Below are 72089 nucleotides of genomic sequence, written 5' to 3'. Positions count from 1 at the left end.
TTCACCATCGGGATATCTAATTTCCTCATCTTTTTGTTTCTTCTTTACAACACGACTACTTAAATACATCACAACCAACAGCAACCAACAACCTACCAACAGCAACCCCACCTCTCAGAGCCCTAGCATTTATATACCCTCTGAAAATTTTCCAGAATTCCAAACATCACACACTTGCAAACACTATCTGCAGCTGACAAAATCATACCCCTGCAAGAGCACAAGGCAAGTCATTGCCAGCTGCTGTGGACAAATAGAAGCAGCCCCATATCTCATACCTGGAATTAAAAAGAAAACATATTTTTCTAATAATTTTTTGTTCTTTAAAGAAACCAAAATTTTCACTACAGGCCTCTTATAGAGTTTTATTTAGTTTTGTTGTTCTCTTTTGCGACAGTCTTACTATGTATCCCAGACTGGCCTAGAACTCATATTTTTCATGAATTCTCCATGCTGGAATTGATGATGTGAACGACCACACCTAGTTCCTAATTACTACTATAAAAAAGTCATTGGGGGATGTTGAGATGGCTCAGCAGGTAAGAGCACTGACTGCTCTTCCAGAAGTTCTGAGTTCAAATCCCAGCAACCACATGGTGGCTCACAACCACCCATAATGAGACCTGACACCCTCTTCTGGCACGTCTGAAGACAGCTACAGTGTACTTATGTATAATAATAATAATAATAAATCTTTAGGTTGGAGCTAGCAGGGACTGAGTGAGCGGGGCCAACCAGAGCAAGCAGAGGTCCTAAAATTCAATTTCCAAGAACCACATGAAGGCTCACAACCATCTGTTCAGCTACAGTGTACTCATATACATAAAATAAATAAATCTTTAAAAAAAAAAAAGTTGTTAACCTGGTATAGTGACACAAGCCTTTAATTCAAGCAGTTCGGAAGCAGAGGTAGGCCAGTGGGAACTACCTTGGGGGTGTTGTTGTTCTTGTTGTTTAAAGAGAGAAAGAGAGAGAGAGAGAGAGAGAGAGAGAGAGTGTGTGTGTGTGTGTGTGTGTGTGTGTGTGTGTGTGTCACATGTGTATTTGAATGTGCGTGAGTACAAATGTGTAGGCCAGAGGAAAGTGTTGAGAGTTCTTCCCTGTTACTTTCTTTATTCCTTTGAGCCAAGGAATCTCCATGAACTGGGAGCTCAACCATCTTTGGCTGCAGTTAGTAAGACCTAGAGATTCTCCTGTCTCTGCCCCACACAGTACTAGAGTTAAAAATGTCTAAGAGATTATACCTGGCTGGGATCTGAACTTGTGTCCTCATGGCTGCACAGTAAGTACTCCTAACCAGTAAATCATCTTTTCAGCTGCTAATCCCACCTGCCATACAGAACACAACTATCACAATTTTTGAGCCAAACTTGAAGCAAGTTTTATTAAATATTGGCCAGGACAATGGGCACTGGCCAGATCCATACCCAGGATTCTCAGAGAATGGCCATGATTTTGTCAGGTGTTTATAAAAGCAAAACCCACAAGGCCGTTTACTTCCTGCCTTTGTCCAATCAGGGGTAAGCATACATCCTGGCATACTTCCTGCACGTACCTCCTGACTACATGTGTTCAAGCAGTCATTCCCCCACCCCCACCCTCACCCTCACCCCTCTGCACTGTTTGGTTGCTGAAGGCAGTAACCATCTCTGCAGATTCTCAATGGCTGTTCATGGGTTTGCAATCTGACAAGGAATCAAGTAAAAGCATTTTTTCCGAGACAGGGTTTCTCTGTATAGCCCTGGCTGTCCTGGAACTCACTTTGTAGACCAGGCTGGCCTCGAACTCAGAAATCTGCCTGCCTCTGCCTCCCAAGTGCTGGGATGAAAGGCGTGCGCCACCACCGCCCAGCTCAAGTAAAAGCTTTTTAAATGCTGGTTTCATTCCAAGACAAAGTCTCACTATATAACTCTAGTTAGTCTGTTGCTTAATATGTAGATCAGGCTGGCCTAGATTTTAAAGAGATAAACCTGCCTCTGCCTGGGGAATGCCAGGTTTAAAGTTGTGTGCCACCACACCCACCATACCCAGCCTTTATACAGATATTTATAGCCCACATTCCAACCCAATTGCTGCTATCTTTTTTTGTTGTTGTTGTTTTCTTCCTACAAGGCTGTCCCCTCCTGCTCCGTACACCTCCCTATGCCTCATCTTAGAAAATGTGCTTAGGGAGAGTCCTGGGTGAGTGTGGGCTCACTCCTGGGAAGCCCTCTTCCCTAGGGTCATCATACTGCCTTGGCTGCTGGCCAACCTACAAACAGTTGTATGTATCTCGTCAGGGATTTATAGCTGTTTACATGGAAGGGGAAACCTAAACTTGGTGACTCCATCCATCATAACTGGAGTCAAGTTCCTCACTTAAGAGATTTGAGAGGGAGAAGCCAAGTTGAAAGGGTGTGGATCAGGGGGGCCAGATGATGTCCGGACTCTGAGGTCATGACCAGCAAGCAAAAGCTGAGAAAATGGAAACAATGAGTTTGCAGAAATGTGGAGAAGAAGAAAACTTAGCTGTGAAGAGGGGGTGTGAGGAAAGAGGTCCGATTCTGAGGAGACAGCGGGCACCTACTGCAGAGCTAACCGCTATGTCTTACTGTCCGGATCCCCACAATGCCCTATTCCCAGCACCACCCACCAGCCTAGGGGTCATGCCTGGAAAAGTACAGATGTCACTCGAAATCCTGTGCTTGTCGCCCACACTGACCAGAACACGCAGCCTAAGGGAGCCAGTGGAAGCCTCCCACACCCCAACTTCCCATTGCCCCAGGAGGCAAAGAAACAAGGCACAGAGAGACAAGGTTACACACAACGTTATATACAAGGCACAGAGATTCTGAGGTTATACAACAACAAGTTTCAAATACAGGATGAACTTGTAGGCAGTCTAACTCCTGAGCCTGAAATCTTAGCCACAGCATCTCCTGTCACTCAGGTGTCTCCTACATCAAGAACAAGTCCCATGCCCATCTCTCCTACTAAGGTCCCTATAGGACTCATCTCCAGAGATTGTCTCTGAAAGACACGGTTTCTTAGGGGCCAAACACATGGAAAGGAGGGGCCTGGCTAGGTAGCAGCAGGCAACATTATGGTCCCTGTTCTGTCGATGATTTACTAGGAAAGTTTCTGTTTTCCTTTGAGTCATAGTTTCTCCATACACCTGTCAGCCTGTTGTGATTTGCTGACAAACTCATGCGGGCAACAGACCTAGGGACCTCAGATGTCCAGCAACCCAGGGCCTGCCCATTGGTATTGCCCTGGAGTGATTCCACAAGGGCATGGTGGTCAGTCACCAGGAGGGCCCTGGTCTGCAGGGTTAAGGCGCGTCAAGCCTGGAGGATCCAGAGGCCAGTAAGGGTTAGGTGTCTAGAAAGAAACAAAATAGCCTCCCAGCTGGAGGAATGATGGGGGAAATGAGAAGGTACCTGGAGTAGAGCAGCTAGAATCCCACTTGTACCCAGGGGAGCCAGGTTCTTCAATGCCTTTCTCAATTTCTTGTATTTGCTTCTTTTTGAATAGCATTTGTTTTTAAAGTCGGGTTGTAGTTGGTCTGAGCTACTTTGTGGTTCTTCTTCTTCCCATCCTTTATCCCCTCCCCCCACCCGGCTGCCCCACACCACCCTGGGTTTCCAGGACACAGAGAGATAGAGATCCCTGCATCTAATTTCTTTTATTTTATTTGCTTCCTGATTACAGCTACTAATAAATCACAACCAACCCCTCCAAACAACCAACAACCACAGACCCCACCTGTGGGGCTCTAGCATTTATATACCCTCTGAAATTTCCCCAGAGTTCCAACCATCACACAATTGCAGAAACTATCTATAGCTGGCAAAGCCATGCCTCTGCTAAAGCAGGAGGCAAATCATAGTCAGCAGCTGTGAAGCACCCCATATCCCATACCTGGGATTCAAACGAAACCATATTCCCATCATATTTCTGTGTTTTTTAAACAAACCAAAATTCTCACTGCATGGGGTCTCATTAAAAGATTAAAATATGCCGGGTGTAGTGGTGCACTCCTTTAATCCCAGCACTCGGGAGGCAGAGGCAGGTGGATTTCTGAGTTCGAGGCCAGCCTGGTTTACAAAGTGAGTTCCAGGACAGCCAGGGCTACACAGAGAAACCCTGTCTCGAAAAACCAAAAAACAAAACAAAACAAAAAAAAGATTAAAATACTAAGACAATGAGAATGATAGAACCTGGGGGCTGGAGAGGTGGCTCAGCAGTTAAGAGCACTGACTACTTTTCCAGAGGTTCTGAGTTCAATTCTCAGCAACCACATGGTGGCTCACAACCATTTGTAACTTGATCTGATGCCTTCTTCTGGTGTGTCTGAATATAGTAACAGTGTACTCAAATACATAAAACAAATTAAATAAATAAAATATAAGAATGGGAATCATTCAACAGTGGTATCAATTCACATTGTTTTACCATGTTTGTTTGTTTGGTTGGTTGGTTGGTTAGTTGGTTTTTACTGCTTCATCCAAAGCAGGAGGCCATCTTCCAAAAAAGATGTAAAATAAGCATAGAGACATTCTCTTAAAAAAAAAAAAAAAAAAAAAGCCGGACGTGGTGGCGTACGCCTTTAATCCCAGCACTCGGGAGGCAGAGGCAGGTGAATTTCTGAGTTCGAGGTCAGCCTGGTCTACAGAGTGAGTTCCAGGACAGCCAGGGTTACACAGAGAAACCCTGTCTCGAAAAACCAAAATATAATAATAATAATAATAATAATAATAATAATAATAATAATTGTAAATAGCTGATAGTTCAGAAATTTTCATTTTCCTACAGAGGTGAAAGAAGAAAAGTGACAGAGAAATTGCACCACTGCTAGACAGACAAACAGAGTTCAGAGTGAGACAGATAGCGATCAGACTCCAGGTGTGGGATAAGCAACCTCAAGACTCCGCTGAGTCTTCCCAACCACAGTATCAGACATGTCTTTTCTCAATCAGACTACAATCATAATATTATACATGGATTTTCTAAAGCATCCTTGAGCCAAGCCTGGTCACCGAGACTGTAATCCCTGCTACTCGGGCGACTGAGGCAGGAAGATCTCAACTTCAAGTCCTACCTGGGCCAACTTGAACAAGTTGATATCTCAAAGGATAAAGTAAAGAAAGAGGCTGAGGAAGGTAGAGCATTTGTCACCCTTGTGGATTCAATCCTTGCCTCTACAAGGCTATTAACAATAACAATAACTTGTCTCCCATCTTCCCGGTGGGAGGGCAGAGAGGAATGGCTAAATCCTAAGACAAGGAAGCCTCCCTGTGACCAAATCTTCACTCTTGCTATTATCTCTGGGCCCAGTACACCTGAGATCCTTCATTGGGTCTTGAGCTCCTAAGCCTGTGGTTTTCCTCTGGGTGGTGACTCAGTGCCCACAGCCTACCCTGCATGCCATTTCCCCCTATCCGGGCCTTGTTGACTGCTCTGAGTAAGAGGTGGCTCTGTGGTTTCTCTGAAGCAACAACCACAAACTGCCAAGCCCACCTTACCCATCCTCCACTCCCCACCTTGTCTGTCACTCTCCTAGTCCCACCCCCAGGCTGTCGACTGAAAGAGAAACAGGGAGGTTTATATGTTTGTGCACTTGGTGCTATGCATGAGAGTGGAAGAGACCCCCATTCACCAGGCAGGGAGAGTTGGCTGAGGATGAGGATGCAGCTCAGCGGTGGAGTGCTCGTATATTTAGTCTTCATCACCTGCCCCTCTACCCACATGTGGGCAGGATGTGGGAGAGGAGGGAGAGAGATGGTGTAAGGCAAAATGTCTTCAGGGTTTCCTTTGGGGTAACCTATTTGCTCATTTACATGTATTCCTCAAAAGCGACTGAAACCATGACAATGGACAAGAAGATGAGATACTCAGGCACCTCTCCAGTGAAAACTGAGTCTTCTGGTAGCAAGAGTTCTGCTGGCTCTCAGCGCTCCAAGACTTCCTGAGCCAGGGGACTTATCTGATTCACGCTGACACTCTTCACCTGGGAGATTATTGAGTTGGCTTGTAAAAGCTCCATGTGGGGCTTGGTTCTGATCCATAGCTCTCAGCAAGGCAAAGCTGGGCTGAAGATGGGCACACCTTGCAGCTTACCGTCTCCTCCATCTTTGCCTCTCTTTTTCCTGGCTTGAATAGCAAGAGCCTCCCTGCCTGATAACCGTCCTGCATCCTACCACCCAGTCATTTGGCTTCCAAGACAGACAACCCTCCCATGCCTGGCTTCCAAAGGCCTGCCAGCCTCAATTGTGCCAGAGAGGTACATTAACAACCAACCAAAAGGAGGAAAGAAGGGGCCCAGGGTGACAGAGCCACCAGAGTACCTCAAGGAAGGCACTATCCTATGGTGTGGTTAAATCATTCAGGTTAGCACTGGGGAATAGCACCAAGGCAAGAGGCTGTGGGCCTCTTTGCACCTGAATACTGCAGCTCTGCACCTGAATACTGAATCTCTCTTGGCCTGGATGAAGAACAGCTCTCCACTTGTCCATCACTATTGACTTAGATCCATTGGTTCTTATAAGTGGCCCAGCAAGGCTGCACTGTCCCTGGCTTTCTTCCCAGACTCAGATGCTGACTGGAGACAGACGCCATTCTGGGTGATGATGACCTTCCAGAGGCCACTGTAGAGCTCAGTGACTCAAGGGAGCTGCCCTAGGTCAGAGACTGAGAAAGGAGAATGGTCCTGTCTTGGCTATTGTTCTACCACTGTGCTAGGATACCATGACCAAGGCAACTTATAAAAGAAAGTGTTTAATTTGGGGCTCATGGCTGCAGACGGTTAGAGTTCTTAACTATCATGGCGGGGAGCATGACAGCAGACAGGCATGGTGCTGGAGCAGTAGCCAAGAGCTCACATCCTTATCCAAAAGTAGAAGGCAGAGACAGTGACACTGGGAATAGCATGGACTTTTGAAACCTCAAAGGTCACCCCCCAGTGACACACCTCCTCCAACAAGGCCAGTCCCTAATGTTCCACCAACTAAGGACTTTAGTCAAATATATGGCTTGTGGGGTCTGTCTCATTCAAATCACCACAGAATCCTTATGGTAATCAAAGAAACCCCTGTATTGTGACCCCCTTGAACTTCACACCCACCTAGGAGATCATGTCTAACAGCTTCTAGCCTTCAATGGTGCTGGACATCACCCCCCCACACACACACACACACACACACACACACACGCCTTCCAGTTCTAACCCACTTGCTAGATACTTGGGATTACCCTCTGTAACTTTAGTTTTTTCAAACCTTGTCTTTAATAATGGTTCTTAGATACTTTAACCTCCCTTGTAGCCCACAACCCACCAGAGGTAGTGGGAAAGAAAGGATACAGGAGAAGTGGACTTTTAGAAAGGTTCTTTGGAGCAACTCCTGTCTGTTGTCTGGCAATTGGCAGTTCAGTTCACAGGTCAGCAGTGGCAGCTCGATCCACTTGCAAACATTTCATGAGTACACCGGTAGTCCAGTTAGGTAGAGTCAGGATAGCAAAAACTAATCAGCAGTGGTTGCAAGGCTCAGCCTCAGCAGGAGTCAGCAGGAGGGACCCAGAGGATCGCCAGGAAAAGTTCTAGGTTGCACATCTTTCAGCAAAGCAAAGGTCAGTGAAGACACAAGACCCACAATCATTGCACAGCCAGCTGTACCAGCAAGCCAAGCTCAGCCTCGTCGCTGTCCATTGAATCCTATTTATACTCCCTCCAAACATCACGTGTCCTCCATGGGTCTTGCCTCAGCATGTTTGTCTGTTCCAGCTGACATCACTCTGCCAATCAGCCACAGAAGCGGCAAGAAACTGCAGCACACCACCAGAAGTTTTTTGGTGTGTTTCTCTCTATGGAATCCTGACAAATGCAGCTCAACTATGCAATGCGAGATGGACCAATACGTGCGTGTTTTAGCAAAGAATCCTTCATCACATGTCCTTTCACATGCCTGCTTTAGCAGAACATCTTTTCACCTGTGTTTGCTTCAGCTAAACGTTCCTTCACGTGTTTGCCCCAGCAAAACACCACCCAACTGACCCTCCAAAGAACTCTTAAGTTTCCACTTCAATCTTCTGTCTCCCTAGGTCTGGTCTGCATAACCTGCTTTCATTGTCCCAAAGCTGTTCTTTAGCACTGACTTTTCCCACACTAGGCCTTCCTTTTGCTCCAAAGTCATTACAGGATCTTGGGAAGGTCCCTTTGTCAAGACCTCAGTTCTGTATCTATATAGTGAAGAAGAGGAGGGGAGGAGGGTCTTTGACATTTTAGGCTGCCAATGTGTTGACACATGATCTACATCTACTCCCCACTCCCTCTTCCCACCCTTGTTCTTTCTTTGTTGCTCGGTTCTAGCACCCAGCTCCCTGGTCTGAAAAAGATGCGAGACCCTTCCTCTCACCTAGCACGAGAGTCCTGCCCAATGTAGACATTCCTCACTAAGGGCCAGTCAAGAGAGGTCTGGGAATAACACTTGAGAAATGCTGCTCTGATAACTCTAGCCTGAGTCAGGTTGACACACAAAACCAGTCAGCACTGGCTGGAGAGATGGCTCAGTGGTTAAGAGCACTGACTGCTCACAAACATCTGTAATGAGATCCGATGTCCTCTTCTGGTGTGTCTGAAGACAACTGAAGTGTAATCATATAGATAAAGTAAATCTAAACAAAACAAACAAACAAAAAACCCCAGCCAGTACAAGTGTTTTGCCCATATGTATATATGTGTACCACGGCATGCCTGATCCCCAAGGAGGTAAGGATCTCTTTAAGAAGTTAAGAATAGTTGTGACCCACCATGTGGGTGCTGAGGACTGAGCCAGGGTTCTCGGCAGGAGTTGCAATTGCCCTCAACTACTAAGCCGCCATCTCTTCAGCCCTGATCTTGCTATTGAAAATATTATGTTTGTGTGAATGTGTTTGTGAACAGGTGAGGTGTGGGTTCCTAACCAGTCCAGAAGAAGGCTTTGGCTCCTCTGGAGCTGGGCGGAGCTGGTTCTGAGCTTCCTGGGATGGCGCTGGGAACTGATCTCTTCTCCTCTGCAGGAGCAGTCAGTGCTCTGAACCATTGAATCATCTCTCCAGCCAACTGGTTGGTTTGTTTTGAGACAGAATTTTACTCTGTGACCTAAGCTGGCTTAAAAAAATGCACTGACCCTTCCCACCCACCCCCGCCTCAGCCTTTGTAGTTTGGGGATTATAGGCATGAACCTCCATTTTAGTCATTTTTCTGTTGCTGTGAAGAGACATCATGACCAGGGCACTTCATTGGGGGTTACTTACACTTTCAGAGATTTAATCCATTATTATCATGTCAGGGAGCATGGCAGCATGCAGGCAGATGTGATGTGAGAGTTCCATCCAGATCTGTAGGCAGCTGGGGAGAGACAGGAGATGGGGAGGGGAAGGGGGAGGGGAAAGGGAGAGAGATAGAGGGAGGAAACGAGGGAGGGAGGGAGGGAGGGAAGGAAGGAGAAGGAGAGAGAGAGAGAACTCAAAGTCCTCCCCTGGTGACACACTTCCTCCAACCAACAAGGCCATACCTCCTGATCCTTCCCAAGCAGTGCCACTCCCCGATTAAGCCTTCAAATACATGCACCTATGAGGCCATTCTCTTCAAACCACCACAGCCTCCATTCCTGACTTCATTTTTCTTTTCTTTTTAAATTCCTCTTCAGAAAAGTCATCTGGTTTTCTTGGTTCCACGTCTCCTTGTGGTGTTTACGATCTTCAGGAGCTCCTCCATTCGCATGAGCCCTCCCAAGGAGTGTACATGGGAAATAAATTGGTTTAGCCTTTCATATTTAAAAACACTTCTATTCTGCCTCATGACAGATTAGATTGACTCTTGGGCTTGGGTATGGGCTTCTCAGCTATAAAGGCCTGTTTTACAATCTTCCAGCTTCTGATATTACTGAGAAGCCTGATATGTGTCTCATTTCTTATCCTTGTATAAGATCTGATGCTGCTCCATGGATTACTGTAGGATTTTCACGTCTATTAAAAACCTTATTTTTGTTTATTGTTAGTATCATTATTACTGTGGTTTGTTTTAACATAGGGTTTCATGTAGCCCAGGCTGTCCTCAAACTCTTTATCTTCCTATGTCTATTGGCAAGTGCTAGTATTACGGGTGTACACCACATGCTTGGCATATGAATTACATCTCAAAAAGTTTGATAAACTGAGTGTAGTGGCATCCTTATTATCCCAGCACTTGAGTGTAGAGACTAGAGGAATGGGAGTTCAAAGCCATCCTCTGCTGCACTTGGAGTTTGAAGCAAGATACTGTTACATGAGATCCTAAATGTTAAATGAACAAACTAACAATCAATCCAGGTATAGGGCTAGAGAGGAGATAGGCTAGGTACTGTGGCTAATCTTGGTTTGTTGTGCGGGTAGAAAGTCTTATCAGCTGGCTGGTGATCTCACTGTGTGTTTAGGATCCTAGTGTGGCCATGAGCCTTTCTGATGGTGAGTTTTTAAGTACACAAACTGTGTTTTGGATTAATGTACTTTAGTTAGTGATAACAATTAGCCAGAAGCAGATCTACAGAAGCAAAAACCAAGGTTAGTACTTTTAGAGACTTTCCTGTAACTGTAGATTTTGATGGATTAGGCTCTTGTTTCGGTTTTGGCAGGTGGTGCTATTATGTGTGGACTTTTACAGCCTGGATAGTACTTTTTTTTTTTTTTTTTTTTTTTTAGTAGAACAGCAGACACCTTTATTACACTATGCATGAGGCTCATTTGCCTTTCCGGGCTTTGATCTTCCGCAGATAGAACTCCAGCTCCTTGCCTTCGAGCACATAGCCGTCTGCTTTGCCACCCTGGCCTGGTCTTGAGGCAATATAGGCTAGAAGCTTGCCCTGCTGGAACTGTTCCTCCAGGAGGCTGCTGATTTTGGCATTCTTTTCCCTTTCGTCGTATTTCTTTTTAATTTTCTTTGATCGTTTTTTGTTTAAAATCTCTTCCTCCTCAGGAGTCAGCTTGGCCCCCTTCTTGCGGCCCAGGGGCAGTGCATAGTGGGACTTGTACCACTGTCGGTGCGGCGTGCTGTCAATAAGCACGATGCAGTTCTTCATTAGGGTCTTGGTGCGGACAAGCTCGTTGTTGGATGCATTGTAGACAACATCAATGATCCTTGTTTTGCAAGTACAACACTCAGAGCCCCAGGAAAAGTTCCCCACATCCAATCTCAGGGCACGGTACTTCTTATTGCCTCCTTGAACTCGGACTGTGTGTATGCGGCGAGGGCCAATCTTCCTGTTGGCAGCGGGCCGTCCCAGCTCATACTTTCGCTTCTTGTGGTAGGGTTTTCGCTTACCCCCGGTCTTGCGGCGCTTGTGCCAGTTGTCCCGAGAGATGCCCATCGCTCGGCGCTGGCTGGAAAGAGGAAGCGCAAAGCTTCACGGTCCGGTTTCTAAAAACTGGATGGTACTTTCATTGTGGAGTCATTTGTGCTAAGGTCTGGAGGCCTACTAAGGTCTGGGACCCTGTTACAAGTTATCAACTTGATTAAACCTGGAATCAACTAATAGGCAAGCTGCTGAACACACTTGTGAAGTTTTTTTTTTTTTTGCTTTTTTTTTGGGGGGGGGGGGTATTTTTACTAGTAGAAGTTAATTTCTTATTGATTCTTTGTAAATTTCACATTAAGTACCCCAATCCCACTCATCTCCCCATTCCTCCTTACCTGTCTTCTGCCCTTTCAACCTACCCTCCAAAAGAAAAAAAAAAACAAAACTCAATGTGGAAGCTCTAGCATGTCACAATGTGTCACAGTGTCTTAGGGTTTTACTGCTGTGAAAAGACACCATGGCCAAGGCAACTCTTATAAGGACAACACTTAATTGGGTCTAGCTTACAGGTTCAGAGGTTCAGTCCATTATCATCAAGGCAGAAACATGGCAGCATCCAGGCAGACATGGTACAGGAGGAGCTGAGAGTTCTACATCTTCATCTGAAGGCTGCTATCAGAATACTGACTTCCAGACAGCTAGGACTAGGGTATTAAAGCCCATGCCCACAGTGCCACACCTACTCCAACAAGGCCACATCTACTCTGCCACACCTATTCCAACAGTGCCACTCCTTGGGCCAAGCATATTTTTGTTTATATTTCTTTGCTTGCAAATGTTCATTGCAATGAGTCATTGGTCTGGTAGGAGGCCTCTGGCTTCTGCTATACTATCAAAACTGGATCTTTATGAAAAGTCCTCTAAGATACGCTGTTGATGCCCTGTGTCGTGGAGATCCTTCAGTGACCAAGCTCACTCAATCAGTTAACAGGTTCTCCAGCGTGGGAGAGAGGAATAAAAAGAAAAAAGACAGACAACATTGTCGCATGACCCCAGTCAATTCTGAGACTGAAGGCAAATTTTTATTTTCCTTCACTTTTTATACCATTTTAATTACATGCAAGTATTTTGGGCAAGCAGTACAATAAGGAACTACCAACAAAGCAGCAAGTGATTACTCCCATGACAGTTGTTTAAAAGGGCTTGTCATGGCTGGCGAGATGGTTCAATGGGTAAGAGCACTGACTGCTCTTCTGAAGGTCCAGAGTTCAAATCCCAGCAACCATATGGTAGGTCACAACCACCTGTAATGAGATCTGATGCCCTCTTCTGGTGTGTCTGAAGTCAGCTACATTGTACTTACATATAATAAATAAATAAATCTTTTTTAAAAAGGGGGGGGGCTTGTCATAATGACTGAAATACTTGAGCCCACTTCCTCGTCCAAGCTCAAAATCTTGCCTGAAACCTAGTTTTTTTGTTCCACCCTAAGACTAAAATTTTTGCCTTACCTTACTTCTCTATTATAGCCTAAAGTTAGATTCTTGCTGAAACTTACTTCCTTATCCTGCCCTAAATGTCAGATTCCTGCCTGAGCTTACTTCCAATGTCAGATTCCTGCCTGAAGCCTATTTCCTTGTCCTTGGCCAATGTCAGACTCCTGCCAAGCGGTACCCCAAAAGGCTTTCCACACTTCAGCTTTGGATCTGTAGGACTGGCCTCTTCACTCGCTCCAGGAGATCATAAATGGGATAGATGTTGGGGTGGGCCAACTCAAAGCCCTGGATCTGGGCTTAGACGGTAACTGAGATGGTCAGTTCACCATCTCTCCAGCACCCACAACACCAGGGCAAGCTCTCCAGCACTGATCCAGCCAGCTCATCCAATGCTGCGGCTAGCAAGGAACAGAGCCAACTCTCATGCCCTGGGGGGCCAGCTTACCCACACCCATGCCAGCAGAGCCAGCTTTATGGTATTGCCCCGGTGAGATACAGGACTCACTTTCCTGAGTACTGTAACAGGCAAGAGGCTGGGCTAGCTCTCCTGCTCTCATGCCCTCTAGGCTGGCTCACCTGAAACCCACCACCACCAAGGTCTACTCTACTGTGCTGCCCAGGCAAGGTGCAGGGCCAAGTGCTGCAGCAGGTGAGGGGCAGGGACAGCTCTCCTGTTCTCATAACCTGGAGTGGGGGAGCTCTCCCATCTGCTGCAGGTGGGGAGGGGAAAGGGGAAGGGCAGCATCTCTGTGCTCACACCACCTCACAGCAGGCCAGTGGCAGGGCTAGCTCTTCTATGCTCATGCCCTCTAGCTGGCTCACCAGCAACACCCTCCCTGCACCCCCTGAAGTGAAAATCTCTGGTTGCTTTGGAGATTCAGTTATGTCATATGTTTTGCTGGGGCAGACAGGTGAAAGGATATTTTGCTGAAGCAGACATGTGATGTTTAGACAGAATATATATATATATATATATATATATATATATATATATATATATATATATATAGAGAGAGAGAGAGAGAGAGAGAGAGAGAGAGAGAGATAGATAGATAGATAGATAGATAGATAGATAGACAGCAAAAGGAAGCTATGGAATTGGTTTGCCTTGCTTTGCTTCACTGGTCTTTGCTGACAATGCTCATGTATTGGTTCGCCTTGCATCATGTTGCTGATCACCACTTGTAGTGACTTTGTAGAGAGTAACTTGCCAAAGAACTTCTTGTGATGTTCTGGCAACTTCTTGACTCTTCCATGGACTTGGGCAGATTGATGGAGCCTCGTGGTTTCTTCTGGATTGAACAACCATTGCTGATTCATGAGTGGTGTTTTGTTGGTGGACTGGACTTTTGCTGCTGAGTCACATTTGATGGAGTGCTAGTGAACCGAATTGCTGATATCCTGACAACAAAGATTGGAATCACCCCAAAGAACTATTTCTAAACAGGCCCACAACCCCTATCCCCCGGTTTCCTATTAGCCTCTCTTTTCCACTATCTCTGGTGGCTGGTAGACTAGAAGGGAGGTTGAAGGATTTAAGGAGCTTTACTAAAGGAGGTTTTGAAATATCACAGCCAACATGCCCCTCAATCAGGGCCAGCTCTTCTGTGCTGTCCAGGCAAGTTACTCTCCCAAGCACTGCAGCAAGTGAGGGGCTGTCAATCTCATGACCTTGGAGGCCAACTCTCCCACCTCCCAAAGGTGGGGAGGGGTGAAGGGGGTTAGCATCTTTCCCTTACCCATACCACCACACAGCTGACCAGTGGCAGGGCCAGATGCTCACACATGCTCAGACACATCAAGGGCTGGGACCTCACCATGGCCTTAGCTGGCATCACTGGCTACTCATAGCAGGCTGTTCCTCATTACCGTCCAGTTTCCAGTTCCACCTCTCCTCATTGTGCCCACATCCTTCTGTTTCTCGGCCATCTCTCTGCTGCTTACGTGTTACTCCTTGTGGTGCCAGGAGCCTCTGGGTATCTAGGGTCAGATCAGGCATGGTCTCAGGAGTGCTGTGCTCCCATGTGGCACTGGGCAGGGATTGTCTCAGGCGTGCTCCCTTCCTGAGGCATGAGGTGCCAGACTAGGAGCTTTTTGTAGGTCTCCCTTCTCCCTGGGTCACTGGCCACTGGCCCATGAGAATGAAGGGAGCAGAGTTGTCAAACAGGATTTCCAATGGCCCATGAGTACAAACAGTAATGGCGTATTGGGACCAGACACGAACACATAGACACATAGACACACATGGACATACACACAAACACACATACACACACTTTGGCCAGGCCCAACTACATGGTTTATCAATTCTATAAGTGTTCATGCATACTTACACACATATGCATGTGCATACATACATATAGACAGACAGACAGACAGACATATATACATTTGGTGGATGGGGCACAACTCCAAATCCACACTTTATTTCTTTTCTCTGACAATTTATACCTTCTAGGAAAAAAAAGTTCTTTATAAAATTACCTCAGAGGTAAAATGTAGTCATTCTTGATTACACAAATGGGAGTACAGCCTGGGCTACGTACACCAGAGTGCACATCAAAAACAATCAGAAAACCCAGCCAAACCAGCAGGGCAAATGAGATGGCTCAGTATGTAAAAATTGCTTGCCACACAAGGCTGATGACTTGAACTTAATCATCAAAACCAGTATCTACTTGACACAAGCCAGTGTCATCAAAGAGGAGGAAGCCTCAGTTGAGAAAATGCCTGTAGTGGTTTGAATATGTTTGGCCTATGGAGTGGCACTATTTGGAGGTGTGGCCTTGGAGTAGGTGTGTCACTGTGGGTGTGGGCTATAAGACCCTCATCCTAGCTGCCTGGAAGCCAGTATTCTGTTAGCAGCCTTCAGATAAAGACATAGAACTCTCATGTCCTCCTGCACCATGCCTGCCTGGATGCTGCCATGTTCCCACCTTGATAATGGACTGAACCTCTGAACCTGTATGCCAGCCCCAATTAAATGTTGTTTTTTTAAAGTTGCCTTGGTCATGGTGTCTGTTCACAGCAGTAAAATCCTAACTAAGACAATGCCTCCATAGAATCAAGATATAGGTAAGCTGTTATGCCTTGTTCTCGAGAACCCCAGGAGACTTCCAGAGACCATGACACCGGTGCACATAAGAGTCTTTTATTGGGCTTTCCCATTATGGCCTGAATGAAACAGGCTCGTGGACCAGTGACACCCAGAAATTAAGAGCTTTTTGGAACCTGGGAGGTCGTGGACAGCTGCTCTGTGGCTGTTATCATGCCACAAAATGAACAATATGGTTATCATTTGGACTACCATGAGAAAAAGAGAAAGAAACAAGGTCAGGAGGTCCATGAACATTCAAAGAAGGCAAAAAAAAAAAAAAAAAAAAAAAAATTGGCCTGAAGGTTAAGCTCTACCATAAACAGCACCGTGCTGAGAAAATACAAGTGAAAAAGACTATCAAATGCAAATGCATGAAAAGAGAAACACCAAGCAGGATGGTGAGAAGACTCCACAGGAGCAGTCCCCGCCTATCGGCTGGACAGAGAGGGGCAGGCAAGAGCAAAAGTACTTTCCAACATGATTATGCAGAAACCAAAAAGAAAAGACAGGAAAATGGGAGGTCCCTCTACCCAAACTTCGTGCTCAAGGAGAAACAGAAGTATTGAAAGTTATTCAAACAGAAAAAAGAAAAATGAAGGCATGTAAGAGAATGGTTACCAAAGTCTGCTTGGTTGGTGATGGTTTTACAAGAAAACCACCTGACTATGAAAGGTTCAATAGGCCAATGGGTCTACATTCAAAAAAGCCCATGTCATACACCCTGAGCTGAAAGCCACCTTTAGCCTGCCTATACTCGGGAGTAAAAAAGAATCCATCATCTCCATTATATACAACCCTGGATGTGATCACCAAAGGTACTGTGATTGAAGTGAACATGAGCAAGTTGGGCCTTGTGACACAAGGAGGCAAGGTGATTTGCGGAAAGTCTGCCCAAGTTACCAACAATCCTGAGAACAATGGGTGCATAAATGTGGTCTTGCTGGTTTGACAGTGACGTCATTCATACAAGTCATTCCACTCACTACTGAAGACCACACCCTGTCAGGGAAACACCATTACTGGGGTCTTTCTGAACTACCGAGCAGTCTTACCCCATGTGCCGTCATCAGGAAGTAGTTAGTAAATTGTAAAGGAAACTAAAACACTGCCCTTTTATTTTATTTTTTTTAAAGAGTCTTTTATTGGAGTTCGAACTTGGGACACAACATCCCCCCTGCTCTGCAGTTTGGAATGTGATCCCCAGATTAGGGGCTCAGGGTCTATATATGGGAAATGTATAAGCTGGGGTCCCAAGCCTAGGTGTTATGTGATTGGGTGTGGGGTAAAGGAACGGTATCCTTCAAAACTGATAACATTTGTTCAGACAGCAGCAAGGAGGGACCACACATCTGGAAAAGGACCTTTTTGACCTGGGACGAAATGACTCATTTCATTATCAGTGACCAGTGCATTTTTACAAGCTGGCCACAACTGTCTGGGAATGCCTGGTTGTCTCTTTCCCATAGTTTAAGAGAAGGGGCCTTATCATTTCAAGGGCATTACTTTTCTGCCTTCTTCAAAGACAGGAGACATCTGCACCAGGGGGGCAGTGCTGGCTGTCTGAAGTGGAAGGGAGTGCTAAACTCCAGGGATGCCTTTTGTCTTGGTGCCAGGGCTCTCTTCAAAGCCTGTAGGGCATTTTCTTAATTAGTGATTGATATGGGAGGACCTAGGCCATTGTAGGTAGGGTCACCCCTGGGCTGGTTCTGGGTTCCGTAAGAAAGCAGGCTGAACAAGTTATGGCTTAGCTGAGTAAGCCAGTAAGCAGTAGCCCTCCATGACTTCTGTATCAGCTCCTGCCTCCAGGTTCCAGCTCTATTTGAGTTCCTGTCCTGGCTTCTTCAATGATGAGCAGCAATATGAAACTGTAAGCCAAATAAACTCTTTCTTTTTTTCTCAACTTGCTTTTGGTCATAGTGTTTCATTGTAGCAACTGAAACTCTTAAGACACCATGGTTGAAGGAAAGAACTAACTCCTAAGAGTTGTCTCCTGATTTCCAGAGCACATAAGTGCCTATACTGTCATGATGCTCTTCCTGGGGAGATACAAACAAATGTCTACTTACCCCTGGCAGGGAAATAGAGATAGACTAATATAAGGATACCATCAAAGTCCAACTGGTAAAGCAATGATTTTATTAGGGGTTATTTACAGAAACACAAACTATTACCAAAAGTCCATCTCTACTGTGAGTGATGGGTCTCAAAAGCTGGAAATCTGGAATACACGGCACAGCTTGCAGGCAGCTCAACATACTGACTATTCCTTCCAGACAGCTTAGCTGATCAGAGCCTCTTCCTGGTAGCTTGTCTTGTTTGAGAAAGTCCCTCAGAAGTTTTTACTGCTTAGATAGGCTTGGGAAGGAAGAGGCCTAGTGAATTTGGTCAGTTTCAGGGACTTCCTGAAACTATTTGAGTTGTTTACTTCCTGTGCTTAAGGAGCTCCCCTGCAGGATGGACTGTTTTACCTCTCTTTTAACATCCCATTTCTTCATGTGCTTCCCTTCAAAATGAAAGATTCTAATCTAGGAGGAAATTGGAGACACATACACACAAAACACACACACACATACCAAGCATACACATAGTAACAATAAAATTAACAAATGAAAAGCATGGGGCTGGGGTGATGACTGAGCTATTAAGAGTACTTCCAAAGGAACAATATAATTCTCAGCAACCATGTCAGGTGTCTCCCAAATGCCTATATCTCTAGCTTTAGGGCATCTGATGCCCTCTTTGGCCTCCATGAGCACCTGTACATATGGCATTCAGTCACAAAACACATACTCAAAAATAATCTACAAAAACCAAAAGTAACCCAATCAACAAAAACAAAGGGTTGGTGAAAGAGCTCTGTGCTAGATAGAGCTAGAGACCTACTGTGTGTAGGTTTCTGGTCTCGTGTCTGCCTTCAAAGTACTGCACAAAAGAAGGGGAGAGGGTTGTCTTAGTTAGGGTTTTTCTGCTGTGAACAGACACCATAACCAAGGCAACTCTTATAAAGGACAACATTTAATTGGGGTTGGCTTACAAGTTCAGAGGTTCAGTTCATTATCATTACCATCAAAGTGGGAGCATGGTACCATCTAAGCAGGCATGGTTCAGGAGGACCTGAGAGTTCTATATCTTCATCTGAAGTCTGCTAGCAGAATACTGGCTTCCAGACAGCTAGGATGAGGGTCTTAAAGCCTATACTCACAGTTACACACCTACTCTAACAAGACCACACCTTCTATTAGTGTCATTCCCTGGGCTGAGCATATACAAAACAGTACAAGGGTATTGAGCAAGAGGCAATAGATCTCTGTTGTTTTAAGTCACTCATGTGAGGTATTTTGTTATGGCAGCCCTCAGTGGTAAAATGCCCCTGTTGCTGAAAATCAGAAGTCCCATGAGGCTGTCTTGCTATCATTGCCCAACTGCTATCAGTCAACCACATCCTACCCCTACCCCCTGGGGCAAGCAGTTTCTAAAGACAGCACTGCCCCATCATGACCTACAACCCAAGGAGGAAGAGGTCATTGCAGTCTGCACCCCCTCCCCCCACTAATGTATCAACAACCTCATACCAAAGTCCCTGCCCATTCCTCTAAGAGTCTTGACCAGTTCATTCCTCTTTGGACATCTTCTATCCCCTTCACTAAGGTTGGTGTTTCTCACTGTGTGTAATAGATGATGGCATCTCATCTATTGAGGTCAGATTCTGGCCTCTTTCCTGACTTTTTGTTTCTTTATTCAGCTCTGAAATCTAGGAGTCCCGAAACATCTCCACTGTGTTATTTCTATAGCCCAGGACAGCCTTGAAGTAGCTGTGTGGTTAAGATGATTTGGATTTGTGGTCCTTCTGCCTCTACTTCCAGAGTGCTGAGATTATAGAATATATGTGCCATAGTGCCCAGTTTCAATGTAGTGTGTCCTTTGAAGCAAAACATGTTTTTAACATTTTTGAAATTAGGTATGCATTTTTCTTCTATTGGTTGTGATTTTAGTATTGTATCTAAGAATCCTCTGTAAAATTCAATATTATGAGAGATTGTAATTTTTTCTAATAATGTATCATTCGGGGCTGGGAAATAAGTCAGTGATAAGATAGCTGCTTGGTGTGTCATGACTACTTGTAACTTTAGTTCCAAGGCATCTGACACCCTCTTTTGGCCTCCATGGGTGCCTACACTCACATCTGAATAATCAGATGTGAATACCCCACATAAACATACACACACATACATACAATTAAAAATAAAACCTTTAAGAAAACTTGTATCAGGGGCTGAAGAGATAGCTTAGTGGTTAAGAATGTGTGCTGTTCTTGCAGAGGAAGGACCAGGTTCAGTTGGTTCCCAGCACCAACATGGGGCTATTAACAACTGTGTAAAACGTCAGTTTAAGGGCATCTGATTCTCTCTGGCTTCTGAGAGCACTTGCACACATGCAGTATGTAAGACCCGAAAAGTCTTACATCCGGGATGTCCCACTCACAGAGACACAGAGACGGAGATCGATGCAAAAAGCAAGAGGTTTATTAATCCAGCATGCTGGGGTCGTTCTGAAATCAGGATAGAAGTGACCCCAAGTAGCTAAAGCACACACCTTTTATACATTTGGGGGGGGGGCAGTTTATCATTGGTTAACCTTAGCAACATTAAGGGGGCAGACTTAAGGACCGGAGACATTGTGTGGGCTTTTCTATAAAATCAATCAGAGGACTATCTCTTGGCACACCTTGCAGTGAGGCAAATTCTGGGAAAAGAACACATTTACTTAACTCTTTACAACCGTGGTCATTTTGAGCTACCACAAATCTTATAGGTACACATAAACTTACAAAAAGGTATACACCATTCTCAGTGCAATAAGGACTCCATTGGCAGGGCTTCTCTCTGACCATTTCTGGGGATTCTAACCGCCCCACCTCGCCCCCACCCCCATCCCAGGCCTCTACTTGAGGAATGTCACATAGTCTTAGTTAGATTTCAGGATCAATTTCCTTTCTCCTGCTAAGAATGCATTCAGTTAGTACACGAGATTTCTGAAATACTTCCCCATGCTAGTGAGGCATTTCAGCACCCTAAACCCTTAGCCCAGCCCCCCCCCCAAACTTTATATCTTTGAATCACCCAAAGTAAAGTTGATCTGACTCCCCACAGCTGGTGCCAGTGTGAGTACTCACAGGGCTTCTGAACCCCCATTTGTCATCTCTGCTCCCTTTGCCAGTGTGGACCACATCTGCCGATGGGGGAGAACCACATACACATAAATAAACAAATAAAAAATTAAAAGAAAAACATGTATCCTTAACTATTACTTAACTTAATATTCTTATCTTTGACCCATTTTAAGTTAATCTTGATATATGGCTTGAGGAAAGAATTCAACTCTATCTTTTAATTTGTGGATAAGCTATCCCAGAACCATTTATTGAAAGACTATTACTTCCCAACTGTATGCTCTTAGCATTCTTGTTAAAAGCGTATGTGTTTATTTATTTTATGTATGTGAGTACACTGTAGCTGTCATCAGACACACCAGAAGAGGGCATCAGATCCCACTGCAGATGGTTGTGAGCCATCATGTGGCTGCTGGGAATCGAACTCAAGACCTCTGGAAGAGCAGTCAAGTGCTCTTGACTTTTCTCCAGCCCCATGTCTATGTGTTTTAACACAAGTAAAACAAGGGCAAATGTACTAGGATCTCAATTATATGAACCTCCTATAGTAGCTAAATTCATAGACAGAAAGAATGGTTGCCAGTGGGGCTGGAGAGGTGGCTTGGTAGATAAAAGCACTGGCTGCTCTTCCAGAAGACAAGGTTTTAAGTCCCAGCACTCACGTGGTGGCTTTCAACTGTCTGTAACTCCAGTTTCAGGATTCCAGCATCTTCTTGTGGCCTACATGTAGTGTACAGACATGCAGCCAGAACATCTATTCACAAAATAAAGTAATACAAATAATAAAGAATGGTTGCCAGGGTCTGGGCTACAGAGGGCACTGGCATAGCATTTGAGGGGTGTATAATTGTAGTCTCCCCTCCCCCAGCCTGAAACCTGCTTGCTCAGGGGTGGAGCTTCCTGCTCATTCGTTCTGCTACGCCCACTGCTAGAACCTGCCGCCTTGCTGTTCCGAAGCCATCACGTGTTCACCCTGCTACTGGACTCTGAGATTATTTGGCGGGAATCAGGTCCCCTCCCCCTTCCTTCATAACTGAGTGTTGCAACAGTAAAAATGGAGCTTTGATCAGAATGACTGTCTTAGCTACATTTCGTTATCTCGCCACCTAGCCCCTCTTCTCTTCCAGGTTTCCAAAATGCCTTTCCAGGCTAGAACCCATGTTGTGATCTGCTGGCCGGACACAACATATAATCACAGCCAGAGGAGGTGAAAAAATTCTGAAGATGATCCAGACATAGTGGTCCACTCTAATCCCAGCACCCTGGTGGCAGAGGCAGGTGGGTCTCTATAAATTCAAGGCCAGAGTGGTCTCCATAGTGAGTTCCAGGACAGCCAAAGCTATATAGGGAGGTCCTGTTTTACAAAAACAAACCATTCTGGAGGTGGATGATGTGGATGGCTACACAATCAGAAGAATGTATTCAACAACACAGAGCTATACCCCCAATGCCCGGCCATCATCGTTCATTCTTGTAATCCTAAGAGGAAAGAGATTGTGGCAGGAAGAGCTAAAGGTCAGCTTGGACATGAGGAGACGGACCCTCTTTCAGAAAAACAAAACAAAACAAACAAACAAAAAACCCACTTAAATGTTAAGTGATACAACTTTTAAAAGTATTTCTTTATTTAAATATTTTTATTATTTTACGTCTATGAGTTTTCAACTGCATATATGCCTGTGGGCCGTGTGTGTGCCTGGTGCCCACAGAAGCCAGAAGAGGGCAATGGATTTCCTAGGACAGGAATTTAGGACTCACATAACCAGGAGCAGCCACATGGTGCAGGAAATCAAACCTGAGTCTGTAAGATTTGTGGTAGCTCAAAATGACCACGGTTGTAAAGAGTTAAGTAAATGTGTTCTTTTCTCAGAATTTGCCTCACTGCAAGGTGTGTCAAGAGATAGTCCTCTGATTGTATAGAAAAGCCCACACAATATCTCTGGTCCTTAAGTTTATCCACCAAGAGATAGTCCTCTGATTGTTTAGAAAAGCCCACACAATGTCTCTGGTCCTTAAGTTTATCCACCAAGAGATAGTCCTCTGATTGTATAGAAAAGCCCACACAATGTCTCCGGTCCTTAAGTCTGCCCCTTAATGTCACTAAAGGTTAACCAATGATAAACTGCCCCCTCCCCCCAAAAAATGTATAAAAGGTGTGTGCTTTAGCTACACAGGGTCGCTTCTATCCTGATTTCAGAATGACCTTAGCATGGTAGATTAATAAACCTCTTGCTTTTTGCATCAATCTCTGTCTCTGTGTCTCTGTGAGTGGGACATCCGGGACATAAGGTTTTTCAGGTCTTACATCACAATGTAGACCACACTGGCCTAGAATTCACAGAGATCCACCTGTCTCTGCCTCCCAAGTACTGAGATTAAAGCTACATGTCCCACAGCTGGCCAGGCCAGTCAGTGCTCTTAACTGTTGGAGTGTGTGTGTGTTAGTCAGGGTTCTCTGGAGTCACAGAACTTATTTATGGAATGTCTCTCTATATTGAGGGAATTTATTGTGATGATTTACAGTCTGTAGTCCAACTAACCCAACAATGGTCAGCTGTGAATGGGAAGTCCAAGAATCTAGTAGTTGCTCAATCCCACAAGGCTAGTTGTTTCAGCTGGTCTTCTGTAGAAGTGGGTTCCAACAGATGTGCTGGCTAGTAAGTGCAAGCAGGCAAAGAAGAGTGAATTTTCCTTCTTCCAATGTCCTTATGTAGGTCTCTAGCAGAAAGTATAGCACAGATTAAAGCTGTGTATCACCACACCTGGTTCTGGGTCTTTGTGCCCTTCCCCCAGCCTTGAGCAGGCTAAATAGACCTTAAGTGTTTGCCACAGTTGGAGTACTCACATGGAGTCTTCCCAATTTCCTCCAGGAGCAGACTGCCGGCTGAGCTTGCTTTGCAACATAATCCAGCTGAAACAAAACAACATAATCCAGCTGAAACAAAGGATGGGTCTGTGAGCTCTCCCTATATAAATACAGTGCTGAATCTTTGAGCCTTGATCAGAAACTTTTGGCTTGGCTTCATCTTTCTCTTGCACCCATTCCTTTGTCCCAGGCTGACCTTCAACTCAGAGATCCCCTTGCCTCAGTGTTGGGAGCTATTAAGACAACTCTTGATCTCTGAATTGGGCCTCTCCCCCCACCCCCCAAGAAGAAAAGGGGGTCAAAAGCGGGCCACCAACGCACCGCTCTGAGAACAACCACAGATTGTTCCAGCCCTAAGTCAGCGCTAGATGTCCTGACCTCAAGATGTACCCTGATACCGCCAAGTTCCTGCTTCCCTGTGTAGTTGCCAAAAGAAAAATTTCCGCTGCCCCATCCCTCCTGCTGAGGTGCATTTCCGCTGCCCCATTCCTCCTGCTGAGAAGTACTTCCCCTTTTGCTTGTGCATTTAAACCTTGAGCCTTGCTAATACAGTGGGACATTGATGCCACTCAGAATGTTTCTGTGTCGTTCTTGCACTTGGTCCTCGTCTCTCTCTATCCCCCCATTTGGTTCTTAGGAGAAGGTCCCCTTGAGACCCTTGAATAACTGGACCTGCTGGATGGGTCACCTCAGTCTCAAGGGATTAAAGTCACATACTACCTCGCCTGGACCTAACTTTTCATGGCCACTATGCCTCAAGATCTCCATGCCAAGATCCAGGTCAGAAACTTGTGTCTTCCAGCCTCAAGATCTGGATCACAGATGAGCCCCCCCAATTCTGGATTGTAGTTCATTCTAGATATAGTCAAGTTGACAACTAGGAATATATATATATATTCTGTCTCTTTTTTTTTTTTTTTTTTGGATTTTCGAGACAGGTTTCTCTGTGTAGCCCTGGCTGTCCTGGAACTCACTTTGTAGACCAGGCTGGCCTCGAACTCAGAAATCCACCTGCCTCTGCCTCCCGAGTGCTGGGATTAAAGGCATGCGCCACCACGCCCAGCTAATGCCTGTCTCTCTTGAGAGCTCTACTGTGTCTCCCAAGCTCTACTGTGTCTCCCAAGTTCATTACTTTGTTCTGCCATTGCAAATGTTCGGTTTATCCTTTATAATGAATCCTACATTTTCTTTTCTTTCTTAAGAGAACTTGCTTTTCTTTTTTTTAAAGATTTGTTTATTTAATTTAATTTATATGAGTACACTGCAGCTGTCTTCAGAAACACTAGAAGAGTGCATCAGATCCCATTACAGATGGTTGTGAGTCACCATGTGGTTACTGGGAATTGAACTCAGGACCTCTGGAAGAGCAGTCAGTGCTCTTAACCACTGAGCCATCTCTCCAGCTCTGAATCCTACATTTTCAATTGTGCTCTTGAGCTTTAGATTTTCCATTTAAATTTCTGGTTTTGTTTTATTGAGTTCCTATATGTTAAATTACTGTCTTCATACTTTCCTTTAATTCTTTGAACAGCTATACAATAACAGCTTTAGTATTTTTGTCAACAAAACCCAACACCTTCACCCAACCAGTCAATTCTTAACAATTAGTCTGCTCTCAAAGTAGACTTTTTATAGGAAAAATCACTTTCAAAAGTTTAAAGGTCAAGGAGGGGAGCAGTTGGCTTTCTAGGCAAAGTGTTATCAGCCAACCTTTAGGCTGATTGGTCCTGAGTAAGGTAAGGGGGTTGGTAGATAAGTTGTGAACAGGAGAATTTCAGAACATTGAGATAACAGAGCATGACTATTATAATCATAAATGTTTGGCTTATTAGTAGCATTCTTCAGTGTCAGCCACAAAAACTATAGTGAGCTCATATGTAGGTGCAGGAATGGCTGCCCAGTGGTCAGCTCTGACTCAAGATATTTTAGATATAACAGTTCATTTTTTAAATAATATTTATTTATTATATGTAAGTACACTGTAGCTGTCTTCAGACACTCCAGAAGAGGGAGTCAGATCTCATTACAGATGGTTGTGAGCCACCATGTGGTTGCTGGGATTTAAACTCAGGACCTTAGGAAGAACAGTTGGCGCTCTTAACCATTGAGCCATTTCACCAGCCCAATATAACAGTTCATCTTGACCTTTGATTTGATGGGTCCTACATAAGGCTTTGCGGAATTTCATAAGATTATCAAACCTCATACAGAACATTCAGAATATACAGAACAAAACAGGAAATGTGGTCAGCATGTCCTTGAGCCAAGTCACTTCTCTGTGTCAATGACTGGCAGGCATGTTACAGCAATAATATGAAATAGCTGACAGACATGGAACAAAATGGTCACAGCTATTTTGGGGGGATGGGGTCAGACCACAACAGTGTTTTGCCTGTCTGCATGTATATATAGCTTGTACATGCCCAATGCCCAGAAGAGGGCATCTTCCATCTCTTTTTGGTCATCTCTGATCAACACAGCTGGTCACCCTTTTTCATTACCATCATGCCGTTGGTCTTCTTCCTCAGGAAGGTCATCTGTGCCTGCTTCAGGCTCTGCCTGCACGCTAGTCTGATCTTTCCTCACAGAGGCGCTGCTTTGCTCTCCTGTGTTTGGTTTTGGAAACCCAAGACAAGGGGCTGACATGCATATTTTACACATCAAAGCAGACCTGGCCTCCAGGTTCTCCCAGCATCCCTCAGGTGCTATCTGGCATACCCTGCCCCCAACCCTGAACTGTCCAGCCCAGGGGCTGGGCTGCCCTTCCCCCAGAGGCTCTTCCCTATGTAAACTAAATGTTTTGGTCTCTTCCTCTCTCTCCTCCTTTCTCCTCCTTCTCTCTCTTCTCTCTCTGTGTCTAAGCACTTTCTCTCCCTCTTCTCATTTCTCTCTCCCCATGGTGACTTCCCTGACTTCAGGCTTGGGGCCAGTAAACTTACCCACCTGAGAGCAGCTACCCAATAAACCTGATAAATATAATTCCAATAAGTATAATCTAATCTATCTTGAATTAGCTCATTTTACTACTTGCGGAGAAATAACCTATCAATGTGTGACACTATTCCTGGGAGACTGAAGAAATGTCAACTCTCCCCATATAGGAACTGACAAAGAAACAAAACCAAGAATGCCATTTTAGTGCAATGTGGGGAACCGTTGAGTATTACCGTCGTTACTGGCAGAAATGTATATGGGTGAGGGGTTCCTTGCAGGAGCAGGAATGATTCTAAGGCAGCTGTATCCCCAGAGCTCACCCCAGCATGATTGACAGCTCACTGGGTTGGACAGTGTCCTTTTAGGTGCCCCCATTGGTCTGAGCCTCTTCCAGGCAGTCCCACTAGTCTGGGAGAGTCTCTGAGCAGTCCTTACAGTTTCCTGGATGCTTGGGGAGGGAGGTCTAGTGAATCCAATCCATTTCAGGAACTTCCTGAAGCTATTTTGAGTTGTTCAGTGAGCTTAATGGGCTTCCCCACAGGGTGGAAGGTTTCATCTCTCTTGAGAGCAATCTGTGTCTCCCTGAGCTTCGCTCCAAGACGGACAGCTTTACCTTGGAGGAAATTGCTGCGTGAGAGCTCTTCTTGTGGCTTATCCTTATCTCTACTGTGTGCTGTGCTCTTTGTCAATTTTTCCAGCGTGTTCAACAGAGAATCTGCTTTTTAATTTTATCTGAGTCAGCTCCTCCTTAGTGTCCTGAAGGTCATGGCTGGTTGTCCACTCCTAGGACTGAAGCCACTTTTGTCCCTTCCGGCGGTGTTTCCTGATACATGCTGGCATTCAGTGGGACTCTCCGCATCGCATCAACAGGAGGAGGAATGTGTGCTGGAGAACGATATGTCCTGTCCCATGAAAGCTGGTCCAAATCAAATGAGGAACTGCAGTTTCCTTCCTCGATATAGAGCTTTCCACCCCCTGGCAGCTTCAAACACGGAAAGCACCCGCGCTGACACACTAACAAAGAATGATGCAGGGGAGTGGCAGGGAGCTTCTAGGGAATTGCTGAAACATTTTAATAAATGAAGTTTTTAAAGAGACAAACCTGAGGACATGATTATAAATCTATAGATATTTTGCTGGGCTCAAAATTCTTCTCAGCCTCTGCCAGGCTTGACTGCTCTTTGCTGATTGGTCCAGTTCTTCACCCTATTTGAATGTCCACATTAAGCTAATCTTGCCCCAGATGGCATCCTGTAAATCTGAGCTTCGGTGGTGGAGGACACACACAGCGCCTGAGAATTCAGTGGAGGAATGGTCATTGGCCACAGGATTCCCAGAGGGGATCTTTTCCTTCCCCAGCCTCCAAGGCTCTATAGCTTGGTCGATGACAGGAATCCCTTCCTGATCCACTTTCCAGCTGGCAGATGTAGACCACTCATCACTTCACTTCAGAGGTCTCTTCCAGAAGCTTGGAAAACTGTAACCCTTCTCAGACCTGCAGACCTGCTCTGCCAAGGATGGCTTTTGATGGCTTCTGATGTTTTTGGGAGCGTTGAACTAATACTTCTCAGAGCTGTACAGGTTCTTGGGCTACTCAGGAATTAACAATAAAGTACCTCCAGTTTGCAACCTGAATATCTGCCTGTTCTGATCTTGGAGTAGGGTGGGCAAGAACCTGGCAGGTGAAAGGACCAACCTCCTTTGCTTTGCACCTGCAGTCAGATTAGTATCTAAAGCCTTTCCAGCTTTATTCTGTCACCCTTTCCTGCCAGGCATTTCCTTCCTTAACATACTGAATGCCATATTAACATATTAACACTGAACACAGCTGATGCACAGAGCAACCCACAACTTTGCTGTGTTTCAAGAAGATTGCTTCCCTGTCAGATTCTTGACCGATGGAGAGTTGAGAATCTCAAATAATCCACTTGAGTTTACCCAATACATTTTGTCATGTTGGTAATATTGCTAGCCATCTCCTTAGGTGAAAGCTTGAAACTGTAGCTCAAGATGCGGGGGTCAGGGGTTTCTCTGTGAAGCGTTGGCTATCCTGGAACTCACTGTGTAGACCAGGCTGGTCTTAAACTCACAGAGTTCTACCTTGCCTCTACCTCCCAAGTGCTGGGATGAAAGGCATGTGCCACCACAACGAAGAATTTCTGATTTCAATGAGGCAAAATAGATCCTGAGATGATGTCCCAGCCAGGCCAAGATGACCTGGACTGTTACCATGGAAATGTTCAATGCTCCACTTTATTTTTTTTTTCCTATATTCTACTGAAACCTGGCTGCTTTTTAATTTTTTTATTGCATTCATTTGGGGTCAGGGAGAGGTGTGGTGTCAAAGGACAACTTGCAGTCTATTAAGCTTGAACCTCCTTAGCACACTCCAGCTTGCTTTTGCAGTGTATTCTGGGTTTAAGATCATTTCGTCACAAGCCTGCTATCAGCCACATGATGGTCAGAGCATTAAAAGGCTCATAGACAACATCATAAAGTAAGGATTTATGAAAGAACTCAGTGGGGAAACCCCCACTCAGCTCCCGATTCGGCGTGCACCCAAGAATCACGAATAGAACACAACACCTTGATGTAACAACAAGAGGTTTTTTAATGGCGGAGCTCCGGGTCGAAACGTATCTCACATAACAGGAGACAGTGGATTCGACCACGAGGCTTGGAAGCTAGGGGTTTTTATAGAAAAGGAGTGGGGCTGGGGGAGGAATTGGCGCGGTTTCACATGATTGGTCCATTTAAACATCAGCAGCCTGTAACATTTAACTTAGGTCAGAGGGGTGGGAGCTAGGGAGGCGATGGGCTTGCATGTCCTGGTCTGTTCTGCTATGTTCTCAGCCCCAGGTTTCAAAGCTCAGAAACAACTCTTTGGGCTATTTAACATACATTACATGAATTACAGTTTTATTTCCTTTCATTTACAAGAACAGTAACAATTCAGAAGTTTAAAATAATATCTAGGCACAGTGGCTGCCTAAATTAGTTTATTTTGCTTCGATGAAACACTATGACCAAAACCAAGTCGGGGAGCAAAGGATTTATATGGCTTACATTTCCATATGACAGACCATCAATCAAAGGAAATCAGGACAGGAATTCAAGCAGGGCAGGAACCTGAAGGCAGGAGCTGCTGCAGAGGCCACAGAGGAATGCTGCTTACTGACTTGCTCAGTCTGCTTTCTTAAAAAAACTCAGGACCACCTGGCCAGGGGAGGCACCACCCACAATGGGCTGGGCCTTCCCTGACCAATTGCTAATTAAGAAAATGCCTTACAGGCTTACTTACAGCCTGTTCTTAGGAAGTCATTTTCTCAGCTGAGGTTTCCTCCTCTCAGATAGCTCTAGTTAGTGTCAAGTTGACATAAAGCTAGTCTGCACAGTGGCTCGCTCCTATAGTCTCCGCTTGTGGGAGGCAGGGCTGAGAAGACTGTTGACTTTGAGGCCAGCCTGGACCGGAGTGACACTTTGCCTCAAAAGAGAGTTTAAAACAACAATCGTATTGTTGTTTTAAGCCTAAGAGCCTGGAGAAATGACTCAGTAGATAGACTGTTGTTGCAGAGAACCTGAGTGCGGCTTCCAGCACCCATATGATGGCTCACAACCCCCTGTAACTCCAGTTCCCGGATATCCGACTCTCTCTTTTGCCCTCTGTGGTCTCTGCCTAATGTGGTGACGGTGTGGGTGGATACTTTGCCTACAGAGGAGCAGAGATCTAGGCGAGGACCTCAGTTTGTCACAGCCCTTTCGGACTCATGACACTGCATCGTTGTAAACTCCAACATTTCTTGTCCGGACAGTAGGAGTGTCCTGCTAGAAAACCTCTCTATGTCTAATTTGTCCCTCTGAATCTCAATGAAGTCACAAAGGCCATAGGTAGGTAGCTCTAGCCAACCTTGAAAGCTCCGTTTGAAAGCTCCGTCCTCCTATGTGCTAAGATTATAGACATGCATCACCACTCCTGGCTTGCGGAAACTATGAGTAAATTAATTAATTGTACCTGTGTGTTTGTATGTGTGGTGTAGGTAGAGGACAACTTGCAGGAATCGGTTCTCTCCTTTTATCCTGTGGGTCTCAGGCTTAGAGGCAAGTGCCCTTCCTCCCTCAACCATCTCAGGAGTGTGTGTGTGTGTGTGTGTGTGTGTGTGTGTGTGTGTGTGTGTGTTTGTCTGTGTGCCCCCAGTGCTGGGGTTACAGGCATAAACAGCACACACAGCTTTTTTGTTTTTGTTTTGTTTTGTTTTTTGAGACAGGGTTTCTCTGTGTAGCCCTGGCTGACCTGGAACTCCCTCTGTAGACCAGGCTGGCCTCGAACTCGAAATCCACCTGCCTCTGCCTCCCAAGTGCTGGGATTAAAGGCGTGTGCTACCATGCCTGGCTGCACACACAGTTTTTAACACAGGTTCTGGGCATTCAAACTCAGGTCCTCGGGCTTGCCCAGTGTGCAGTCTCCTGTGCTGAGCCATCTCCCTAGCCCTGACCTGAGCTACTTCTAAGTGCACAGTTCATTACTGTTAGCACTACTCATTGTTGCACAACGGCTCTCCAGAACTTGCTCACCTTGCCAAGCAGAAACCCTACGCACACTGAGCAGCCTGATCCTCCTCTCCCCCCACAGCAACCCCTGTCCTACTTTCTGTTTCCAGGCGTTTACTTTACCATTAATGGAATCATATAGTATTTGCCTTTTTGTGACTGGCTTATTTCACTTAGGAAAATGTCTTCAAAGGTCATATGTTAGAGCATTTGTCAATTTTTTTCTTTCTGACACTGAATATCCCATTGTGTGACTGTGGCCCATTTGTTTATTCACTTATCCACTTGATGGACATTTGGATTATGTTCTGCCTTCTGGCTATTGTGGGCAGCACTGCTGGGAACATGGTGTGAACAGGATCTGCCAGGGACCCTGTGTTCAGTTCTGTCAGCTATAGATCCAGAAATGAGATGGCTAGGCCATATGCTCATTCTGGCTTTAGCATTTAAATGTTTAGCGAATACTGGTTTTCAGTCAGGTCCCAGGCTGGTCTAGAACTGAGATCTTTCTGCCTCCGACTCCTGACTGCTGGGATGGCAGGCATGCGACCCAACAGCCAGGTTTGCATGTAGATTTGGAAGAATTTACACTTCGTTTCCATAGCAGCCGAGAAGCTAACAGCCCACTAGGAGTTCAGGACAGGACAGCTAGCTTTACTTGGTAACAGCAGTTGCTATTTCCTGTTATTTTGATAATGATGGATGTTTTGTTTATTCTGACTTTCTTTTCTTTCACCTTCCTTCCTTCTTTCTTTCTTCCCTTCCTTCCTTCCTTCCTTCCTTCCTTTCTTTTCTTGAAACAATGTCTCACTATGGAACGGAACATAGGCTAATCTGGAAGTTGCTATATAACCAGGCTAGTCTAGAACTTACTGTATAAATCAGCCTGGGTCTGGAACTTGTGACAACAGAGATTTCTGTTTGTGCCTCCTGAGTGCTTGGATTACAGGTGTACACTGTCACACGTGGCTGGGATGTTAGTGTTCCAGATTTTATTAATTTATTATTAGTATGCATATACAGCGTGTGTTTGTATGTGCGTGAAATGCCACAGTGCATGTGTGGAGGTCAGAGGACAACTCTCGGGGTTGGTTCTCTCAGGGAGTTCATTCTGCACAATGAACCCGGGTTGCATAATAACCACTTTTACTTGATAAGCCATCTCACCAGCCCCTGGGTGTTACTTTAAAAAAAAAAATCCACCTTTTAATTTTGTGATAACTACAGATTGATCCTATCACCAACAAGAAAATACTTAGAGAGGCCCTGGCACCTTTTGCCTGTTTCCTTCTTGTTCCCTGGGATGGCAACATCCTGCAATTGCACTGTGTCCATACTTAGGAAAGTGACACCGATCACTGTCTTGTTCAAATTTCAGCACTGCAAGTGTTCAGAGTGACCCTTGAACAAACAGACATGGTCACGTCACATATCCGCTTGAACTTTCCCAAGGATGTCTGTTGCATCATTGGTTGAATTAGAAACAACACAAATGTTCATCAGTAGAGGAATGGCTTAAGATATTATTATAGGGCTGGAGAGATGGCTCAGTGGTTAAGAGCACTGACTGCTCTTCCAGAGGTCCTGAGTTCAGTTCCCAGCCCCCACATTGTGGCTCACAACCATCTTTAATGGGATCCCATGCCCTCTTCTGGTGTTTCTGAAGACAGCTGCAGTGTACCCATATTAAAAAGAAAAATCTAGAAAACTAAAAGAGATTATTACATTGTATTCATATAAATGAAGAGAATGCAGGCGGCACATGTCTTGGAAGGCTGTGTATGAGGAGTCTGAGACATGAGGATTATGAGTTCAAGGCCAATCTGGACTACCTAGAGAGACTATCTCAGAGGTGCGGGGAGAACACTTACAACAGCTATTTATACTGATATGAACTGGTTTCCCCTGCCCACTCTCTTCCCCCACTGGTATAGTGTCAAGTACAGAGAACACATAACACACTGGACACAGGGTGATGCCTTTCTCACTCCTGTGGCAAGGTACCAGACACAAGCAGTTAAGCAAGGAGGGACTTTTGCTGTCTTTTTTTTTTTTTTTTTAAGTTTGGTCTATTGAAGCTCAGGTTGACCTCAAATTTTCTATGTAGCTAAAACTTAGCATGCCTGGTTAATCTTCCCTCTGCCTCCTGAGTGATGGGATTATAGGCATGTGCCATCACACCCAACTCAGGAAGGGTTTATTTTGGCTCACGGTTTAAGAATGAGTCATCAGTCAAAGAGAGGAGGGTATGGATTTTGAAGTGGTGGCAGGAGCCTAAGTGTTAATAAAATCAAGTTTATTAGAAATTAAAGCCAGTGGTGAGAGGGCCCATCAACCAAAGGCCCTTGCCACCAAGCCTAGTGACCTATGTTTAGTCTCAGGAGCACAACCCATATGGTAGAAGGAGAAACACAGCTTCCTCAAGTTAACCTCTGTTCTCCCTGTGTGCACCACAGCATACCACACATGGGAGAAACACAGGTCCCTCAAGTTAACCTCTGCTCTCCTTATGTGCACCATAGCATGCATGTTCCCACACATGTAAACAGATAAAAATGCAAAAAAAAAAATTAAGAAAGTTAAGAAAAAATGAATATATATTAATTTATTTAAAAATAACATTAGTTCAACATGATGGTGATACATGCCTTTAATTCTAGCACATCAGAGGCAGAGGCAGGTGAATCTCTGTGAGTTTCAGGCCAGCCTGGTCTACATAGTGTGTTTAGTCTAGCCAGGGCTCCATAGTGAAACCCTGTCTCAAAAAATCATGAACCAAGTATATATTAATAAGGATACAGCTAGGCATGATATGGTGATGTATATCTTTAATCCTAGCACTTGGGAAGCAGAGATAGGTAGATTTCTGAGTTTGAGGCCAGCCTTGTAGCAGGCTGATTCAGACTTTGCCGCCAATGAAAAAGAAATTACCTGGGGTGTAGCCTTCTGATTTAGATGGCTTTATTGTTATGTCAACTACCGCTGCTCTTCTCAGAGACTCTACTACCTGCTGATAGACCCTTGAGACATTCCAAAGACACATCCTATCCTTCAAGCTCCAGGCACCAAGAATGGATTGGGGAGTGGGGGGGAGGGAGAGAAGGGCTCCCCTCTTCCCCCCCCCCCAAAGGGTTTCTCTGTATAGCCCTGGCTGTTCTGGAACTCACTTTGTAGACCCTGCTGGCCTTGAACTCAGAAATCCGCCTGCCTCTGCCTCCCAAGTGCTGGGACGAAAGGCGTGCGCCACCACACCCGGCTAGGGCTCCCCTCTTTATATACAGTCTCTTAGTAAACTCGCGGGCTTTGATCAGAGAAAAAAATTGTCTTGGCCTTGTTCTTTTCTCGCTGTCTAGTCTCTTTCAGCCCCACATAGCCTGACTCACATAAAAAAATTTTAGGGGGCTGGCGAGATGGCTCAGTGGTTAAGAGCACCGACTGCTCTTCTGAAGGTCCTGAGTTCAAATCCCGGCAACCACATGGTGGCTCACAACCATCTGTAACGAAATCTGATGCCCTCTTCTGGAGTATCTGAGGACAGCTACAGTGTACTTACATATAATAAATAAATAAATCTTTTAAAAAAAGAAAGAAAGAAAGAAAGAAAGAAAGAAAGAAAGAAAGAAAGAAAGAAAGAAAAGAAAATTTTAGACCAGTCAGAGTGACATAGAAAACAAAAGAAAACAAAACAATGGGCTGGGGAGGTAGCTTAGTGGTTAAGAGCATCAACTGCTCTTCCGAAGGTCCTGAGTTCAAATCCCAGCAACCACATGGTGGCTCACAACCATCTGTAATGAGATCTGGTATATCTGAAGTCAGCTACAGGGTACTTAGATATAATAATAAATACATCTTTAAAAAAAGAAAACAAACCAATACACAAATAAAGAGATTAACAAACAAATAAATGATATAGTCTTCTATACTTCTATAATATACTTTTCCAAAACAGCTGTGCTTTCCTGTTTATGTGGTTTGAGAACAGAAAACATCTTGATTTTCATATCATCTTCTGCATTCAATCTATCACACTGATTTTTGGTTGTTGTTGCTATTTATTTATATTTATTTATTTTAAAAGACAGGATCCTAGTTTGTAGTCCAAATTGGCCTGAATTTAAAGTCAATCTTCCTGTTTCAGGCCCTCAAGTGCTGGTATGATAGACCTGCACCACCAGGCCCAACAGACTCTATTCTTTTGGTTGAAGTATGTCAAAAAACAAAACAAAACAACCAAACAAACAATGTCACTTTATAGATATGGCAGGAGAAAAGAGCTGTGTTTTGTTTTGTTGTCTTTGTGGAAATTCTTTGATAGAATAGCAAAGCTGAATGAGAGGCTGTTTCTTAAGGATTGGCTACAATGTAGTCTGAAGTAACAGAAATTCATACCTTTAGATTAAAACCGTATCTTCTGAAGGCCTCGGGAGGAAGATCTCAAATTCAAGGGCATCCTGGGCTGCAGAGCAAGGCTGCTTAAAAGCCAAATAAACAGCACCTATTGTCCATTGACCTAGATATGCTTCAGTGGTAGAGAGCTTGCCTTGCTTGTGTCAGGCTCCGGGCCATCTGCAGGTTGCAAACAAGCCAACCCAAGCTGGACCTACTGTCCGTCTAAGCTTTGAAAGAGTGTTTTATGCATGTGATTGGACTTGGGGACTTATAGACCATTTTAACAAAAAGAAGAGTTTTGGGTTCAAGGGTGGTAATTTCTGGGGAAGTGCATAGGAAGTATATGGGGGAATGGATGGAAGACATGGGCCACTTTAGTAAGACCTTTTATGTGCTTTCACTACCACTCTTCCATTACAGTATACTGGCACAACTTCACAAAGAGAAAATTCTGCCCTGTGTTGTGGCACATGAGAAGATACACAGGCAGGCATAGTGACTCATGCTTGTAATCTCAACTCTTGAAAGGAGAAGGCCGGAGATTGGGGCTAGGTTAGGCCATACAGTGAGTTCTGGGTAAGTCTGGGCTACAGTGTAAAATCTTGACCAAAAGATATGTTTGGAGCCGGGCATAGTGGCGCACACCTTTAGTCCTAGCACTTGGGAGGCAGAGGCAGGCAGATTTCTGACTTCGAGGCCAGACTAGTCTACAGAGTGAGTTCCAAAACAGCCAGGGCTACACAGAGAAACCCTGTCTCAAAACAAACAAACAAACAAACAAAAATGTTTGGAAGAAAGTGGGGATAGATAGATAGATGGGAAGAGAAGCAAGATTTCGGACCAAAACCACACGCAAGGCTACAAAAGAGGATCGTGCCCTGAGCCTGCTCCACAGCCTCAGAACTATGTGATAACGGGCATCACTTTACAGCCTACAGTTTTGGAGTGCTCTGTTACATAGTGGTAACTAAAACATTTACAGGTTACACACTTACTTCGAGAGGCCCTCCTGTGTAGCTATTCCAGAACATCTACCTGAGCTTGCTATATTTTCCAAGGTTCTATAGCACAAAAAGCCACCATTGGTCAAAAGCTCAGTTAGTAGAATGTTTTCATAGCATCAGGAAATGGTGGGTTTGATCCCCCACAACTGGCTGTGGTGATGTTCACAGGCAATCTCAGTACTCAGGAAGATCAGAAGGTCAAGGTCAGCTTTGGCTACTGATGAATTCAAGTCCAGCCCAGCTACAGAAAACTGTGTCTCAAAAATATTTAGAAAATAATAAGTATCAAAACTGCTAGACTTGGGCTGGAGAGATGGCTCAGAGGTTGAGAGCACTGACTGCTCTTCCAGAGGTCCTGAGTTCAATTCCCAGCACCCACTTGTTGGCTAACAACCATCTATAATGAGATCTGGCGCCTTCTTCTGATGTACAGGCAGAACTCTGTGTGTAAAATAAATAAATCAATTTTTAAAAAACTGCTAGACTTGACACATTTGGGAGACTAAGGCAGGGGGATCATAAATTTTAAGAGTTATTATTGTTGTATAAGTATGTGGCAAATGTGTACCCGGGCATGAACACGCTACAGCAATCATCTGGAGATCAGAGAACAACGTCCAAGAGTCACTTCCCTGCTTCTATCTCAGGTTCTGGGGTTTGAACTTGAGGATCCCCGAAAGTTATCTTCACCCTCTGAGCTATTTCACCAGTCACAGATCATAAATTTGAGGCCAGCATTGTCTACAAAGTACAATGCTGTTTTAACAAAACCAACCCCTAATAATAAAACAAAAGAATAAAGGTGAAATCCATAATGCCTTCAAGCTACATAGAGAGCATGGTGGGTCTGGCTGTGGCACTGAGGGATGAGAGGTGTCCATCTTCCGTCTGGGCAGGGGAGCTCTTTATCAGTTCCGTCATCAAACCAGACCAGAGTCTCATTTATCTCCTCAGTTCCCCTGCAGGGGAGCTCTTTATCAGTTACCCAGTCCCCAATGGTCCACACCAAGGTCTCTGCAGATCCCTTGACCTTGAGAGTAGCAACTAGCTCCTTATCTGCCTGTTGTTTTCTGGGCTGACTTCCGGTAGGGTTATCAAAGGAGCCTTTGGTTTCTGTCTCCTATTATCTCCCCCAATGAACCCAAGACAGACCCTTAGCCTGGGCTGAGTCTTGCCCTGCAGGCACAAACTTGGAAAGTTTGGGCCACGTTTCTTGACCATCTTCCCTTCCATCCTGCTGCTCCTGTGTGCCCACCACCCAGCTGTGCTCCTTTGCCTGGGGAAACCATTTCTATTCACCTCAGCTAAAGAAGGCAGTAGCCAACTGTACTGGCTAGTTTTGTGTCAACTTGACACAGCTGGAGTTATCACAGAGAAAGGAGTTTCAGTTGAGGAAATGCCTCCATGAGATCCAACTGTAAGGCGTTTTCTCAATTAATGATCAAGGGGGAAAGGCCCCTTGTGGGTGGGACCATCACTGGGCTGGCAGTCTTGGGTTCTATAAGAGAGCAGGCTGAGCAAGCCAGGGGAAGCAAGCCAGTAAAGAACATCCCTCCATGGCCTCTGCATCAGCTCCTGCTTCCTGACCTGCTTGAGTTCCAGTCCTGACTTCCTTTGGTGATGAACAGCAACATGGAAGTGTAAGCCAAATAAACCCTTTCCTCCCCAGCTTGCTTCTTGGTCATGATGGTTGTGCAGGAATAGAAACCCTGACTAAGACAAATTGGTACCAGCATAGTGGGATATTCCTGTGACAACCTGACCATGTTTTGGGGAGGACTGTGGAAGGACTTTGGAACTTTGGGCTTGAAGATCCATTAGTTGTTAAGAGCTCTGTCAGATATTGTGTAGGAGCTTGGAAGATAATGTTGAGAACAGTGCAGAAGATGGAGGTCTTGCTTGTGAAATTTCAGAGAGAAAAGTAAAGACTCTTTTCAGGGCCATTGCTGTTTTGATTGTGAAAATTCTGTAGTTCTGGTTAGCTGGGGCTGAAGAATCAGTTGTGATTAACAAGATACCAGAACTACTAAAGCAAAACCTTTGCATTAATGGGACTATTGATGCTGGTTAGCTGGAGCTAAGAAATTAGCGGTGATTAAGAAGAGACCAGCATCGTTGAGGTGACATTTTCTGGGAAGTGTTTTCTGAAAGCACAAAGAGGCTGTGTTCCAGAGATAGCCAAGGTTGTACTCCTGCTGCAGTGGGACTTGGTAATGTGTAAGGGTCACCCAGGTGGTACTGGTTTTGAAGGCATGAAGGGGTCACGCAGAGCAGCTGAGGCTCAGCACTGTGAGAGGCCATGGAAGGCCATTGGTGAAGGTGCAGCCTCAGTTCCAATGACGGCCCAGGACTGAAGGGGTCATGCAGTGTTTTGGAGATGCCAGTACCGTGAGATGACCACCAAGAGCAGCAGCAGCAGTGGAGTACAGGCACCTGGAGTCTAGAGGATGACTTGTGTGCTACTGAGTGTGGCTGGAGAAGTGACCCAAGCCCTTGGAGGAGCCCAGAAGATCGTGAGTTGGATCCCAGACATTGGATGGTTGGAGATTGATTTTTGCTTTTGATTGTGACTGTGCCCTGATATTTTCCCTCTTGAAGGGAAAGAACTATTTTAGTGGAGCCCACAGTTAAGAGACTTTTAATTGTAAAAAGACTTTGAATTTTAAAAGAGATGGATATTTTAAAGAGATTGAAAATTTAAGAATATGTAAAGACTGTGGGACATTTAAAGTTATTTAGACCTTGGGGATGAGTAAGAATGTAAGGGTTGAGGCTTACTAGTGATGTGTTTGTGTGTCAAGTTGACAAGGGGTCAATTGTACTGGCTAGTTTTGTGTCAACTTGACACAGCTGGAGTTATCACAGAGAAAGGAGTTTCAGTTGAGGAAATGCCTCCATGAGATCCAACTGTAAGGCATTTTCTCAATTAATGATCAAGGGGGAAAGGCCCCTTGTGGGTGGGACCATCACTGGGCTGGCAGTCTTGGGTTCTATAAGAGAGCAGGCTGAGCAAGCCAGGGGAAGCAAGCCAGTAAGGAACATCCCTCCATGGCCTCTGCATCAGCTCCTGCTTCCTGACCTGCTTGAGTTCCAGTCCTGACTTCCTTTGGTGATGAACAGCAACATGGAAGTATAAGCCAAATAAACCCTTTCCTCCCCAACTTGCTTCTTGGTCATGATGTTTGTGCAGGAATAGAAACCCTGACTAAGACACCAACTGTCTTAGTTAGGGTTTTACTGCTGTGAACAGACACCATGACCAAGGCAAGTCTTATAAAAGCATTTAATTGGGGCTGGCTTACAGATTCAGAGATTCAGTCCATTCTCATTAAGGTGGAAGCATGGCAGCATCCAGGCAGGCATGGTGTGAAAGACCTCAGTGGGCAGACCCCCAATCACAAGTCCCAAAATGGTGCGCACACCCAAGGAATCACAAGAGACCACCTTGATGCAGACACATGAGGTAGTTAAATGACAGAGTTCTGGGCAGACATGTATCTCACTAGGAGGCAGAGGAGTCGACCACGAGGCTCAGAAGCTAGGGGTTTATATACCAAAAAGTCGGGGGCAGGGGAAGAATTGGCGCAGTCACACACAATTGGACAGTTTAAACATCAGCAAATTGTACGTGCAGAGAGAGGTAACAGCAATTCTGAGGGGCAGGTGCTTAACTGGATAGTCTGGATGACCCTGCTGAGATAGTCTGGGCATCTTTGTATGCCTCTATCCTTATGGCTAGCCAGTTCCTGGAATGACTTAACAGCAACAGCCTTTGTTCTTTGCCCTTGGCCCAAAAAGCCCTCCTAACTAGCAAGCCGCATGAGTCATGAACCTTGAATTTAATTTTCTTTCAGATGCAGGAGGAGCTGAGAGTTCTACGTCTTCATCCAAAGGCTGCTAGTGGAAGACTGACTTCCAGGCAACTAGGGTGAGGATCTTCTTATGCCCACACCTACAATGACACACCTACTCCAACTAGGTCACACCTATTCCAACAAGGTCACACCTCCAAATGGTGCCACTCTCTGGTCCAAGAATATACAAACCATCACACCAACCAGAGGAAGGCTTTCACCCAAGTCTGAGGTGGTGAACCAATGAGGTGATGATGATGATGATCCTACCTGGCCCGATCCCCTCTGCCCACCCACCTACTCACCCACTCCTGCCTCACCCCTCTAGCATCCCTTCTCTGAGGTATCAAGCCTCCACAGGACCAAGGGCCTCCCCTTCCACTGATACCAGATAAGGCAGTCCTCCGCTACATATGTAGCAAGAGCCATGGACCTGCCCATGTATCTTTTTGGTTGGTAGTTTAGTCCCTGGGAGATCAGGGGGGTCCAGTTAGTTGATACTGTTGTTCTTATAATCTCCTTCAGCTCCTTCCCTGAGTTTAGTGGTTTTGTATGTTTGTTTTATAGGAGAGCTAGCTACTTAGGCAGTTGCATCACCAAATGTCCAATCCTAGCATGGTGGACCCAGGAAAATTGTGGTGTTGGAATTGCATGAGCATTTTACAGGCAGCTAAGCCAATGGACAACTCTCTTCTGACCAGCAGCTGTTTACTGCTTAGGTAACTTAACTTCAAGGAGGGGGCCTTGCTAACAGATCTCCTCAGTCTTCCACGTATCTTGTGAGTTTCAAGAGACTGAGGAAGGAATGTTTCAATTCAGGGTAAACAGATACATAGCTGGTCCCAGCTCCTAGCACTTGTCAGATCCCTGGCCGCCTGGCTAAGAGTTCTTGGATCTTCCAGGGAAATATATCAAGGGGAAGGCCTAGCCACCATCCTGGAGGAAATGAAGAGATTCTAAAAGGACACTCTCAAGTTGGAATTTTACCCAGGAGTTAGTTATCTTCTATGAGAAGAACAAGGCTGGTGGCCCTGGAACCGGCCAGAGAGGGAACTTGGCTCCCTTAAGAAAGTCTACGGTTCTTACATTGTCAGGCCACCTTGCAATAGAGGCTGGTGCCAAGACAAGGAGTCAGTAATGGGTAGGGCTATTCCTAGAGCAGTTATGCATCCCTCTTGCCTTACACTTCAATGGATTGTCAGGACTCTGAAGATGAGCAGGAGGCTGGGGTGGGATTGGGGCATATGTCACTAGACCACTTTGTTCCTCTTCCTAATACGGTCACCCTGAATAAATCCCTGTTCTGTTTTTTCACTTTTTTTTTTTTTTTTTTTTTTTTTTTTTTTTGGTCTACTTAAATACCCTTGTTGAGGATTGATGGCTGAGCCTAGTTTATTACAGCTTCTAGGGCCCAGACTCTGATCCAAAGTCTCTGGTGACAGAACCTAAGTCTGAAGTGGGTAGCCACTCTTAAATTAGGGAAACTGACTGGGCAGTGTGGCACACACCTTCAGTCTCAGAACTTGAAAAGCTGAGGTAGATGTATTATTACCATGAGTCTCAGGCTAGCCTCAGACTAGCCTAGGCTACCAAGGGAGAGTGTGTCTCAAAAGCAAAAACAAACAAACAAACAAACCCAGTATGTGTCTGGGAGTGGACCTAGTCCTGAAAGAAGCCAAGTGAAGGACCCCAATGCCTCAGCCCCAGGAAGAGTGTGGATGTTAACAGTGTACAGAAAAGCATCAACCTTCTTCTGTGGCTGCCTCCTGAAACTGCTCCCTTACAGAGACCCCTTACTGAAGTTAGCAGAGCAGCCCCCTCCTTCACCTCTATGTCTGCCCAGAATTATCAGTTGAGTTTCTGAGTTGCCTATGCATCCCTGGTAAAACACTACAAGCTTCTTTGGGGACATTGGCTTGGCTTGGCAGGAGGCAGAGAGGGCACTTTGGTTGGAGCAGTAAGCAGAATTCCCTTGCTCTGAGGATTTCGGTTCTGCCTGCTTTGCCCTGGCCCTCTCTTTCCTTTGGACACCTATCTCCACCGGTCTCCTTCCCATCAGAGTGAGTCTCCCCTCCTGAAATCTGGCTACAGCTTCTCCCTTTGCTTGCCTCCCTTCTCCCACCCCATGCAAAACCCAAACAGGACAATTTGCATAGCATTTTGCCTGTGTTTGCCTGAGGTCTCCTCACTTTAGCTGTTTGCCCCGCCTCCCCTGGATTCTGCCTTCAAGGAGCTCAGCACATCTTTGAAGGCAGGAAGACAAGTTTGGACAGCAGTGAGGTTCTCTCATAGGCCCCTTAAGGTCTGGGTGGGAGAGTATCCTATCCTGAGGCAAGCAAGGATGTTTGCAAGTGCACATGCACAAACACACACCCCCCAAAAGGACTCTAGCTAGCCCAAGTGTGGCAAGCATGGCTCTGGCAGGCCTTGCTCTTCTCCCCATTCTTGCTAAAAAAACAAAAAAAAAAACAAAAAAAATTGTTAGATTACATTCCTAAACTAGCCACCAAGTCTATTATTCCCTATTGGCCACTTCCTCTTCCTTCTGAGGCTGACTGCCTCGGCCCAGATATCAAAGTCCAGCAATCAAAAGCCCCTCTTTGGTCACCCAATTGACATACCCAATTAAAATTAACATTGGCATTCTGACATAGGGTTTCCCCCTTTACTTTTATAAAACAACTTTTTATTATGGGCATATCTATCTCCTCTCGAACTCCCTCCCTTGTTCCCTTACCCTTTTCCCTCATCTTCTATTCTTGTCTCTGTCTCTTATTCTCTGACCTTTGTCCCTCTGGGACAAATAAATCTTTGTGCTGAAAACTTGTCCTTGGGGTGTCTTGAGCTGAATTCCAAAGTTCCCCCCTACACATACATACACACACACACACACACACACACACACACACACACACACACACACACACTTTAGGTACCCTCTTAAGTGTTTTAAGAAAGTTTCTGTAGAAACCGTGCCCAGACACTTCCTGTATCATAGCCATTGCTGTACCATTGGCCCCACCCCATTGAAAATCTGCTTGGTGGCCAGACATAGTAGCATATGTCTTTTATCCCAGCCTTTGGAGGAAAAGGCAGACAGATCTTTGTGAGTTTGAGGCCAACCTGGACTACACAGCAAATTCCAGGGCAACCAAGGCTATCAAGAGAGAATCTATCTTAACAAACAAACAAAAGTAAAATTGTATTTCCGGACTGGCTGAGTAGACAGGTTGCTGTCCCCTTTAGACCCTGCTCAGACACAGGTACATGTTGTGATTGGAAGCTAGAAGAAGGCACTAGGTTTGAGTGGATGAGGCTGAGGTCAAAGGACACACCAGAGGGAACTGGTAGGATTTTGAGCTCAGGGACTGATGGGTTTTCAAACCCACAAGTGAGCTTAGACATTTTATCCTACAGTGTCTCTCCAAATTCACATTCTTCCAAACAAAAGCATGGTCAGGCCTATCAGAAATACTCAGTTCCTGGTACCAACTTCTGTCTTAGTCAGGATTTTACTGCTGTGAACAGACACCACGACCAAGGTAACTCTTATAAGGACAACATTTAATTGGGGCTGGCTACAGGTCAGAGGTTCAGTCCATTATCATCAAGACGGGAACATGCCAACATCCAAGCAGGTATGGTACAGGAGTTGCTGAGAGTTCTACATCTTCATCTGAAGGCTGCTAGCAGAATACTGGCTTCCAGGCAGCTAGGATAAAGATTTTAAAGCCCACACCCACACACCTATTTCACCAAGGCCACGCCTGCAAATAGTGCCACTTCCCGGGCTGAACATATCCAAACTATTGCACCATCCTTTCTGGGCCTTGGCTCATTTCTGCTTGTCTCTCTTCACAGGGCAACAAGAGCAGTTGGCTTTACCTCACCTGACTCCTTGCACACACTTCCTGTTCTCTTCATTCTGAGCCTCCTTGTGATTTATCTTTCTGATTTGATCTTGGAGTTTGTAGTGTGATAAGCTTAGTTTTGTCCTCTCTCCAGGAAGTCCCCATCACAAGAAGGCTGGGGGGTCTGGTAGTGGATCAGGCCTGACACAGAAGAGGCAGCTGGGCAGCTCCTGAAGGGAAGAGGGGTGCCTTGGGGGGATGCAACGGTTTGCTTTCCATTGCCATAATAACGATTTACAAGGACAGGGTTTATTCGGGTTACACTTCCCAATCACAGCGCGTGATGAAGGGAAACCAAGGCAGGAACCTGGAATGGAGAACTGAAGCAGAGACTGTGGAGAAACACTGCTCACTGGCTTGCTCTCAATGGCTCACTCAGTTTAATTTATTGTGGTTAATAATTGTTATATATGTATGGGTGTGTTTGGTCTGTGTACCACATTGAATCTCATGGAGTTAGAGTTAACAGTTGTCAGCCACCGCCTGCGTACTGGGAACCAAACCTGGGCCCTCTGGAAGAGTACTCTTAGTCATTGAGCTATTTCTCCAGCCTCTCAGCTTGCTTTTTCTCTTACAACCCAAGACCACAAGCCAAGGGATGGCACTGCCCACAGTGGGCTGGGCTCTCCCACATCAATCATTAATTAAGGAAATGCTGCACAGACTGCGTATGGGCCAGTTGAGGGCTTCTTCCTGGAGGACTCTAACTTAGTCAGGCTGACAAACACGAAGCAGCACATTCAAAGGCAGCAAGATGCTAAAGGGCCATTGGGGAGAGGGTACCAGTGAGCAAAGGGGCCTGGGGGAGGGGAGGTCCAGGGTGTTACCCAAGCATGTTTTCTTGAGCTGTAATTGGAGAGTTTGAAGTAGACAGCTGAATCATGTAGGGTCATGGTGTCACAGCGAGGAGTCACCTGCTTATCTGTACAGCTGAATCATGTGGGGTCACAGTGTCACTGAGAGGAGTCACCTGCTTATCTGTGCAGTCCATGCAGGGTATGAGGTCAGCAGGGCGGGTCCCTTGGTTTGCATCTTGAAGATGTTATATAAGAAAGAAGTTATATAAGGGGGATATCTGGATGGACCACTCTGAGGATATAGCTGGGCCTCTATGCTCCTCAGGGAAGTGTTATCTATAGAGATGGAAGAAGAGGAGGAGGAAGAAGAAGCAAAGAAAGAAAAGAATCCAAAACTGAAACAGAGAATCCCCTACTCTCTAGCAGACAGACCCTAATGAATTGGCGCCTGACGGAGTGATTTGTGATGCCTAAGGTCTAACGGCCCTGGCGCCTCACCCCAAATGGCCAGGCTCAGACTGACAGAGAAGCAGTGCTAGAAGATTTACTACTGCAGGGTAAACAGACAATGGCTCTGCTCTGGGCAGTTTTAGTAGCTGGAGGAGGCCGGGGCAGTCCCCAGGTACATGCACAAGGGATGGGGTAAGTTAAGTGCTGTGAGCCAGAACTGTAGGCTTGCATGACAGCTTATGAGCTGGTGGGGATGGTAGGGGCTCCTGAACCTTCCAGTCTGGGCCTGCTTCAGTCTAGTCCTGGTGTCCAGGAGGCCTAACATTGGACAAACCCCTCTGGGGCTGCTGGCAGGCAGCAGGCTGGCAAGGTTTTTGGGAGGGTGGGTCAAGAGGACTCTCACTTTCTTCATTTCTCTTTCTTTTTTTTTTTTTTCTTTTTGGTTGGTTGGTTGGTTTTTTGAGACAGGGTTTCTCTGTATAGCCCTGGCTGTCCTGGAACTCACTCTGTAGACCAGGCTGGCCTCGAACTCAAAAATCCGCCTGCCTCTGCCTCCCAAGTGCTGGGATTAAAGGCGTGTGCCACCACCACCCGGCCATTTTTCTTTGAGAAAGCAAAACTAATCAACCAACCAAAACAGAACAACATAGCTGGCTGACACTATCTCATCACCCTCTCTGTTGCCCCCAGGACTGGGGGATGCCCTCTCCCTGTCCCCATCTGACTCAGAGGAGCAAAACCCAGCTTCCACCTAACATGTCAGAGAACTCTGAGAGGCAGGCCTTCTAGACTTTACTCTCATCCCTCCCATGAGAGGAAGTTCACTGCCCCTTCCTGAACTATGAAACAATTAAGCAGAACAGGCTTTGGATACAGGTCTAAGAGGTAGTGGCCTAGGGATGACACTGGGATCTGAGAGTAAGCTGGAACTGGTTGGGCAGACACCATGCCATTAGTCACAGAGCTGTGACAGTTTTTAGGCTCCTGCCAGCTAACAAGATGTGTTTCCAGGAGGCAGGTTCTAGCTGAAGGACTTCCTCCTAAGAGCTTTGTGGGTACCGATGAGTTCCTTGCCACTGGAATCTGTCAAGGATGTGGATGCTTCCAGAAAACCTTAGCTGTAGGGATAGGGCCCTGCTCAGGGAGGATACTGGGTAGAAGGGTGCCTCATCCTAGATCTTTCCTGGCAGGGCTGTAAGGACTGGGGCAGGTGGGATGGGGAAGAGGAACCTCTGCACATTCACTCCCATCCTTCTTTCAGGAGCAGGCCTCTTCCCTGTCTTGTCAGTCAGCCCTCTGTCTGCTGCACATCACTTGGCTCGTTTTCCCAGTCAGGTAAAGGCAGAGCTGAGGTTGTAGCTTACTGTGCCTGGCTAAGGCAGCCTCAGGCCATCAGTCTGGAGCATTCTGCATTTCTCCTAGGCTCCTCAGAGTGGAGCTTCATCTTGCTTTGGCCTTCTGGGCTCAGGTAAGTGATTATTGGCCCAGACTTGTGGTGGGTACAGATAGTGTTCAAAACTGAGAACCTGCCCCTGCCACCCTCCCAGGGAGCCCTGTTTTATAGCAAGGCTTGTCTGAATGCCTTGTCTGTGGTGCTGTAATTACTGATAAACATTAATCATACACAGAATAAGCTTCAGATTGGCATCTTTAGTGCTTACGATGCGGCAGAAAATGCATTTGACATGAAAGTAAAGTAATTTAGAATTTTCTCTTTATATTAAAGTAATTTGGAATTTTCTGTTATACACCTGTTGCCTGAGCTACAAGCACATACTTGTAATTTGGAATTCCTAATGGTCTCTCTTTCATGTTAGTTGCTATCCCCCCATCTTTTTATTTATTTATTTATTTATTTTTGTAGCCCAGGAACTATATACTATAGTATATCCGAGTAGGTGTGCTTTGCTTCTGATCCGGACTCCACCTCCCAAAATGCCACCAAGATAATAGGCACACACCACCATGCCTGGGTTGTATATATATATATATAGTTCCTATATTCTATTTCTATATTTAACTGAGAGGGAACAGGGTCACAAAGTAATGGAGCTCTGCTCAAGGGAGGATTCTAATAAGGAAGAGACAGGCCAGACAGCTCTGGAGGGGAGGAAGGAAACTCCAGGAGGGAGCTTGGAACATGTCTGAGGAGGACGGAGAAAAGGATTGCAGTATGGGCCCAGGAGCACAGAGAGAAGCTATGGAATTTAGCAGGCAGCCCCTAGCGGGAGGTGAGGAAGTTCCAGGAAGGAGTTAGGAAGGGCCACAAGGGAGCGGAGGGGATAAGTGTCAACCATTTTAATCTGGGGCATCCTCAAGTGAACTCAGAGAGAAAAATGTCCAAAGTCACCGAGAGCCATCCCTTTCCACAAGATAGGTGCCCAGTAGGGCACAAGGGACATCCTAGCACAGCCCTGTGGCTTTTGTAGCAAAAGTAGACAAAGCAGGCAGTTCCATGGTGACTCGTACCTAGTAGAGGAGAGATGAATGACTGAAGCAGGTAGAGGGGAAAGGAGCAGCTGAAGGGGTGGACTGGGAGACGGTGGGTAAGAGAGAGAGGAGTGTCTTAAGAAGAGAGCTGCCCACGTGGTGGGTGCCCCAAAGGGCGAAGCAGGCTCCAAGAGCAAGAGAGGAAGGGTGCTTACTGAGTAGACAAGGAGAGACCGATAGTTACAGCAGATAGAGGGGAGAAGCGGTAGAAGACGCAGACGGTAGAATTTGGAATCAAGCCTGGTGAGTGGCAGAAGCCAGCAGAAACCAATGATCGCACACACCTTAAAAGAATCAAATCAGGAGCTTGTTTCAGAGAGGCCGAGGAGGTTGGAAAAGAACTCACGTATGCCAATCCCAGGTTTCAGCACCAGAAGACGGAACAAAACGAAATAAAAGGAGGCAGACACGATTCCTCCTAAAGTATAGAGACAGTTTATATTGTGGTGACAAGGAAGAAGCAGGAAGGCGGAAGATTCCTGGCCGAACATGGCAGACAGACTAAATAGGACCATGAGAAGATCGAGGAGGAGAGAGAGCAAGAGAGAAGCTGCCAAACAAGAGGCAGCCTGGTTCAAGAGGCCAAGCGACCAATGTCACCAAAATGACTGACTTATATAGGAGTCTGGCTAAGGGGAAGGGAGGCAGAAGCCCCGCCCCTGGAAGGAAGAGGCTTAGAGTAGGGGGAGGGGGAGGAAGGCTGGGAGGAGCTACAGCTACTGATTGCGACTTGTCCAAGGAAAGAGACAAAGAGACCCAGTCGCCTCTCTAATGCCTGTTGTTGGGAAAGAATATTCTTGGTGTTGCACAAAGAGTGCTCAGAGTAAACATACCCTGGCAAGGCAATTTCTTTTTGTAAAAAAGCGTGCACCATAACCCAAATCGTGCTGGCAGGCAGCACGCATGGCCACAGTGGCCTCTATCTCTTATCCCTAAGACAAAAGGAGCTTAGATGTTGTCATTAGATGGATAAAGTTCAACTTCACAGTGTACTGATGAGCTATTTGGAAATTGGAGGAGAGGAAATGAAAGGAAGGATGAAGGGGTTAACTGCTCTGGGCCGTAGGGTCCTGAAATGCAACAGGGCTGTTAAGTAAATAAATAAGCCTAACTTAGTGGGAGATTAAAACATTGGCATGAAAAATTTAAAAGGTGAGGGAGATTATTGGAATACTGGCTGTTGGTGAGCTAGCTACCTTTTGATAAATAAAAGGAGTTTCTCACACTATCTCTTAGTATTATCCCATTGGGAATTGGGTTTCAACACATGGATCTGTGAGGACACGCCCACATTCAGGCCACAGTGATTATGAAATCTGTTTGTTTAGTTTCGTGATCTTTACAGTGTAACCATGTAGAAGAGAGATGTTCAAATAATGACTCATGAGAGTCACATAGGTTGGGTGTACAACTGGCTAGTACAACACTACAGAAGCAGACACAACCAGTTCCCCATTCTGGGCGACCTTAACTCTACCATGAAGGTTTGGAAAGTGACAGAAGAGTGGCCTGGCTAGATCTTTAATTGTGGGCTTCCCAGCCCAGCAGAACCCCTCAGCTCAATGGACGAGTTCTCCTATGGTAGCCTGAAGCAACCACATCACTTCCTCCGGGAAGAGATGGAATGGCTCTCTGTCTGGAGCATGCTCTGATAAGAAGTAGATGCCCTAGTGATGGACTTCTTCCAGGTAGGAATTTACTGGACAGTGGTTGGGAAACAGACAGGTATCCAGCATCTAGCCTGACCAGCCTCCCTTCTTTCCTACCACTCTCTTTCCCTATAGTGATGGGAAAGTACAAAATGTGCCACCATGGCATAAGGATTATTTGAAGACATTTGAAAGCTAATAAACGAATACTTTCTCCCGACCCCTCTAAAAGCAGAGCCTCCCAAACGAATTTGGATGTTATGAATCTAAACTCCTCGGGGGCATGGGAGTTTCCCAACCAAGGAAGATTAATTTCTGTCATGAGACTGTTAAAGAAATAATCCACCAAGACAAGCAATCACCTAAACTGGCACAACAAAGCTATCATAGCACCCATATATTCTCCTGAGGGCTATTTCTGCCTTTATAAGGTGGTTGTGTTTATGTCTCATGTTCTAGCTTCTTTGAGTCATGCCTGTGAGCGCTAGCTTTTGCAAGAAAGAAGGCTTAGAGAAGTGAAGTAACCAGGGATGAGGAGCAGGGAGAGAGCCTCAAGCTGACCCCTATTGACCCAGAGCTCAATATATAAGTTTGGGCTAAAACTTCTGGGAGTCTTAATTCTAGCTCTGTCTCCAGGGGCATGTACCCTTGGTCTCAGATTCTGTCTTTAATGTGGCTAGAACTCTCACAGGCTCAACCCCAAGACTAAAGTGCCATCAGGGAGGACAATGGATTGAGTGGGACCTGTGTATATGGTCAACATAAAGAATATGATACCACAGGAAGAAATGATCTGCTGTAGGGGGAGCTGGACTGCAGGCTTAGACTTGTGTATTCTACCTGCCTCCAACTCTGTATTGCTGTGTAACTCTGAAGCAGTTGCTTAACCCTTTCTGAATCTCCTTGCCTTTCTCTGTCATCCTCCTGATCCTTATTCTGGCAGTTTAGAGGAGAAGTATGAGCATGTGACAATATGAAATTATGATGTGGTGACCACAGTATCCTATCAGCCTTCCAGTGGGATGGTTGCCTGATCTGCATATTTATCCAATTTACAACCAGATTTAAGGAGCTATGTAGCAACACCTGTATTAATCCTATTGCTACCTACAGTTTAGTCATTTTTCTATAAGCAGTTATGGTAAAGGAAAAAAGAGCGGTGAAACTATGGGATCTGTGGTATAATTAAAATATTATATAAATACATATTTCATATATTTGATATCACACATACACACATGTGTTTGTCCTGGATTCCTGGGACACAGCTCCAAAAATCTTAGACTTTTCAGAGCTGTATCTTTTACTTACAATGATCTCCTTTCCATGATATATCTAAGTTTATGCTGAGGAGGCAGCTTGGGTGGGTTCCAAAGATAGCATCAGGATTGGGCTGATTACCAGGAAGACCAAATACATGATTAGAACCTGGGAAAAGGAGGAACCCAGGGATTGGGTTTTAAAAACTTGACCAAGAACCGTGGCTCACACACATAATGCAAGGCCTCAGAGACCATCTAGACAGTGGTAACCACTAGATCAGACTCTTGAACCAAGAGTCCTCAGGCCTTCTAAGTTGCTGAAAACATGAAGAGATGGGTGATGGTGTGGGGTGTGTCCAGTGAAGCTTCACATTTCCTCCTCAACTGCTGTACCCTAACTATCTGTTCCATTTGGCTATACATTTGTATATCATTGATATCCATGTACTGGTAGGTGTCAGGAAAGTGTATATAAATTCTGAGTTGTTGTAACATATTTACTGGATCTGAGGAGGACGCTTTGGGAATCTTCAATGTATAGGTGACATAGTATAAATATGGGTAAACCAAAGGTGGCATACTCTTATATCCCAGCATTCAGGAGGCTGAAACATGAGGCTTGACCACTAGTTCAAGACCGGCCTAGGGTACAAATCTAGACCATATCCTAAAACAAAACATGGTAGCACTTGCTGGAGAATTGGCTTAGCAGTTAAAAGCACTTTCTAGAAGAACCAGGTTCAATTTCCAGCACCCCTATGTGGCTCACAATGATCTGTAACTCAAGTTCCAGAAATTCTGATACCCCTTTTCTGGCCTCTGAAGGCATGGCATACATGTGGTAACACAGTTGTGTTGCAGGGTATTTGACCACAGGATTGTGTTACTTCCTGGAAACAAAACACTTATTTCTAGTTGTAGTGTGGCTCAGCCCCTTAGCACAGACCTTTAATCCCTCTGACTGGAATACAGACATGACCTCAGAACACACCTTTAATACCAAACAATGAAGGCAAAGTTATGTCATAGAAGGAAACACCTATATTTAAAAGTGATGTCTAATTGAGTGGCAGACAAAGTGATGAATCAGAGAAAGATTTGACAGAGTAGGATATGACAGAGTAGGATATAAGAAGAGAAGAGAGAAGAAAAGGAAGCTACTTAAGAGAGAGCAGTGGAGAGAGGAGGCATTTTTACTGGGAAAGTTTTCTAGAGACAGGTTGTCTTAGTTTTACTGCTGTGAACAGATACCATCACCAAGGCAACTCTTATAATGAAAACATTTAATTGAGGCTGGCTTGCAGGTTCAGAGTTTCAGTCCGCTATCATCAAGGCAGGAGCATGGCAGCATCCATGGAAGAGCTGAAAGTTCTACATCTTGTTTGGAAGGCAAACAAGAGAAGACTAATGTTGGAGTTTGTCAAAAGACCCTCACTCACAAAGTTCACAGAGACGGCCATCACTGCAAACCGCATGACCATTTTTATTGATCCAACATGTTGGGGACCCCCATCTCAGCTCACAGGCAAGAGGAGAGACCCAGAACAAAGAAAGAACACACTTTTTATACCTTGTAAGGGGCAGATTTGAGCAACAGGGTAGCTGGCTTATTTTCATTAGTGTAGCAAGTAACCTTTTAGGCATTGATTGGTTTGCATAGTGACTCTGGCCTAGTGACTCACTTTGCCTGCCCCCATGGCGGGTTATTATGATTTGGTCAGCAAAGCAATAGTACATTTTGAACTTATGGGTCAGCTATTAACGTCACAGTTATTAACGTCACAGGGAATTCTAGCAAGGTCAGGGTAGTTTGTGGTCTTTTTCAGAATTCAGTGTGGGGCGGGGTTAGGAGAATTCTTCTGAGAACTGTTATTTTTGCTATGGTCATTTCTCTGAGAACAGCTAATATTATTTTGGCAGCTGCAGGCTTAATCATTTTGACTGCTAAAACTATGTTTTTACATTTGTTTAGTCAGCCAGCTTCCTTATCTGGCTCTGCACTGGGCCTGCAAGTACAGTTTGGAAAGTCCTTTTTGAAAGGGGAAGGTACTGGGTGATCTTGAATTTATTTTGGATATTACACTAGCTTCCAGGCATCTAGGATGAGGGTTTTAAGGCCCACACCCACAGTGACACACCTACTCTAACAAGGGCACACCACTTAATAGTGCCACTTCCTGGGCCAAGCATATGCAGACCATCACACAGGTTGAAGAGAGAACAAGCCAGACACAGGTTAAGACAGAATGAGCCAGAGAATGAGAATGAGGATTAGAACAGATTGCCAGTGTTAGTTTGAGGCCAAACAGAGCAATTCAGTCAGAGCCTGAGAAAGGAGCCATATTGAATCAATCAGCTTGGAGAGGAGTTTGAGCCAGAACAGCTTAGTTGACTAGCCAGCCAAAGACCAAAAAGAGCTAGAGAAGGTGAGCTTATTCAGCAGTAAGTCTCAGAGGCTGAAAACATTCTAGGCTTAGATAAAATTATATGGAGACTAGAAGCTTCCAGGACTAGGCCTTGGCTAGCAGACAGAAGCAGTAAGCCTCCAATATGACAATTACCTCAAGCAAATAAGAGATATTTTAACATAAATGCACATAGGCAAACACATAAAATTAAAATAAATAAATTTACCAGCTAGACATGGTGGCATAAGCCTTTAATTCCGCACTCAGGAGGCAAAGGCAGAAATTTCTCTGTGAGTTCCAGGCCAGCCTGGGATATATAGCAAACTCCAGGAGAGCCAAGGTTACATACCTCCCCCCAGAAGTAAATAAATAAAAATAAAGTCTTAAAAAACATAAATATGGGTAACCAATCCTATTTGTAGCTGACATCTTTTTTGTTTGTGTTGTTTTCTGAGACAAAACTAGGATTTACAATCTTCCTGCCACCTGGTAGTGGTACACACCTTTAATCTCCTTCTACCCCTGTCCTTTGTCGGCCTCCAGCAGAAGGTATGGCCCAGATTTAAGGAGAGCCCGGAGATCTAGAGTTGATCTGGATCAAAAGCCTGTGTCTTCCTGCCTCAAGATCCAGACCAAAGGCATACCCTCCATTTCTGGGTTGTAGTTCATTTTAGATATAGTCAAGCTGACAACTGAGATTAACCATTGCACCATGTTTTCCTTAAAAACAAAATGAAACCAAGCACTAGGACCAATTTGTGAGGGTCATATATGTATGCACATGAGGCCACCATGACCATAAGCCCTAGAGAAAAACTGACTCTTCCTTCCTTAGCAGCCATCGCTGTCCACAGGGCCCCTGGTAGTGCTGAGGGTTCACATAACCACGCTGCGATGTTCACTGTCTTAGTCCTGTGCAGACAACCACTGCTCTGTGACCTCATGAGTTCAGTGGTCCTGTTAATGCCCAGAGGACATTATTTTACTCCAGGTCTATTTATTTATCATTTTTAAACTTGTGTGTGTGTGTGTGTGTGTGTGTGTGTGTGTGTGTGTGTGAACTAATACATGTAGGTCAGAGGACAACCTTTAGGATGGTTCTTTCCTTTCACCACATGAGTTCTGAGGATCAAGCTCAGGTCTTAAGACTTGGCAACATGTGCTTTTACCTACTGAGACATCTTGCTGGCTCCATTTATTTCTGAGGCAGGATGTCAGTCATGGTGGACAATTGAGCCTAGGCTTGAATTCGTGGTAATCCTCCTGTCTTGTCTTTCCAAGTGTGAGTCAATATGCCTGACTTCAAACAAACTTCTGACTTGGGGAGGAAGGTCAGCAAAGACCCAGCATAGATCTCATGCTGGTAACATACATGCCTTCTCCTGCCTATAGCAGACTCTACCACTGTCCATTTCTGAGCAACAGGGACACAGGAATATCATATTTGACCACCACTCAGAATGGCGATTGGGCTTCTTTTCTTCTTTCCTTCATTCTTTCTTTCCTTTTGTTGGGGTCCAGGAATCCCCTCACAAACCATACAAACACTCATCTCAGACAGGGATAGTTTATTGATCATACGCCCCAGGACTGGTCAACCAGGGCCACAGTCCAGATTCAGGAACTGAACCATGATATTGAGTTAAGATCTTAGAGTGTTTTTAAGCCCCAAATCCACAAACATCTATGCCAAGTTATTCCACCACTCATGATTTAGGGATAGGGGATTTCATTAGGAACATTTTTCCTGCTCCCATTGGTTGGGGAATTCAACTGTGAGAGGGGACTTACCTTGTCTATTCATGTCCTAACTTGTATACCAGGATGGGACTTGTCTAATATTCATGTCTTAACTTGCCAACCAAGGTATCAGTAGCCCATGTACATGTCTCTCAGTTCCCAGGAAGGTCTTGAGAACTTAAATTTTATTGGACACTACTCAAAATGGAAGTTTTATTCCAAATGGTTTCTTATATTGGTGCAGGTGTCTCTCTTAAGTCGGGGTCCATCCCAGGAGGAGGTTATAAAGGCAAATACCATAAGAGCTTATACATAGGTATAGGTAGTGTTGTGTGGCTGGTTCAAGTCCAAGCTTATTGTAGGTGACTATACAAAAACAGTTCTACTGACTTCTTTCGTGATTGGCTCCCAAGGGCAAAGAACATAATCAACCTTGGCATTAGAAAGTTTTCTAGTAACAGCACAACCATAGGAGAAAGTTTCCTTAATGACACGCTAGCCAGGTAACAGTTACCTAGGCCTTAACATTTTATATAAGCCTTAACATTCCACTTAGGCCTTAATGTTTTGCCTAGGTCCCAACACCTTTATTCCTTCCTTTCTTTTTTTTTTTTTTTCCTTTTTTTTTTTCCTAATGTAATTGGACCTAGAGCCTCAAGAATGCTAAGCAAATGCTCTGCTACTGAGGTGAACCCTCAATCCATAATCTTAGAATACACACACACATACACACACACACACACACACACACACACACACACACACACACACTGCATCTGTGGAGGTCAGAAGGGACTCACAAGAGTCACTCTAGTTCTATAATGCACATGTATACATCTAGGTTCTGAGGACTGAACACGGGCCATTAGATTTGGTGACAAGCACTCTTACCTGTAGTGTGTAGTTTCTACTACCCTGCTTTAAGCTCTGGGTGGAACACACTCCCTCTTAGCAGCTCCTCTGGCAGGCACCCATGACTCTGCTGTGCTCAAAATGTTGAGGTCTCCAAGGCAGTCCAGGCTCCACCTTCACAGCGTCACACAATGGTCTCTCTGGGCCTCCATGCAGGGACACCCTGACACACATCTGGCCACAGCGGCTTTCCTTAGTCACAGAAGGGGATGCCATAGCCCCTGTTTTCTATTCTTGACTCTAAAGCCAGAGCCACATGGCCATGTTCTGCTGCTTGCTGGGTCTGGAACATACCACCCTGTCTCCACTCCGCCCCTATCTAGTTACATCTTCACCAACTCTTAGTCTGAGTTTCCATTGCTGCTGTCAATGAACAGAGCTACCAGCCAGCCTAGAACTTGTAGTGATACCCAGTCTCAGCCTCCAGGAACTGGATTGAAGGTGTGCACCACCACACCCACCTTTTAGAACATGTATGTGTCTGGTTTATGCACCACCACATCCAGTTTTTATCTATGTGTCCAATTTATATGCATAATCATATACACCTTTTCGAATCCTCACCACAATCTTCAGTTATATACCCTGGCCTCCACTTTATGGAGAAACTGAGATCAGAGATGGTCGGGTACTTCCCCAAGACCACAGAGTATAAAGGTGTGACAGCTATTGTTGGTTGTCAACCTGATCACATCTGGGATTAACCAAAATAGATAAAAAGAAGGTATGCCTGTGGGGGGATTTTAGCTTAGTTTGAAGTAGGTAGATCCATGTCTAATCTTGGCCCTTGGAGGTGAGGAAGACACACGCCTCTTGAGGAAGGAAAAACTTTAATCAGATAAACTATCTTTAATTCAGATAGTTTGATTTGGGAAAAAAACATGCTTTTATTCAGGATCTAGAAGCAGGGAGACACACCTTTAATCTGGGCCATACCTTCTGCTGGCAGCCTATATAAGGACATGGAAGAAGGAAGCCTTTGTTCTTTGCCTACTTGCTCTCACCTGGCTAGCAAGTCTATTTTTTCACTGTCATTAGAGCCTACTTCTTCAGGATGCCAGCATACATGAAGGAAGACCATTCTCATCTGGAACAGCCTTGTGGACTGAACAACTACTACTGGATTCATTTCATTCACAGCAAGCCTTGTTGGATAGATGGACTGCAGCCTGTGAGTCATTCTAATTCAATGTGTGTACGAGAAAGGGGGGGGGGAGGTTCATTCTGTAAGTTCTGTTACTCTAGAGGACCCTAACACAAGAGGATCTGGTTTAGATTCTGTCTATGTTTGAATATGTATGAAACTACCTACTGAAGAACACGCTACAGGAGGTCATTGATCCTTGATCAGGAGGACTTTATACGCTTGCCGTCCTACTGTGTGTAGTTTACCAACACCTACTTGTGCAGCTTCCTATCTTTGTGTGTTCATGTTGAGTGCTTCCCTGGAATATTAAGGTTCCTCTGAACCATAGACTGAGGCTGGGATCACAGTAGTAAACAGAGCTCAGAGTCAGAGTGGGTCCCAACCTGGATTTCTATTAATGGGCTGTGAGGTCATCATGTCGTCTGTGCTCAGACTGCTGCCAGCAACTGGTTCAGAGCATCTGGCCACTCTGGAGAAATGGAACCAATATCCTCTGGTCTAGGATAAGCATGATACGAGAGCCCCTTCTAAATTCCCACCAGGAAGCTAGTGCCTGGAGCATCCTAGCCATTCTCCTCTAGGGAGCCAACAATTACTCATGATTAGTGGACGTGTTTTTTAAGTCAAAGGGCTACTGCTCTAAGTTTGCTGAAACTGGATCAATATTTGGTTTCTATGCCCCAGAGAAATGTCAATATGGAGAAAGCTCGTGCCGCACGGGTGCTCTGTAGACCAGTGAGTGAGACCAGTTCTATGGTAGACATCTGGGCCCCTGGGTGGATGTTTGAAAATGTTCTTTGAAATCAAGATGGTTTGGTTTGTAATTTTTAAATTTTAATAAATTAATAAACTAGTTAATTAAATGTCTGTGCAGTATATGCCGTGGTGTGTGTGTGTGTGTGTGTGTGTGTGTGTGTGTGTGTGTGAGAGAGAGAGAGAGAGAGAGAGAGAGAGAAAGAGAGAGAGAGGACAACTTACAGGAGTCCATTTTGTTAGGCTTGGCACCAAAAGTATTACTTGTTGAGTCATTTCTCAGGCAGTATTGTTGTTGTTGTGGTGGTGGTGGTGGTGGTTGTTATTGCGACAAGGCCTCACTATGTGATCCTAGTTGGCTCTAACTTCTGATAATCTTGCCTCAACTCTCTAAGTGCTAGATTACTGGCGCCAGGTTTTTGGTTTGAGTGTGCACACATGTGTGTTGCACGCATGCGTGTTTATGGTGCTGGAGATCAAATCCAGTGCCTTATACATATGTGCTAGGCAAGTACTCTACCACTGAGCCTCAGCACCGTTTGTTTGTTTGTTTATTAGTTAAATTTAGACAGAGTTTAGCTATGTGATCCTTCTAACTCTATTTCCCAAGTAAAATTACAGTTGTGTATGTTAAAAGGATATGTGTGTGATAGTCCCTTGTCCCTCCCCAACCCAGTCTCATGCTTGCTAAGCAAATGCCAAGAGGCTATATTTATTCGTGTACCACGTGTTTGTCAAATTACAGTACTCAGCAAATACTAGTGATTTCTCTCTGAAGAGGGTGGATTTGTGAAACCTGTGGCCTTTACTGTTCTAAGAACCCAAGGATATCTTTGTTATGGGCAGTACAGTTCCTCGGGGTTGGAGGGGGGAGGAGATACTGAATATCATTGACTTGGCATGGTGCACGAGCCACATTCATGGATGCTGTCTTAGGGTTTCATTGCTGTGAAGAGACACCATGACAAGGCCACACCTCCTAACAGTGGCACTCCCTATGGGCCAAGCATTCACACATATGAGCCTATGGGGGGCCATTCCTATTCAAACCACCGCATTCCACTCCCTGGTCCCATAGGCTTCTTTGTATTCATATCATAATGTATAAGTTCATTCAGTCCAACTTCAAAAGTCCCCATAGCCAAAAAGCACATCACACACTTTCAACATATAATGACACAGGATACATGTCACCATTCCAAAAGGCAGCAAAGGGAGGATAAAGAGGAAACACTGGACCAAAGACAGACCCAAAACAGGCTGGGTAAACTCCAAACTCTGTGTCTCCATGTCTGATGTCAAAGCGCTCTAAAGATTTCCAACTCCTTTCAACTTTGTTGACTGCAACACAGCTCTCTCTCTTGGGCTGGTTCCACTCCCTCTTAGCAGCTCCTCTGGCAGGTATCTGACTCTGTTGTGCTCAAAATGTTGAGGTCTCCAAGGCAGTCCAGGCTCCACCTTCACAGCGTCACACAGTGGTCTCTCTGGGCCTCCATGCAGGGACACCCTGACACACATCTGGCCACAGCGGCTTTCCTTAGTCACAGAAGGGGATTCCATAGCCCCTGTTTTCTATTCTTGACTCTAAAGCCAGAGCCACATAGCCATGTTCTGCTGCTTGCTGGGACTGGAACATGCCAGCCTGTCTCTACTCTGCCCCCATCCAATTACATCTTCACCAACTATCTTAGTTTCCATTGCTGAAGTCAACAAACACTATGACCAAGGCAACTCTTATAAATGACCTCAAGAGTCCCTTCACAGTGACATACTTCCTCCAACAAGGCCACACCTACTCCAAGGCCACACCTCCTAATAGTGTCACTTCCTAAGGGCCATGCATTCACACACATGAGTCTATGGTGGCCATACCTATTTAAATCACCACAGATGTGTAACTCAGACTCCAGATAGGGTCTTGAACTCAGAAGGGTCCCTGGTGCATTATATTTTCTGTTTTTTGTCCACATCTCTGCTTCTCTGGGGTGAGTTTTTGACAACCTGCTACCTCATCCTCTGGTCCTGCTCTCTTCACTATCCTGCTCGGCTGCTCTCCAGCACTAACAAGTTTTAGCTCTCAGGGTTGAATGTCTTGACCGCACAGCATCAGCTTGGAATAGGTGATGGCTGACTTGCTTTGGGCTGGCATCAGAGTGACGTGCTCAATGGGATGGTCTAGGCAGGACAAGTTTGTCCCCAGTTCCCACCCAGGCACCCGATTCATCTTGGCTTAAATATTGAGAATGCAAACCCTTAAGGGAAGATGTCTGCCTGTTTTCTGGGCATCTGCCAGATGGCTGATGGGAAGAATCCTGATAGTAGTTGGACCCTACATGAGTGTGCCCCTACCTGTGAGTGCCCACAGGACATTCCTGAGTTAGGGACAGTAAGACAGAAAATAGAAGCTTGCTTGCTTGCTTTTGTTTGTTTGTTTGTTTGTTTGTTTGTTTGTTTCTCGAGACTGTCCTGAAACTCACTCTGTAGACCAGGCTGTCCTTGAACTCAGACATCTGGTTGCCTCTGCCCCCCTACCCCAAGTGCTGAGATTAAAGGCATGTGACACCACTGCCCGGCTTGAAGCTTTCTTTTTAAAACCATTTGTGTATTTATTCAGTATATCTCTTCTGAGTGCCCTTCATAATTCTGGGCCTTATCTTGGCACTAGAGATACGAAAGCAAACAAGGCGACATCTGAACGAGCTCAGGAAATCAGCAAAGAGTAAATATATAATATCTCTTTTCTCATATTTAAGGGCTTGAATCTTTTTTAAAAAATATTTTTAAAGATTCATTTGTTTATTACACTGTAGCTGTCTTCAGACACTCCAGAAGAGGGAGTCAGATCTTTTTTATGGATGGTTGTCAGCCACCATGTGGTTGCTGGGATTTGAACTCCAAACCTTTGGAAGAGCAGTTGGGTGCTCTTACCCACTGAGCCATCTCACCAGCCCAGGCTTGAATCTTTTAAGTTGCTCCAATAACTAGTGTTCATTTTATCTGTGCTAAAATGGAGTATTAAAAACAAGACAACAAAACTCCCAACATGCATGTCCTGTAATCCCTACATTTGGGAAGCTGAGGCAGAAGAATTGGTGAGAGTTTGATGCAGTCCTGAACTGCACAGAGAGTTCCAGGACAGCCTGGGCTAAGAGAGAAATGCGATTATAAAGCAAAACCCTACATCACACCATGAGAGAGCCCATGGCTTAAAGAAAGAGCCCACTTTCTGCTTTTTAAACAAAGGGGCCTACAGTTAATTTCTTTTATTCTTTTATTCTTTCTTTCTTTCCTTTTTTCTGGGCTTTGCAAATCATAAAGCTAACCCCACACACAGTGCTGGGGCCAGTCAGCTCTCGGTGGCTCCCAAGTCCACACAATCAATGGTATCGCATTAATAGCCTGGAACGGCCACACTGGTTGTATTAATAACCCAGATTTCGAGCAAACGCTGTAAATCCCCCTTTTTTTGGAACTTGTCGTTAATCATTTACCAGCCTCCCACCGAGGAGAGCACTCAAGTCTGAGGAATCTCCTTCCTTCCCTCTGCTGTTCAGTTCTTTTGTTTGTTTGTTTGTTTGTTTGTCTGCTTGCTTTGTGAAGTTTTTGAAACACGGTCTCCATAATAGCCCAGGCTGCCCCGCCCCCATGATATGCTCCTGAGCCCTGAGATCACTGGTTAATTGTTTTTATTGCTTACGTTGTGCAGTGGAAGAGAAATAAAAAGAAGACAAGGAAGAAAACAGTTTCCAAAGCCTGTGACAGGCACTGATCCAGCCATTTCATCATCTCAGGGGTGAGCAAGCAAGCTGAGAGAGGCAATGGGGCTCACCCAAGACCACACACCCACGCCCACTGAGCTGGCATTTGGACCTGGAGTCCCAGCAGCACTCTGTATGGAGAGGAAGGGGCTCACTGGAGCTGTGTATCCCCTGTCTCTTGCACAATGCCCAGCACAGGGCTCCGAACTTTCAGGCCATGTAGGCAGGTAGAGGGAGTGTAGAAGTCCCAAAGTTTCCTCTTGATCTTCTTTCCGAAGAAGCCTACCTGAGCATAGGACAGAATATTGCAGCAGCCACCAAGTAGATCAGAGGTACAAGTACTCAACAAGCTGAGAGGACTCTCAGCCGTGCTCTCGGGACCAGGGAGGAGAGAAGGCCCGTGAGTCTCCCCTGGTCCCAGTCTTTTTGTCTCACTGCTACATAAATGTCTCATGGTCTCAAGTAGGAAGGAGCCAATCACAAAGCACTCCCCCCCCCCACCCCCTGTGGGCAGGGAAGAGGAAACAAGCTCCCAGAGGGAATGACACTCAAGAGAGCTAGGAAGGGGGAGGCAGGAATAGAAATCGGCACCCACTACCAGTGGACTCTTGTAGAAATTCTCCTTGATCCTGGTTGGCCTGGAAGAGGTTGCTCCTCCTTGGCCCTAGTCCAGCTGTGACCAGTCTTTCCAGAGCTTGCGTCCTATAGTACCTAGAGTCATTCTTCACAGAAGAGCCTCGGCCTTTCTCAGCTCCTACCTCAGGAAGCCCTCCTGCCCAGAATGCCTCCAAAGGGCACCCCCTTGCTAGCTGGGGGGCTAGCCTCTTCTGCACAGCTCCCCTCCCCAATCCATAAGGCTCTTGTCCTCTCAGAATGCATGAGGGACTAGAAGGAGGAAGGATTATGGCTTCTAGTTATTGCTGTCACCAATTCACCCTGTGACTTGTGGGTCCCCTACTCTCTCTGAGCCTTAGTTCCTTCCTCTACAGTCACCTGGGAACTGAAGTCCTACTGAGCACAGGGCACAGCTGCTAGGGCCCAGAAGCATCGTCTAAGCTTGGGATCTGTCCAGACACATTGTCATCTAGACACACTTTGGCTTTTTCTTGCTCTCCCCACTCCGGGGTAGAGCTTGTCTTTGGCCCCACTGCAGGGGACTCCTGGATACTAAACATAGAGGGGTATTGGGAGATCACCTGCAGTATGCTAGCTTTGCCTTTCAGCACCCCTCCCCAGTGTTAAATTCTCCCCATCTATAGCAAACCCCATATCTGTGAAATTGAAGTGCCCCTGGAAAATGCTAACCCCTACCCCCAACTATCGAACTAAGGAGGGTTCTGGGCATCCAAAGATGGACTCCCACCATGTCTCTTTGCAGAAACCTTGCTCCTTAGACACACAAGTAAACAGACCCAGCACGTTGTGGGAGTCCACGGGGGACTTGCCAATGCTGCAGTAAGCCATTGTAAAGTTTGAACACAGGGCTCTCTAGTCTTGGCTGCTGGGGATGGAAGCTCCAGGCTTTTGTGTTTGAATGTTACTTTGAACTCTTCTGCAGCTCCCACAGAGCAGGGGGGCGTTGGGGGCTGGGGAGACAGGACTCAGGGACATTGCAGCATCTATCTTGACACAGAGTCACTGCTCTGGGTTATCAGAGGCTGAAACAGAGCTGCCGTATAGGTGTGGGCGCTTAGCTCGCAGCTGTGGCCTCTGGACTGTGTATGCCAGGCTGAGCCTGTGGACCACGACGGTGACTCCGCCCGCGCTCAGGCGGCGCTTGGAGTAAACAAAGGCGCACTGCGCCTGGGGGCTTCTCCTGCAATCGGAGCGCAGAGTTACATCACGGTTCCCTGAGGGCGCCACCCTGGCAGCCAGTCCCCCGTGGCCCAAGCTTGCCCATGTCCGAGGGGCAGGCAGCTGGCAAGGTGCCAGGATGCGAAACTTTGCAAATTTTTCTCTTGAGGCTTTCAGGGCTTTGTTGAAACATAGGTTTAGACCCAAGACCGGAGTGTACAAGGACTGTACCTCAGTTTCCCCATCTGTGAGACTAGGTGGCAATGATAGGCTTCTGGGTCTCCCGCCTGAAGTATGGGGGAAGCAGCCAGGGCGAGGGCTGAGATGGGCTGTGACCAGTGACCAGAGGCCAGCTTTGTGCTGTCTACAGAGCAGTTTAGAGGGGGTGCTTGTAAAACCAAGTGTCCTAGGACGTACCCAGCCGCTGCACCCCTTTTTAAGTCTCCTTGGAGTGTAGAGCTCAGCCACCACATAGGAAGCACAGCTTTGAGTCTTAGCATCCACCTGTTCTCACTTGCTCTGGGCGTCAACCCTCTAGCTGTTTTGTGACAATTGGTTGAGTTGGAAAGGTATTGGGTTGCACACCCTGGACAGAGCTTTCCCATCCACACTATCAGCTTCTCTGCGGGAGCAAGCTGCTGAGAAGATGGTGGGCACCCGAAGGCTGCTGAACAAGGCATGACCTATTACCTCAAGGGACACTTGCTGGGTCTGCCCCTGGGCGGTCCAATGAGCGTCTAGCCAGTATCCAAGTATGACTGCCGAGCACTCAGAAGGTGCTGGGACCCACTCTGGACCTTAAAGTCCATATAAATTGTATTATGCTGAAGATGGCTGAGATTCAGTTGATGCCCCCTCTCTCCCAAAACAACAAAAACCGCACGATCAGTACTTCCTTTATATTAATCTAAGGTAGTCATGAACTCTCTTATCAGATATCTGCCCTTGCATTCTCATTTGTTTATCCTAAGGAAAAGTGGTTTACCTATTGGTTGCCCATTTCTCGCCCCACCCCCACCCCTTTACTACGTCAAATATACAACCCTTTATTAGAAGCCCTTAATTTTAAACAGCTAAAGTTAGCTTCAAGCAGATAAGTGACGCACACACCTGTATCCAAGCACTCGGAATCTGAGGCAGAGGATTGTCATGGGTTTGAGGCCAGCCTGAGTTATACATGAAATGATCAAGACAACATAATGATTCCCTTTGTTGGTTGCTGTGTGCTTAAGGACATATTTCCCTGTTAATCTGCTTTGCCTACTGAACTTGCAGGTCTTTTTTTTTTTAAGATTTTATTTATTTTATGTATATGAGTACACTGTCACTCTCTTCAGACATACCAGAAGAGGGCATCAGATCTCATTACAGATGGTTGCAAGCCACCATGTGGTTGCTGGGAATTGAACTCAGAACCTCTGGAAGAGGAGTCAGTGCTCTTTATTGCTGAGCCATCTTTCCAGCCCCAAACTTGCAGGTCTTAAAGTACACAGAAGGAGAGGGAGAGTGGTTCCCTCTCCCACAGTAGGTGCTACACACTGCTATGTGAGTTAGCTATGTAATTTATGATGGGAAAAATAATGTAAAATGTCTCCCTAATTATTTTGATATTTTATAAATTGAAACAGTAACACTTTGGTAAGTGTTGAAATAATAATTTTTTAGTAAATTGGGCTAGGTATATTATTGAGGCTAGTTTCCCATTTTAAAAGAAAAGCTCTTAGTCTCTACTAGAAAATCTCAACTAACATATGGGTTCATGTTATGTTTTTATTGGCTAGAACTGCTGAATGTCAAGTGACCTTGTATCTCTGGGCTTGAGTTTGCCAAGGAGCGTTAGCATGTCTGTATTAACTGAGTGCCCTGTGTCCTGTTCTGAGCGGCTTAGGTGGCAGCAGGTGAAGGAGGGAGAGGCTGGGTGCTGATCCACAGGTTGCTGTTAAGCCCCGCTCTTGGCCACCTGCTGTCTGGCCTCCCTTCCTCACAGGGCAGTCAGGACAATAGAAGGCTGGGCAGGACTGTGGAGCCTGATAAAGCTCTGCGAGAAGCTGAAAGAAGAAACTCTATGTAGGCCAAGGATTCTGAAGACCTTGTGGCCAATGGCCAGGAACTCTGGCTGGTCCTTGAGAATGATTTTCATGGCCAGGTCTACAAATGAGCCTTTTATCTACACAGACTCAAGCCTCCCTGCCCAGCCCCTCCTGGCTGATTCCTATGGCAGCACAACGCCGGGCTAACCCTGCCAGCACTGCTGGTTGTCAGAGCAGTAATGGGCTCCCTGGCTCTATCCTCTCTGTCACCATCTATTTCCCAGGCCCTGCTTGATTAAAAGATGTTCTGATAACCGTCCAGAGATGTAAGCTGAGGTCTAAGAAAGCAATCTATCTCAGTCTCTAGCAAAAACAAATAAGGCAACAGTTTCTGTGGCTGGTATTTCTGATTCACAGCTCACACCTGGCTTCTAAGAGAGATGGGTCTGGTTGGTCTGACCTGGGTTTAAACCCATGCAGCTGATATGTGTGACAGCTTTACGGTCCTGAAAAGCTAGCCAGAGCTGCACTTATTTAAACAACCCTATCTAGCATTCCTTCTTCCTCCCATATATAAACTCGCTTACAATAAACAGCCCGGACTCCTAGTGTGCTTGGCGTGTATCAGGCACTGTGCTAGTGTGAATTCAATTCGCTTGTGTCAGTTCAACAACTACCCCACGAGGTGTTACTAACTGCCGTCCACAAAGGAATCAAAACTGAAGCACAGAGAGGTCAGTTGAACTTGGGCAAGTTCTCACAGCTAGACAGGTAAAACAGATTGAAACCCGAGCCCTCTGGCATCAGCGCCTGTGCTCTTGGAATGCTGGAGGAACCACATTGCTTCGTTCCCTTAACTGTCCCCTTACTAACAAGCTCGTGATCAACCGGGACTTGTGTTCATAATCAAAAGGTGTCAGAGATTAACCTAAACACACGGAAAACTTATGAGGTGCAAAAGTGACCAAACTCATGAGAGAAGACGGGGAAACAACCAACATCCAGTATCTCTGGCTGTTCTGGTAGTCACAGGGCACAGAGCATGGGGGCAGCTTGTTGAAAATGAGCCTCAGTAGAAGGTGGCATTGACTGGCACCCATAGACTAGCAAGTCACCTAAGCGGACGCTGAGATGGAGACACCTGGGCTGCTGAGGTAGGAGGGTGTGGGCTGACTTGCCAGAAGTGAGAACGAAAGAGCATGCCCTTCACACAGGAAAACAGAGAACTGTCTGGGGACAGAGGAACCCAGGAAGACGTCAGCAAGCTGTGGCTGGTATGGGGCACAGCAGGACAGGAAGCAGATGGTGGGTCTTTCTTTACACAGGATAAGGCTGCAGGCTGAATGTGTTTTGTCTCCAAGGCACACATAGCTATGTCCTCTCCATTACAGAACAATAAGAGGTGGATCTTTAAGAGCCTCATGGATGTATGACTCCATTCCTGGGATGACTAGATAAATAGGTCATTGGGTTGTCTCAAAAAGGTCTATAAAAGCTGTTTTGCTGAGCTTGCCCTCTCTCCTCCCCCTCTTTCCCTCTGCCCTGGGCCCCCCATCTCTCTTCCTTTCCCCCTCCTGTGCTGCCTCTGGATCTTGCCAAACAAGGTCATCACCTTCTTGTGGCAGAACCATGAGTGAAGATAAACCCTTTCTTCCCAATTGATCCACTCTAGATACTCTGTTAGTAGCAAAACAAAATGGCCGAGATAAGTAGCTTCCCTTCAATTGTTACTTGTAGCAGTGTCTAAACCCATGGGAAGAAGAAACATTTTAAAAACAAGTGTTACTTCTGCCATTCTTTATCCATAGGTCTATGTGGGCAGGCAAGGAAATCCTGCCTAAGAAATGAGCTTGCAGGCCGCTGGGGATGACACTCAGCTGTTAGACTGTTTGCTTAGGAGAGGGCAGCACTTAGTGCCTTCCAGCCCAGCACTGAGGATTCAGGGGGTAAAAAGGCTGAGCTGGGGAGACAGCTCAGTGGGTAAAGTGCTTCCTCTGCAAGTGTGAGGATCAGAGTTCTGACCTCCCTGACCCATGAAAATGCCAGGTGGCCATGGCAGCCCCAGAAGGTGGAGACAGGGGACCCCTAGAGTGAGGTAGTTAGCAAGACCAGTGATATCAACAAGCTCTGGGTTTCACTGAAGACCCGGGTTACAATAAAGAAAGTGGAAGAGCTATGGAGGCTGGCTCCCAATATCCACCTTGGTGGGCTTCTACATCCAAGTGCATAGACGTGCACATAATCACACATGTGCAAACCATGCATATATACACACTTGCCACACACACATACATACATACAAATAGAAAAAATTCAAAGTCATCCTTGGCTACATAGCGAGTCGGAGGCCAGCTTAGGATACTCGAGACTGTCAAGAAGAGGAGAAAAAAGAGAGAAAGAAAAAAAGAAAGAGGAAGGAGATTTCCAGGCGGAGCAGCACATGTTTGTAATTTCAAAATGTGTGGAGCAGAGGCAGGCCATCTGGGGCTACATAGTAGACCTGTATTTTTAAAAAATGCACACACACGCACACGCACACACACACACATGCAATATACACATTTGGAGGATAAAGAGATTATTCAGCTGTTAAGGGCACTTGCTGTTCTTCCAGGGGCCCCAGTTTGATTCCCAGCACCACTTGGAAGCTCACAACCATCTGTAACTCCAGTCCCAGACTCCACAGGTACAAGACCTGCACATGGTGCACACATATACATGCAGGCAACATATACATATGCATAGAATAAGTAAAAATGTAAAAAAAGTATAAACGGAATAAAGGAATATATATATGTGTGTGTGTGTGTGTGTGTGTGTGTGTGTGTGTGTGTGTGTATGTGTGTGTGTATGTATGTGTGTATGTGTGTGTGTGTGTGTATATATATATGTGTGTGTGTGTGTGTGTGTGTGTGTGTGTGTGTGTGTGTGTATACATATATATGAACCACAGTAGGAGGAGTAGAGGGTGGTGTGTGCTAAGCTACATCCTTCTCTACCCATGAAACTTTGTACAAGACAGGTTTATAGTACCAGTGATGAAGGGGCTAAGGGCCTGGCAGGGGAATCCAGGTGGAGAAGAGTGGGTTTGTGGGCCATTGGTACAGGGCAAATTGTTGGCTATTTGCAGAAACAGCTGAGATCCTGCCAACCTCAGAGTTACTGGGAGAACATGGGCTTCTGCCAGACACAGTCTGGGCAATGCCCAAGTGTGTCCAACCACAGTGGCATCCAGTCCCTGAGATGCAGTGCATGCTCAGCACCCACACCAGGCACCTGGTGGGGACCCAATGCCAAGAGCTCTGTGGGCTGGCACAGGTTCCTGGTGGAGTCTGTTGAAAGCTAAGCCCTGCACTCTCAAACAGCAGGCACTAGGGTCCCATACAATGTGTGGTGCCAGGCCCCTCTGAGTCAGGGCCCTTCCAGCCTCCCAAGGCCTCATCCTGACTCCAAGCAGGAGTCCACTTCCACTTGGTAGGGCTAGCCACACCTATGCTTCCTGGGTGGCCAGTCTCAGCCTGTATATGTAGTCCCTGAGACTTCAGAGGCACAGGGATGGGCCCATGACAGGGCCAGGCCATGCACTTTTCACACAGAACTTGATTTTGCTACTCAGGGTCATTTGTTTATTGTTTCTTAAATTCTACCTTCCTTTTCTCTATGAGTTTTTGAGACAGGATCAAAAGCCTCAAGCCTAGGCTGGCCTAGAACTTTCAGCCCCAGCTCCTGAAAAGTGCGGAGTTACACTTTTCTTTCTTTCTTTCTTTCTTTCTTTCTTTCTTTCTTTCTTTCTTTCTTTCTCTCTTTTCTTTCTTTCTTTCTTTCTCTCTCTCTCTCTCTCTCTCTCTTTCTTTCTTCCCTTCTTTTTTTTTTTTTTAAATTTTTAAATGATTTTTAACTTTCATCTACACTGGTCTTTTGCCCACATGTATATCTGTGTGAGGTGTGGAGGCACAGACAGTTGTGAGCTGCCATGTGGGCGCTGGGAATTGAACCTGCTATAGAAGAGCAGCCAGTGCTCTTAAGCACTGAGCCATCTCTCCAGCCCCCTACTATTTTGAATTATGTGTATGTGTGAGAACGTGCACAGGGTGCAGGTGGCCTTGAACTGGAGTTGCCACTGGATGTGGGTGCTGGGAACTGAATTTGGGTTCTCCTCATGCGTAGTGTGTCCTCTTAACCTCTGAGCCATCTCTCTGCCAGCCCTACCTCTAAGTATTTTTATTTTTTATATTACAGGAGAGGAAACTGAGGCTCAAGGGGTGACTGGGGCATAAATGCAGACTGGACAAAGTTCTTGAGCTTGGGGCTGGTACAAGAGCTGCCTGAGTTTGGACGCTCAAGTGGAAGAGGGGATGGGTAAACAGAAGTGCCTGTGCACTGGAGAGCCACTCAGGGAGAGGAGAGGGGGGCTTGGAGGGAGAGAAGGCAGGGAACTGGGGACAAGGGTGGGATAGGAAGGACACAGGATGCCCTTTAGGCTTTGCAGAAGCCAGAGTCTGCGTAGGTGAGGCTAGGTGGGCAGGTTAGGCTAGCAGCATCACCCTGGGGTCCCCACAGAAAGTGATGGAACTAGCTGGATAGTACATGATTTACAGTACACTTCCCTCTCCTGTGGAGGAGAGTGAGGGAGCTAAGTAATCACCCATCTCTACGGGGATTCCCGGGCAAGGGCCAGGCCTGACAAGCAAGCTAGTAAGTCAGTCTCCTTCAGATCCTGTACCCCATCCTCTCACACACACTCCATCATAAAGATAGGGTCTCAAGTAGTCCAGGCCTATGTAAAACTTTTATATACAGCCCAGGCTAGCCTAAATCTTTTATGTAGCCAAGGCTAGCCTCGAACTCTAATTCTCCTGCCTCTGCTTTCTGAGTGCTGGGATTACAGGTATATGCTCAGTTAGTTGTTTTTCGGAGCTCTTTTTCCCTCCACACCTAATGAGAAAGATGAAGCAGGCTGGAGAGATGGCTCAGTGGGTAGGGGCACTTTCTATCTAAGCATGTGGAATATGATTCTGGGACGTGCAATGGAAGGAGAAGCTGACTTTGGAAAGCTAGCACCAACTCCCATGTAAATAAATAAAACTTGGAAAAAGAGCCTTTCCCCCCCTCCAAATAAAAGGGTAAACTGTCTCCACTGTAGAAAAGAAACTGGGGCCAGCTGTATCCAGGGCTTTCTGAGATCACAAACTTGGTTGGGGTGCAGGCAAAATGCAAACTAGATAAACTAGCTTTAAATATGACCCCCCTAAAGCAATGGGTGCCGGGAACAGGCTGGGGGGGGATACTTTTGCGGGTGGGCAATGTTGATTGGTTGGCCCCACCAATCACCTTTCTCCTAGTGTCTGCTTATTTTCATGTAGGAGAAGGGATGGGGCCTTTCTAGGGACTATTTTGCTTTGAGCAACTAATATATGTCCTGTGGACAACCCACAAAAGTTTCATACACCTGCAGAGGCTTGTGATGGGGGAGGGGAGAAGGAAAGAAAGGACAGAGTGGGGGAGGGGAAGAGAAGAGGAAGGAGGGAAGATGGGGGAGAAGAAAGGGAAGAAGGGCCTGTTTGGACATTTGCCCCTCATTGTGATCTAAAAGCCCTAGACATAGGTCCACAGAGGTGAGTGTGAGGGTAGGCAGGAAGACTGGGAAGGCCACACAGGGGTCTTTGAGAGGGGCAGAAAATTTCCCGAACGGGCTCTTTTGAATGTCCTAGGTCACTGGGTCCCTAACATGTACAAGCACACAAGCTGTGCGGGCCAGCTGGCCTCCTTCCCTGCCCTCTAAGTTCACTTACTGCAGAAAACACCAAACACAGCTGTGGCTACTCTGTGCTCTGTATGATCTCACTCCATCTGTTTAGCAATTCCATGATGGAAGCAGTAGGTATCCTATCGACTGATTTATATATATGTGTGTGTGTGTGTGTGTGTGTGTGTGTGTGTGTGTGTATTTATGCATCTTTGAGACAGGGTCTTACATTGTAACCCAAGCTGACTAGGAACTAGGTAGGTAGGTAGGTATTTTTGGTTTGTTTTGGTTCTGAGGGCCTTTCATATGATGAGAGCATGGGGAGCTTCCACCAGCTTCATGCTGAGCCTCATACTTGTGTAAATTGACCCTGATGGAGTGACTCTCGCAGGCAGCTCAGATAACAAGCAGAGGTGGGATTCAAACCCAGGAAGACAGACACTAATCTTAGCTCACAGCCCCTTAGCATAGATTGTAAGTAACCTGTCCTCTCCCTGCCTCTCAGTTCCAGATATTTTCAAGTTCAGGGAGAGCCTGCATGCTTCATGCAGCCTTGTCTTGACTCATCAAGTTCTGAGGAAGCACACCCCAGGCCA

General features: G+C 45.8%; 1 long non-coding RNA gene and 2 pseudogenes across 1 annotated transcript; 1 reads left to right on the top strand and 2 right to left on the bottom strand.

Moving 5' to 3' along the window:
- On the bottom strand, positions 10696-11416 carry Gm5121 (predicted gene 5121; annotated as a pseudogene).
- Gm39343 lies at positions 14526-35921 on the bottom strand. The gene is made up of 3 exons (XR_870784.2): positions 35789-35921; positions 23897-23962; positions 14526-14764 (listed from the first exon to the last, which is right to left on the bottom strand). It is a non-coding gene; the product is annotated as a predicted gene, 39343 (long non-coding RNA).
- Positions 16053-16827, top strand: Gm18996 (predicted gene, 18996; annotated as a pseudogene).
- Positions 35922-72089: the final 36168 nt, after the last annotated feature.

This window comes from Mus musculus, chromosome 9 (genome assembly GCF_000001635.26).
Source record: "Mus musculus strain C57BL/6J chromosome 9, GRCm38.p6 C57BL/6J".
NCBI classification, from domain to species: domain Eukaryota; kingdom Metazoa; phylum Chordata; class Mammalia; order Rodentia; family Muridae; genus Mus; species Mus musculus.
The sequence above is the reverse complement of the archived record's forward strand: the minus strand, read 5'-3'. Positions and strand labels throughout refer to the sequence as shown.